The sequence below is a fragment of the Schistocerca americana genome, chromosome 5, assembly GCF_021461395.2.
Source record: "Schistocerca americana isolate TAMUIC-IGC-003095 chromosome 5, iqSchAmer2.1, whole genome shotgun sequence".
Lineage (NCBI taxonomy): Eukaryota > Metazoa > Arthropoda > Insecta > Orthoptera > Acrididae > Schistocerca > Schistocerca americana.
The window spans coordinates 576,536,202-576,608,290 of NC_060123.1; positions in this window are offsets into that span (position 1 = coordinate 576,536,202).

Genomic DNA, 72,089 nt, shown 5'->3' on the forward strand with positions numbered 1-72,089 from the left:
TATTCTCGTATGCTTAAGGAAACTGAATTAATATTTTGGAGTATCGTTAGCTGTTAAATCCATTAGGAGTTTATTAGTTATTCGGGTGTTTTCATCATTTAGATACTGTAGGATATCGTCCATTTGCAAGACATGGTTATTTCGTCGTACATTCACTTAAATTATTTACAGTTTCATTGTAGTGGTCGTTTAACCATTGTTATCGACGTTTCTAAACAGTGAAGAGCTCTGTATTAGTCAACCACAACATTATTGCACCTGGGGATGAGAATGCTTCGGTCGGCTTATGATTCAGCGCGTAATCGGGGTTGATTACGAGGTGCATTCAAGTTCTAAGGCCTCTGATTTTTTTTCTAATTAACTACTAACCCGAAATCGATGAAACTGTCGTTACTTCTCGACGTAATCGCCCTGCAGACGTACACATTTTTCACAACGCTGACACCATGATTCCATGGCAGCGGCGAAGGCTTCTTTAGGAGTCTGTTTTGACCACTGGAAAATCGCTGAGGCAATAGCAGCACGGCTGGTGAATGTGCGGCCACGGAGAGTGTCTTTCATTGTTGGAAAAAGCCAAAAGTCACTAGGAGCCAGGTCAGGTGAGTAGGAAGCATGAGGAATCACTTCAAAGTTGTTATCACGAAGAAACTGTTGCGTAATTTTAGCTCGATATGCGGGTGCGTTGTCTTGGTGAAACAGCACACGCGCAGTCCTTCCTGGACGTTTTTGTTGCAGTGAAGGAAGGAATTTGTTCTTCAAAACATTTTCGTAGGATGCACCTGTTACCGTAGTGCCCTTTGGAACGCAATGGGTAAGGATTACGCCCTCGCTGTCCCAGAACATGGACACCATCATTTTTTCAGCACTGGCTGTTACCCGAAATTTTTTTGGTGGCGGTGAATCTGTGTGCTTCCATTGAGCTGACTGGCGCTTTGTTTCTGGATTGAAAAATGGCATCCACGTCTCATCCATTGTCACAACCGATGAAAAGAAAGTCCCATTCATGCTGTCATTGCGCGTCAACATTGCTTGGCAACATGCCACACTGGCAGCCATGTGGTCGTGCGTCAGCATTCGTGGCACCCACCTGGATGACACTTTTCGCATTTTCAGGTCGTCATGCAGGATTGTGTGCACAGAACCCACAGAAATGCCAACTCTGGAGGCGATCTGTTCAACAGTCATTCGGCGATCCCCCAAAACAATTCTCTCCACTTTCTCGATCATGTCGTCAGACCGGCTTGTGCGAGCCCGAGGTTGTTTCGGTTTGTTTCACACGATGTTCTGCCTTCATTAAACTGTCGCACCCACGAACGCACTTTTGACACATCCATAACTCCGTCAACACATGTCTCCTTCAACTGTCGATGAATTTCAATTGGTTTCACACCACGCAAATTCAGAAAACGAATGATTGCACGCTGTTCAAGTAAGGAAAACGTCGCCATTTTAAATATTTAAAACAGTTCTCATTCTCACTGCTGGCAGTAAAATTCTGTCTGCCGTAGGTGCTGCCATCTCTGGGACGTATTGACAATGAACGCGGCCTCATTTTAAAACAATGTGCATGTTTCTATCTCTTTCCAGTCCGGAGAAAAAAAATCGGAGGCCTTAGAACTTGAATGCACCTCGTAAATTTGCCCAGCTGACGTGAAAGCATTGACAGTGTGATAAGCCAACACTGTACTTGTTTACTGCAACATCACCATGTGTTTTCGCTAACGACCAGATGCAATAACGTCGTGGTTGATTAGTACCTACTGGCTTTGCTGTGTATTGTAGATCTCGGGCAATGTCAACAACAATACCATTTTGCTCGAAGCGTAGTTTTCTGTTTCCTGGCAATTACTTCCGTATTCTTTCGAGTACTTGTGGCATCGATACGAACCCGTTCTGTGACTTATTCAGTAAAATAAGCTTCATCTTTGATTCCAGTATTATAGTGTTGGATTTTGTGTTTCGAGACAGATAACGAAACAGTTTAAAGTCCTAGGGAGTTTTAAAAGCTTTGAACGAAGCGAACGCCCAGTTTCAGAGACAAGGTGCACTGTACCCGTAAGAAGTATTAGCCATTGATTTAATTGCCACCTATTTATTTATCATTTGGAGTTAAAATATCGTAAAAGATTTTAAATGACTGTGTGTAATGGAGATGTATTAGGAAATTTAAGCGTTGCAAAGGAGTGTGATGTGACTTCGCAAAACATAATTTGTAGTAGGATTACATATGAAAAGGAAAATACAGAGTTCATTCACATTGCAACCCACTGTTTCAATCTGCCATGCAGTTTCAAAGTTAAGTGATTGACATGTAGAGACAGACCTCTTTTCTGAGGTTTAGACTGTTCATGTTCTAGAATCATCTCTTCTCCTTAGTTTCACGAAGACAACGGCGTCTCCTATATCTCTCGCCTTAGATTACCCTTACATACAGTCTGTGTCATCGTTGGGTCGTGCTGCTGTAATTGTTTGCTGCCTGTGAAGAGCAAGATACGCTGGAAATTGGTTCCAACTGTGTAGAGTCGAATTGAGTCGACATAGCACCGTAGCAAAAGTGTTTTCTTTTCCTGTTGTTTAAGGAAATTGAATTAGTATCTTGGAGCATGTAAATTCGTTGGGTGTTTATAAACTATTCGGATGTTTTCTTCATTTAGATATCATTGGGTATTTTTCAGTCGAAAAATATGGTGTCTATTACATTGTGCGTGCTATCGTTTAGCCCAGATGGCGGTAATGTGTACTTCTAGGTTTAGTGGTGCACTTAACGTTGGTGATGACTCACACAAAGAAGAGACAGTGCAGCCCAGAGAGAATACACGGACTCAGACAATGGGTAGCAGTAAAAATCGTAATCTCGTCAGACACTAAGTAGAGATTTTGAATTTAAGGCACCACATTATGACGTATATTACTTTTCTTTATGCCCCCACCAGCACGTTGACATAAGTGCGCACAAATCAAATTATCGCTTCTGCCTCACAACACCATATCAAGCGAACCGCAATCAGTCAAAAAATCATGCTGTGATGTACCAAATGTGAAGTTGTATGAACTGAACTTGGTGTATGTGTGAAACTATTGTAGTGTTGTAATGTATCTCTTATTAATTTTCAGGGTAACAGTGAAGGCTTCAAACAATTGCTGTCAAAACGAAATTATTTTTTGCAGAATAAATGTACCACGTAGTGAAATGCCTTTGCCTGACCTTGAAGAACTGCTATTATTATGACTCATCTATTAGGAATTATTAACAAAGAATTGAAATAATGAATTCTTCACTAATCACAAATGGATAACCTTATTCAAGTAAAGAACGACATTTCATCGAGCCGGATTTTACAGGTCGTTCATAACACTGACAGCTATTTTTACTACAAAAACTAAGTTTACAGACATGGCGTCACAGTTCGAGGTTCTTCTTGCTGTCAACTTGGGAGACTTTGCTGTAGGATTTACTCATGGAGATGGCCTGTCCATAATCCAACACGCTGCTCGTTATCGTTGTAGCAATGTTCCGACGCATGAGGAAGTTATTCTGCCAGTATGTGGGAGGGTAGAAGGATGAAGATCAGCGACTGGAGAAGAGCTGCGTCGCTGATCGAGGTATTTTGCAGGTGAGCCACGCCACGTTGCATTACTGATGACGTAATATACGAAACAGGTTTGAGAGCTACCTGATTGTACATAGCATATTAGACACGACCACGTTTTACTGTAAATGCATATCTGGTTCGTTATGAACATCCTATGTGACAAGTCGAACCTCTCCTCAAGTGATGATTGTAACAGCTATATGTTTGTTTCGTTGCAAGAAAGGCATTACGTTTATGAAACGAGTGTGGTTAGAAGTGTTAAACAGTAGAAATTCGACAAAGATTTTTTTAAAAAAAGTCTCTAAAACCCTTATTACACTCGCACACACGCACACACAAACACACGCACACACGCACACACACAAATGCACACACACACACACACACACACACACAAACGCACACGCACACACACAAACGCACACGCACACACACAAACGCACATGCACAGACACAAACACAAACACATTCGACTTTATACCTTCTGATCAAAACATAAAGTGGACGTAAAACATGGCATATCAGTATTTGTATTCCACAGGCATAACAGATCTAGTGGTTGTCTTACCATAGTATGAAACCACTAGTTAGAACTGTGTCCTATTCATATGGGAGCCAGGGTGACTTCATTGCGTCAGGGTGACCGATATAAGGTAGGACTTGGCCGGATGGTTGGCCAGTCACAACTTCTCCTGCAGTCGTATGTCTGCCTGACCTGCAGGATAATGGCACATTGTGTCACGTTGTGTTCCCCACAGGTCTCCTTGGCTGCATGATCTGCTTGCTCTTTTCCACAAATCCCACAGTATTTGTATTCCACAGGCATAACAGATCTAGTGGTTGTCTTACCATAGTATGAAACCACTAGTTAGAACTGTGTCCTATTCATATGGGAGCCAGGGTGACTTCATTGCGTCAGGGTGACCGATATGGGGTAGGACTTGGCCGGATGGTTGGCCAGTCACAACTTCTCCTGCAGTCGTATGTCTGCCTGACCTGCAGGATAATGGCACATTGTGTCACGTTGTGTTCCCCACAGGTCTCCTTGGCTGCATGATCTGCTTGCTCTTTTCCACAAATCCCACAGGCCCTAGTTCCGCTCCACCATATTATTAACAAATTATATCCATTCTTCTCGCACCAGATAATGTTGACAGTCTAGCCCGAATGCCGATTAAGTGGTTGTTTCAACGCCACTGAGGGGGTTTAAATTTAACACCGACCTAAGACGTAGAGTTTTATCATGCCGGGAAGTTGTATGTGGCATTAGTTAAGAGAGTGCCCGAACTATAATAATTATACGGAGGAGACTTGAAAATGGAAATGTCCCATTTAAAGTGTAGAGACTTACCCTGAAACGTTTTGTAACAGCAGAGCTTCACTTAATATGCGAGCAACACGAGCGACTGGTTGAAGACGACATTCTAGACTATCTACCAGGTATCAGCTGCTCGGGGCGATATGTAATGTCCAAAGGATCTGTATACTTGAATTTAAGAGTTCGAAGCTCTATTGTTTTGCTTCAGAGGCAGATAACAAAGAAATTGTAACTGTTAGATATGTTATAGACCCACTCACTATCCTTTCCATAGAAAATACACGCAGACACACGGTGGTAGCGGTGCGGTGCCTCAAATAGTTCGACTGTAGTCCTCTCTCCTTCCAGGTGAATGCTTTGTTCGGCTGATGATGGTAGTAACCTATCAAAACTTAAAACTGTAAAATGTAGATTGTGAATTGAGATATGTGAAAGGTACCCTGGTAAGGACTGTTTAAATGATTGAAAATGTAGGCAAAATTTAGTGTACTAACAATATTTATTTTCCCAAAACAGACATAAATTATGCTAAACAAGTTATTGATTGAATACCGTAAACAACTAATATGTGATTTAAGACTACGCTGGACAAGGATCCTGGGTGGCAGAGACAGTTTAACTAGTGGAGTGAGTCAAGTACTCTGGCCATAAAAAATGCGGATTACGCAATCTGAATTGATCTGACGCTGAGCAGACTTTGATCAAATCAACTGAAGTTTCTCTACATAGGTGCAGCTGAGAGCAAATGGCGATTGAGATCTGTACGCCCTGACAATACCGGAGTGACAGTACGCTACCCTGTTTGCTTCGTGTGGCGATGTAACTTGCAGCTGGCGAAATGTGTGCAGCGGAGGTGAGACGTGGAGGCAGCACCTGTGAATCGATCGTGGCCACGAAAGAAATGCAAAAATCTCACGGTCTAGCGATCAGGCAGACGGATTGCAATTTACTCTCTACCAGAGCCCTGAAATCACAGTAGATTTCAGTGTGTGACGCACCCGTTTGCTGGTCGTACCAAGGAACAATTTGGCTAACTTATATGTCAGAGCGCACAAGGATAGCAAACGTCAAGACTGGTAACCCAAAAACTAATAAATGTGCTCTCGGCAAACGAGTAATCCGAGACGTTTGAAGTCACACTGTCGGTACGGTAAGAACTTCACCACAGGCTCCCCAGTCTAAACTACTCGCAAGTGAAGTAAGTCTCAGGACAAGTCCCAAGTACCAACCACACAGGCCAGAGCTTCGACCAGAAGTGCTTACCAGACCGAAGTCCTGCACCCGAGGGCTACGCACCTCTCCAGGAAAAAAAAATCCGTTTCCCCACAAAATGCACAAACGACACCGTCTTCACCCCATCTTGAGCCCATCACAGGGCTCCAGAGGCGCTAAATCTCCCCTCCCAAACGACAGCACAAACTCATGCCGAACAAGGACAAGAGTTAAGAAATCTCCGTCTCTGACAAAAAGAAACAGCCAATTACTGGCTTTATTTAAGTTTTTGCAGAGGGGGAAGGAATGATTTTTTCCAAAGTCATGTCTCTTTCCACAGCAACAAGCGAACAGTTACAATCTCACTGATTTTTATCTAAGTCGCCTGTGGCTTGAAGCTTGTTAGTCCTAGCTATGAGTGTAATAAAGATTCTATTTCTAAACGTTTCTCAAATGGTTCAAATGGCTCTGAGCACCATGTTACTTAATATCTGAGGTCATCAGTCCCCTAGAACTTAGAACTACTTAAACCTAACTAACCTAAAGACATCAAACACATCCATGCCCGAGGCAGGATTCGAACCTGCAACCGCAGCAGTCACGCGGTTCCAGACTGAAGCGCTTGGAACCGCTTGGCTACAACAGCCGGCTAAACCTTTCTCAGATTCTGGGGTTTCATACACAACCAAGGCGACCGATGGAAGTGGTTCACTGGCCTATTTGCACTATCAGTGAACACAAAAACAGGTGAATTTTTATTATGCATGGCTCTGCACACAATGCCCGGTTTACGACTACACTATGTAGACACATTCCTTTAGATCGTCGCCCCAGCCCAGGCTTCCACTGGCGCCACGGTAGGTAGTGTGGCATTGTTCTGGTCTCGACGAAGGGCTGCCCTGTCTACCCTGTACGGCTGTGGACCTGTTCAGCAAGATTTACCATAGGATGGGCTCGCCGCCAGTTGCTTTCAACTCCCAACATGCCATTTCTACAAGCTAAGAATCATAAAAATTCATTATGCTTTTAGTGCCCTACCTAGCTCCATCAATGTCTGCTCAGGTTGTTAACTTTCTAGAGTCTCGCTCGAGGTGTGTCAGGTTGTAACGAAATGTTTAATAATTTTGGCATGCGAAAAATAGGTGAGAGAGTAACTTGTCCTCTCTCATATGATGAGACGTTGGCATACCTAAAATCATTGAGATGTTTTCAAACGTGGCCAGAACAGTGGTGCTACTTGGATATTACAGTTAGTCAGTGTCTGCTAATTATCGCTATATCCAGCATTCAAAGCTCGCGATATGTGTAACACTTCATAACACTTCTACATTTTAGGAACTACACACACCTACTGAATTACTCCACATGACGGATATAATTGAAGTAATAACTTATTTTTCAACAGGAGCGTCAGTTCACCCTTGACGCGTTTTTTGTCGAGTTACTGCGCAGACGTCCGCAGGAAGAGCAATAAAGCCGTGTTGCCACGTTGAGTGAAAATTCGGTCACTGTAGAGAACAATAGATTTTGGTTTGAAAGAGTGTTTCTCGTTTTGTGATTACATTATGACTCACTTCAGAAGATGATACTACTTATTGCTCTGCTTCCGGGTGTTTTGCAGGGTTGTTGTTTCCATTCTGTGCATAATACTTCGACGACCTTCCCAACCATCTTCTTCAAGTACTGCCAGTTCTATTTTTGCGTGGATTCCACAAATAGTCAGGAAACGTCGCAGAACCTAAAGAAGTTGACTTTGTCTGTCATTGGAGCATTATGCATAAAATAATAACAAAAGCTCGGTATAACTCTCGGAAACAAACCATTAACCAGCTGTGAAACGAAAATGTGAGAGGTCATGGGATATTAGTTATTTGTTAGTATTACTAGTTGCTGAGACATGGACTGCCTTGTGTTGTTACCTGGAGGTTAGAAACAAGGGCAATATACTTAGTACCGATTCTGTACTCTGCAAAATTTCTGATAAATGTAACACTTCATAACACTTGCAATTGTAGGACTAACGCAACTTTTGAAGTACTCTACCTGTTGGGTGTCATAAAACTAATAAGTTCTTTTCCAACAGGAGAGTCTGTTCAACCTCGACGCGATCCCTATGGAGTTAGTACACAAAGGGCTGCAGTGAGAGGTAGAGTAAGTATGAGTGTAAATTCGATCACTGTAAAGAAAAATAGAATTTGGTTCCAAAATGGTATTTCTCGTTTTGTGGCCATGTTATCACTCACTTCAGAAAGAGATACTCCTTAATGCTTCTGAATGTTTTTCAGGATTGTTTGTCTCCATTCTATGCACAAATCTTCGTCGACCATCCCAGCTTTCTCCTTCAAGTGATGCAAGTTTCCTGTTATGTGTACTCATTTCTTGGCCTCCAACCAGTCAGCAAACGTCGCACCATCTGAAAAAGACAGCTCAGTTGAGCGCTAAAATAGTTTGCATAAAATAGCAACAATTCGACGAAACCCCCGGAAGCCCATCATTAAGTAATCTCACCGAGACAGCTTTAGACTTCATGGTATGTTAGTTATTTGTTACTATTACTGGTTGACAAGACTTGGACTGACCAGTAATGTTACTTGAATATTAAAATAATTCACTGTACAATTAATATCGATAACTGTATCATGCAAAGTTCGTGATAAATGTAGCACTTCGTACAGATGTACTTATCGAGATAGCACAGATTTCGAATTATTCCACATGTTAGATATCATAAAACTAATAACTTCTTTTTTAACAGGAGACTCAGTTCACTCTCGACGTTGCAAGGAGAGGAGAAATACTACGAGGGTAAGTCAATTATTATCCGCAAAGTAGCTATAAAATGTTATTGTAATCAAATAGATAACTTACAAGAACATTATCTTTCGACATACTTTCCTTGCGTTTCAACGCACTTGGTCCATCGTTGTACAAACTTCTTGATGCCCTCATAAAAGAAGATTCTCGGTTGAGCTGCGAGCCAGTAATGCACCGCTTCTTTCACTGCTTCGTCCGAGGCAAATCGACGGCCCCTTAATGCCTGTTTGAGTGGACCAAACAAGTGTTAGTCAGAAGGGGCTAGATCGGGACTATATGGAGGATGATTTGAGTTTCTGAAGCGTTTCAGCAGTGTGGGCAGCAGTATGCGGACGGGCACTGTCGTGCAACAACACAACGTCGTTTGACAGCAATCCTCGGCGTTTGTTTCGAATTGCCTGGCAGTAAGCATCTCACACTGTAACGCACACTGTTTATTGTTGTGCCACTTTCCCCATAATGTTCCAGTGCTGGACCTTGTAGGTCCCAAAAAACCGTAAGCATCAGTTTTCCTGCGGACGCTTGGGTCTTGAACTTTTTCTTGCACGGCGAATTTGGATATTTCCATTCCATACTCTGCCGTTTACTCTCCGGCTCGTAATGATGGATCCATGTTTCGTAACCAGCAATAATCCTCTCTAAGAAGTTGTCCCCTTCGTTATCATAGCGATCCAAATGTTTTTGCAGATGCCTAAGCTCGTTTGTTTATGCAACTGTGTGAGTTGTTTTGGGACCCATATTGCACAAACTTTATGAAATCCACGTCTGTTGTGGATGCTTTCCTAGGCAGAACCGTGACTAATTTGAAGACGATGTGCCAATTAGTCAATAGTTAATCGTCTGTCTAAGAGAATCATTTCACGTGAGGGCTCGATGATTTCTTCATTTGTGTCGGTAAACGGTCGGCCGGCTCCTTCATCGTGCGCAACACTTGTGCGACCATTTCGGAATTTTTCCGTCCATTCGTGGACTCTCCGTTGTGGCAGAACACTGTCACCACACTGTACCGAAAGTTTTCGATGAATTTCGGCCCCTGATACGCCTTCCGACCACAAAAAACGGATCACTGAACGTTGCTCTTCTTTGGTGCAAATAGACAGCGAAGCAGCCATGATTAACAGCACGGCAGCGATAACGAAACTAACCTAGCAGCTTGAAAATTGCAAAGATATAACAACAAATAAACAAAGCATGCGTCCAACGTAAAACGACAGTACTACCAAAATAAACAAAAATATAACTAAATTGCGGATAATAATTGACTTACCCTCGTATATTGCTATGGTGAGTATAAATTCGTTCAGTACAGAAAAAAATAATTTTATGCATCAAAGTGAATTTCTCGTTTCATGACCACGTCATGACTCCCTATAGAACAGAACGAGTTACTTGTCCGAAACTACAACTGTGCGTTTTCAGTATCACTGAAATGCTATCAGTCTGGGTGTATCGCCAAGCCTACGAATTTCTATGGTCGAACTCTAAATTTTTTATACTGAATCACGGACAGTAATCAGAATGCGAAACGCTGTGCACAAGTTTTTATTTAAGGCTTGAAAAACATGCAGTATGGTTTTGAGTTTCTGATGAACACAACACCTAATTGGGGACAGTGTGTGGAACAGTGAGTTAGAGAGAACTCTTTCTAAATCCCTATTCTGCTCTTCTTCTATAACAGTTGTGAATGTGTGAGCAGATCTACTTATTCCTGTTGCAAGAGTACAGTTTTTTGCTCTGTTATTGGTAGAGTCTACTTCAACTCGAGTATCAGCAGTACAATATGTTGTGTACACTTTCGCAGTACCGAGTGCGTTTCAGAAAACGTTTTCCCTTATCTCCTCCTGCTGATAAAACAGTTATCGAGTTTTTCGTACAGTTTCACGTTCAGTGTCAAACACTTTTATTTTTTGTCATTTGGTTCCGTTCTCTGATTCCCTATCAATGTCTATTTCGCTGTCATATAATTATCCAAAAAGCCCTCTGAATTTCAACTGAACATTAGCAAAATGTGTTTTAAGAAATTCTACGCTTCTAGTATGGGAAGGAATACCAATACTCACAACTCTCTCAGTTTCCTTATGCGTAGAAACAACTTCAGGACAGTGACGTATCTACTAGTCTCCCGATCCTCTTGTCATGGTTTTGCATCTCCACCTGCAATTCAACTATTTGGGCGAGGACACTTTCCGGGGTATGTCATCTTCTACCGTTGTCTCCTGTCCTATTTCGCCCCATGACAATATTGGATTTCTCAGCGTCCAATATCCCGCACAGTAGCCAGTCCGTTGTGCGGCCGTCATGTAACTATTTGGTGGTAGCCCCCTGACATCACAGGGATCGCACTGCTGATATCTGAGCTGTAAACTCCCCATGTATGCCAAGGAGTAGATGCCTGTCTTCTTGGGGCATCAGGAATCCCGGCAACGGCCATCATGCCAGGTGGCCTTTGCTGTGGCTTGGTGGCGCCCATGGGAAGAGCCCCAGATTGGAGTGGATGGCACCAGGGCGGATGACCCGCAATGAAGCGGACGAAGTCATCCCTTGCTGGTGACTGTACGGCGCCAGCAGTCTCTAAGAAGGGCAAGATCGAGTACAATGCTGACAGATATGACCCTAAACCGTTTCCCTCCCTCGCTACACCAAGGGAGGAACATAGGGCTACAGAAAGAAGAGAGCCATATTCGCCTCATTATTTAGTCTTTAGCAGAATGAATGGGAACTCCTTACTGCCTATGAAGCTCCAGTTTTTTGTTGAACATCTTGAGGATAAGTTTGGGGAAGTGACAGTGCTGTCCAAGGTGAGAAGTGGTACAATCTTGATTCAAACAGCATCCCCAGCCCAATCCTGGTCGTTACTCGCTTCTGACTGGCTGGGTGATATCCCTGTTTCCGTCACTCCCCATAAAAGCTTCAACATGGTCCAGGGGATTATTTTCCATCGCGACCTCCTCTTGCAGTCTGACGACGATCTCCGCGCCAATCTAGAATGGCGGGGTGTTCATTTCATCTGGCGCGTTTACAGGGGACCCAAAGACAACAGGGCTGCTACCGGTGCCCTCATCTTGGTCTTTGAGGGTGATTCATTTGCCTGAAAAGGCTTAAAAGGTTTAGGTGATGGTTTACCACTGTGATGTTAAACCATACGCCCTCCCCCTATTTGGCCCTTTAAGTGCTGGTAATTCAGGCACGTATCATCCCGCTGCACTTCCATCGCCACATGTCGAGACTGCGGACGTCCACTGCATCCAGATACTCCATGTGCGCCTCCTCCCACTTGTATCAACTGTGGAGAGCAGCACTCCTGCTCGCCAGACTGCACAGTATTCAAAAAGGAGCGGAAAATCATGGAGTACAAGACCCTGGAACGGTTGACTTACCAAGAGGCTAAATGTAAATTTGAACAATTACACCCAGTTCCATTGACGTCCAAATATGTTGCAGCTACATTACCATCCCGTCACAAGTACCAGTCATACCACACTCTGTGCCACGAACAGTGGGCTCTCCAGGCTTCCAGAATACATCTGCCCCCTTGGTGGTGGGGGAAAATCTCGTTCTGTTGCTCCCAAAGTACCTACTTTGGGAGCAAGGCCCCCCCAAATGGAGGGGACATCAGTCCCCTCCCACCAGCTGGAGAAGCAACACATTCCACCGGCTCCTCTCATGCGCAAGGGGTCCCTTGGGACTCTCTCTCCCAAGGTCTCCACTAATGCCACAGCAGACACTCGCCAGTGGCTACAGGAGCCAAAGGCTGCTGGACGAAGAGCTTCACGGTCTTCCTCCATGCCTGAAGCTACCTTGGAGAAGCCCTCCCAGCAAGCTCCTAATGAGAAACGAGAGAGCAAGCAAACAAAGAAGTCTGCTAAAATAAAATAAAGGACCCTCCGGTGCACCTGAAGATGAGGTGGAGATCTTAGTGTCCCCTGAGGACCTGGATCACACTGATGCCTCATCCACAATAGGAATGGATACAAATACTCAATCGGTGGCAGCAGGTGACCCTGAGGGGTAACTGGCCTCCTTGCATTATTCATGCCTTCCCCCTCACGATAACATCATCCTCCAGTGGAATTGCTGCGGTTTTTTCAACCACCTGGCTGGCTATGGCAATTGTTAAGCTTTACACCTGCTTTCTGCATTGCCCCCCAGGAAACCTGGTTCCTGGCAATTAGGACCCCTGCCCTCTACAGCTATAAGGGATATTACAAGAACTATAGCGACTATAATAGCGTCAGGTGGCGTTTGTATCTATGTACTTAATTCAGTATGCAATGAACCTGTGCCCCTTCAAACTCCTCTTGAAGCTGTGGCTGTCAGAAAATAACTGTCTGCAACGTATATCTTCCTCCATGTGGTGCAGTACCCATGAACGCATGGGCTGCACGGATTCAACAACTTCCCAAACCTTTCATACTTTTGGGAGATTTAGAGATGTCGAAACTTTTTTCTCTCAACTCGACCTTTGTCTCTTAAATACTGGGGCCCCCACACATTTCACTGTGGCTCATGGCACTTACTCGGCCATTGATTTATCCCTCTGCAGCCCAAGACTTCTCCCATCTGTTCACTAGAGACAGTGGACAGATGACTTGTGTGGTAGTGGCCACTTTCCCATCTTCCTGTCACACCCCCAGCGCTATTTTCCCGGACGTCTACCAAGATAGGCTTTAAAGAAGGCAGACTGGGAAGCTTTCACCTCTGCTGTCACTTTTGAATCTCCCCCACACTGCGCCGTACATTTACTGGACCATTACTACGAAGCATGTTATAATTGTTACAATAGCTATAAACTAATAACTGTGCTTTGCGTCTATTATACAGTCTGAACAAAATCGATATAGCAATCGACCCTATATTACCCTGGGGTCTTACGATAATTTCGAGGTTTACTTTACATGTGCCATATTAACCGACCACAACAAATGACGTTTCTAAATTTGAGATTTAAATTTGCCGTACACCACGGAGGGTCTGCACTTCAGCCCGTGCAGCTCTTCAGAGCTGCCACGACAGACGTGCATGTGTGGGGGCACCGCTGTGAACGTGACCTCTGGAGAGGACCGTTTGGCTTCCAAACACTGTGACTGCGATACCGTGGCCAGTACCACCTGAAACCGCAGTTGCCGATTCAATAAGTATTCGGACTAAGGGTATCATTTTGGAACAAGGAGGCGTTGTGGTAACACACGGGACTCGCATTATAGTTGACGGTAGTTAGAGTCGCTTTTCGACCATCAAGATGTAGGTCTTCGATGAATTCTATAGACAGATCAAGGACAACGCATGGATGGTTCCTTCGCAATAAAACTCTTGCGTTTTTCCTCCCCAGAGCGAGCTCCTTGTGTCATTACCTCTCCATCGATGGACGTCAGTCCCAAATATTTCCTACTTCTTTTCTTTATTTGAGTAAGAATTTGATTTGAGAAAAATTGAAAAAAGAAACTATTGTCCTAATGGTATGCGAACACAAGCACTTCGGACCCACATGATCATTTTTCCAAAATTTGCGAAGTAAGTTTAACTGCAAAATCATTGACGCTATCGATAACCACTTACAAGAGTAGAGAGGTTACACAATTATCTGCATCCAAGGATAACAAAGTAGTCCCAGTAAGCTCGACACTTGCTCATTAGCTCAGTGAGCCACCTGTAATACAACCGTAAACTACACAGGAGCTAAGCCGTAATCGACGAAATCCTTGGATTGACCAACCAACTTTATCCACTCTCGGCCAGCATCCATATGAACGTCTCTACAAAACTCAGCCTCTTTAAAGCCACAGTTATTCTAGCCATGTTGTATGGTTGCTCCGACTGGGGGCAGCCTGAGCATCCAATATAAAACTACTGCAGGTTTTACGAAATCGATGCCTCTGGCTCATCCTTTGGGCACCCAGGTGGGACAGGGTCCACGACTTGTAGCAGGAACTCTACATGCTGACTGTCCCGGTATTTATCATCTACCACACACGCCAACTTATGAGCAAAGTGGACGCACTGAGGCCTTCGACAAGACAGTTGGACTACACTGAGGCAGTCGCCCTGCACACTGGCACCACATTCAGGTACCTCGATCCACCATGGAAGCGCCACAACAAAACATTAAATAAAGTAAAATGAAATCAACCCACGGCTCACATTGCCTCAATCTCCACCTCAGAGGGACTCGAGGACCTCTCCGAGCCCACAACCTTTCTTACGCACCCAGGAAATCCAGCCACCAAGGTGGTAGCACGTCAGTGCACAACCACCCAAAAAAAATTGCCTTTCGGTCGGATTGTCGTGAGTCAGAGGTCAGTCAGTATTGACAGTATATGCACAATTGACCTGGAGGCATTGACAGTGTGATGAGTTTTCCTCAGCCACCACTGTACTTGCTTCATGCAACGTTGTCGCGTGTTTCCGATAATGGCCAAGTGTAATAATATCTATTTCACCAAAAGTAATAGTTATTTGGTAGATTTATGGGGAGTATGATATGAGTCAGACTGCGTAGCATGTTCATCTGGATCATCTAGAGGCTAGGATTTTGTCACCATCTGGAGTACTCCATGGTGTTCATGGCTGTACAAGTAACTACAACCTGAGAAAAAATTAATACAGTAATTCTGTCTCAAAAACATAATAATGAAAAAGATAGGAACAGATGAAGGATTTTAAGCTGTTTTGATAAGCAATGATGACAACTTACTGTGTATGTCCCCAGGGATTTAATGTGAAATAATAGCAGAAGCACAAAATATGCGAAGGTGATGTAGTGAAGGTTTGTAGCATTGTAAATATGAAGATTTAACGGTTGTGACTTAAAACCAATAATGAGTTCAAGGTACTACTGTTACTATTCAGTGCCCCTGTGAACGATGACTTAACCAGCCACCCATCGCTGGTCGGTCCCAAAATGGTTCAAATGGCTCTGAACACTATGGGACTTAACTTAGAAGGTCATCAGTCCCCTAGAACTTAGAACTACATAAACCTAACTAACCTAAGGACATCACACACATCCATGCCCGAGGCAGGATTCGAACTTGCGGCCGTAGCGGTCGCGCGGGTCCAGACTGCAGCGCCTAGAACCGCTCGGCCACACCGGCCAGCGGTCGGCCCCATTTCGGTCGCAGACTTCGAGAACATCAACACTGACAAGGGAAACTCCCCATCGGACCCCTATCGGATTGAGTGGTAAGGTGGACCAGTGGACAGCCCGTCAAAAACTGAATACAGATGAAAACAGGGAGAAGGTGTACTGAACTGTGAAAAATAAAAAGCAAAATAGAAACAGTGAATAGTCCAAACTTAGCAAGTCTAATATTGAGGGCCGATGAACGGCCGTGGCGTCGTGGTTAAGTGGTCACGTTTGTTGGACAATAAGGCGTACGAGCCGGTTTCGAAACTCCCTCGTGTCTCTTTTTCGTTTCACAACTGTCCATTCGGTCATTGAAATGTTTGCTCTTTTTCTGTAGTCTTGGCAGTTGTTGTACCATACATTGATTATGGAACATGTGTCTTGTGGTAAGATTACGTTACCGTAGCAAGTAAACGTGATGAGTAGTGAGAGCAGGCGAGACATATTCGTCTCACAGAAATGAAAACGACAAATAAATGCCGGCCGGGGTGGCCGAGCGGTTCCAGGCGCTACAGTCTGGAACCCCGCGACCGCTACGGTCGCAGGTTCGAATACTCCCTCGGGCATGGATGTGTGTGATGTCCTTAGGTTAGTTGGGTTCAAGTAGTTCTAAGTTCTAGGGGACTGATGACTTCAGAAGTTAAGTCCCATAGTGCTCAGAGCCATTTGAACCATTTTTGACAAATAAATGGGTGTGAACTATGTTACACCAAAGGAATTCAAGAGTGAATATTTCCAAAACGGAACGCAACTTCAAAAATGTTGAAAATATATATAGAGACAGAGCGCAGAGAAACAGTGTGAATGTGAAACTGTTGCTTTCATTTGTTGCAGCTTATGTGACAAACTATTATGTTTTTATCATTTCCTTGGGAGTGATCGCATTCACATTTATACGGACACCTACATCGCGCAAGGAGGCATATCTCACTCACTCACTAGTCGTACAAATTAGGAGCTTCGGTAAGACATTTCTATCATGTGACACACGTACTGTCACTAATGTCGTGTGTACACACCAGACGTGTTTTTCGATGGAGGATTCGGTTGAACTGTCGCTTTGTGATCAAACGTTTGCGGTTCCCATTCGAAAGCCATTTCCTTTCGGCTCCTAATAGAGTAGTTGTGCAGAATCAACTGTCATTATAGGTCCCTTCCTCACACCTCGCTGTTGCAAACGGACGTTACACCAAGACACAGAGACAAATTTGAATAAAGCGAACAGCGGAAAAAAATGGTACGAGAGAGGTTTGAACACGGTTCGCCGGGGTAAAAGTCTAAGGACGTATCCACGACGCTACTTCTAAGTGTCTTTCACTTCTTGTTGTTCAACCATTCACTGTTTCTATTTTGGTTTCTTTCACAGTCCGGCGCACTTTCTTTCTACTGTCGTGCTTGTCTGCGTTCAGTTTTCGACGAGCTGTCCACTACGCCCTCTTACCACTAAATCCGAGAGGGGGGGGGTGCTATGAGGAGTTTCCCTTGTGAGTAATAGGAAGACGATAGCCTGCATTCTGCGAGTAGACTTTTACAGAAGCCAACACAACACCGTTGATACTATTTGTTTGAATTTAAACCACATCTGATCTATGCTCACATATTCCGATTGGATGGTGTGGAGACTGTCTGTTAGCAAGTCATCAAGCGAATTTTTTCTGCTTTTTAAAATGTATGTACTTTGCATCTATTTTTGGTGAATTTGGATATTACAGTGTTCAGTCTCGCTACAACAACCTTCTGGTCACTAATCCCTGTGTCCGTCATGATGCTCCTTATTTGCTCAGGATTATGTAATGCTTAGAGATCAAATATGTTTTCGCAACCATTTTCACTTCGAGTCGTCTCCTGAACTAGTTCTACAAAATAATATTCGGAGAATGCATTCAGAACGATTTTGGACGATTTCTGTCGCGTCTACACATCGAGCCGTCTTACTGCCTTGTTCTATACAAGCGATTGGCACGATACGCATGACCTCACTGCCATGATTTAAGTCAGCGGTAGAGGCCCACCTGCTAGCACTTGTACATCCTCCACAGCACTTCAAAGCAATCACTGTGTTCATTTGAGGGAGTGATACATATTTCGTCTGGCGAGCGTACACGGAATTCCACAAGGGGCCCAATTTCTTCAAAATTATGTGCGCCCAGAGGCGTATTCGACGCTACTACTTCGAGTGACTTGTCGTCCGTACTTGCATGGACTGTGTTTTTTTCTTGGGTACTTCATCGTGAGTTCCTGTACTTTGCAAATGTGTAGAAGGTATGACCGGCCACGTAGCAGTTAGTGATCGGTTTACCTGCGAATTATCATTTGGAGTTATGGGTGTTTCCTGCGCTTGTGATTTGGTCGTGACCTCTTGATGCTATTATAAAGGACGTAGCCTTACTAGCATATGTGTCTAGCGAACCTTGTTTGTTAGTTGAAAACCATGTTCCATTTGGGAGTCCCTGCAAAGTCTAATGACTCGTAGGTATTGGGCCCTCATATGATTGGCAGTCCTAGAGTTCATACTCGTTCTAGGTTGCCATGCGCGCATGATCAAAGAACGAAAACGTTGTAGTTGCCGTGTCCTTCCAAAGGAAGGCGATTTAGGGACATCACGGAAAACCTAAATCAGGATGGCCGGATGCGGCTTTGAACCGTCGTCTTCCCGAATGCGAGTCCAGTGTGCTAGCTACTGCACCACCTTGCTCGGTCTCCCCTGTTCACTTCTTTTTATATGTCCGGGCTACACTAAGAAACTGCTGTAGAGATTTTTGTAAAGTCTTGCAAATACTAGGACTGATACCTCGCCAGTATCGATATCGATAACAGGCAAAAATCATCGAGATTCTCGATTCTCGGCGTGGACGAGATATCCATATACATACAGGGCTATTACAAATGATTGAAGCGATTTCATAAATTCACTGTAGCTCCATTCATTGACATATAGTCGCGACACACTACAGACACGTAGAAAAACTCATAAAGTTTTGTTCGGCTGAAGCCGCACTTCAGGTTTCTGCCGCCAGAGCGCTCGAGAGCGCAGTGAGACAAAATAGCGACAGGAGCCGAGAAAGCATATGTCGTGCTTGAAATGCACTCACATCAGTCAGTCATAACAGTGCAACGACACTTCAGGACGAAGTTCAACAAAGATCCACCAACTGCTAACTCCATTCGGCGATGGTATGCGCAGTTTAAAGCTTCTGGATGCCTCTGTAAGGGGAAATCAACGGGTCGGCCTGTAGTGAGCGAAGAAACGGTTGAACGCGTGCGGGCAAGTTTCACGCGTAGCCCGCGGAAGTCGACGAATAAAGCAAGCAGGGAGCTAAACGTACCACAGCCGACGGTTTGGAAAATCTTACGGAAAAGGCTAAAGCAGAAGCCTTACCGTTTAAAATTGCTACAAGCCCTGACACCCGATGACAAAGTCAAACGCTTTGAATTTTCGGCGCGGTTGCAAAAGCTCATGGAAGAGGATGCATTCAGTGCGAAACTTGTTTTCAGTGATGAAGCAACATTTTTTCTTAATGGTGAAGTGAACAGACACAATGTGCGAATCTGGGCGGTAGAGAATCCTCACGCATTCGTGCAGCAAATTCGCAATGCACCAAAAGTTAACGTTTTTTTGTGCAATCTCACGGTTTAAAGTTACGGCCCCTTTTTCTTCTGAGAAAAAAACGTTACAGGACACGTGTATCTGGACATGCTGGAAAATGGCTCATGCCACAAATGGAGACCGACAGCGCCGACTTCATCTTTCAACAGGATGGTGCTCCACCGCACTTCCATCATGATGTTCGGCATTTCTTAAACAGGAGATTGGATAACCGATGGATCGGTCGTGGTGGAGATCATGATCAGCAATTCATGTCATGGCCTCCACGCTCTCCCGACTTAACCCCATGCGATTTCTTTCTGTGGGGTTATGTGAAAGATTCAGTGTTTAAACCTCCTCTACCAAGAAACGCGCCAGAACTGCGAGCTTGCATCAACGATGCTTTCGAACTCATTGATGGGGACATGCAGGGCCGAGTGTGGGAGGAACTTGATTATCGGCTTGATATCTGCCGAATCACTAAAGGGGCACATATCGAACATTTGTGAATGCCTAAAAAAACTTTTTGAGTTTTTATATGTGTGTGCAAAGCATTGTGAAAATATCTCAAATAATAAAGTTATTGTAGAGCTGTGAAATCGCTTCAGTCATTTGTAATAACCCTGTAATTAAGTCTGTATGGTACTCTCAGTACACGTGTCCAACTCGCGCTTGCCCAATTTTTATTGTTCTTGCAAATGAAGTGGTCACAAGGTTATTTTAGAAGACAGCGTCAGCCGTGGATATGCTGTGTACGTCTGTAATGCTGTGATTTTTATTGTCTTCAGCATCCTCTTATCGTTGATCACTACTGATGTTGCCACTATTCATGGCAGTTTCCCATCCCGAGCATAAGGTGATACTCCAAAACTGTATCTGCTCTTCTGCCCTCTTTCGACAAGACCGTTGGCGGAGTGAGAATGACTTCGTACACCGGAACTCGACTGGCAGCCATATATGATGATTTTTATTCTAAGTAGTAGAGCAGATCGAAAGTGAGACCCCGGACATTTGGATTAGATGCTAACCTGGAGACCACGATGCCTCTACTCCAGAGTTATGAGAGAGTAATAGAAGTCAAAAGCATAATGTTGGCAGGTAATCTCAGTGGAAATACTATTAAAAGTAGAAACAATTAGTCGCCATTTAAGGCAATTCCTCTGACCTTTAAAAGCTTTCAGTGAAAGCAGAAAGAACTATACCTAATGTATTGTCCTAGTTTCAATAGAAAAGTGCTACGTACTAAACTGAATAGAAACTATGAAAACATTAAATTTATGTTACTTTTTTAGTTTAATAATGGAACTTATTAGTTTGATAATTTATAAATTGTTTCACTTTCCATCGGAAAAAATTAGAACAGGATTGCATTGTTTGCTAGAGTAAATCTTTTACCTGTCTTATCAGCACAAAAGCTAACATAAGTTACGTGAAAACGGCGTAAGTCCGCAGGAGTAGCTATGTCTCATAAATTATTTTACCTGGTCATTACCATCTAATAGCTGAAAGTTAATGGATGACGCATATAGTCCTTCCTACAATAAAAAAAACAATTTTTGAAATGTTAAATAAATTGATAAGCAACCCAATCTCTTATGGAGCAGGTGAAATATTAGTACTCTACACACCCCTTAAAAGTGTGAGAGCAGAAAGATCAAGAAGTCCCATAAGGAGCATCATGACGGACACAGAAATGCCGAACATCATGATGGAAGTGCGGTGGAGCACCATCCTGTTGATAGATGAAGTCGGCGCTGTCGGTCTACATTTGTGGCATGAGCCAATTTTCAGCATGTCCAGATACACGTGTCCTGTAACGTTTTTTTCGCAGAAGAAAAAAGGGCCGTAACTTTAAACCGTGAGATTGCACAAAAAAACGTTAACTTTTGGTGCATTGCGAATTTGCTGCACGAATGCGTGAGGATTCTCTACCGCCCAGATTCGCACATTGTGTCTGTTCACTTCACCATTAAGAAAAAATGTTGCTTCATCACTGAAAACAAGTTTCGCACTGAATGCATCCTCTTCCATGAGCTGTTGCAACCGCGCCGAAAATTCAAAGCGTTTGACTTTGTCATCGGGTGTCAGGGCTTGTAGCAATTTTAAACGGTAAGGCTTCTGCTTTAGCCTTTTCCGTAAGATTTTCCAAACCGTCGGCTGTGGTACGTTTAGCTCCCTGCTTGCTTTATTCGTCGACTTCCGCGGGCTACGCGTGAAACTTGCCCGCACGCGTTCAACCGTTTCTTCGCTCACTACAGGCCGACCCGTTGATTTCCCCTTACAGAGGCATCCAGAAGCTTTAAACTGCGCATACCATCGCCGAATGGAGTTAGCAGTTGGTGGATCTTTGTTGAACTTCGTCCTGAAGTGTCGTTGCACTGTTATGACTGACTGATGTGAGTGCATTTCAAGCACGACATATGCTTTCTCGGCTCCTGTCGCTATTTTGTCTCACTGCGCTCTCGAGCGCTCTGGCGGCAGAAACCTGAAGTGCGGCTTCAGCCGAACAAAACTTTATGAGTTTTTCTACGTGTCTGTAGTGTGTCGCGACTATATGTCAATGAATGGAGCTACAGTGAATTTATGAAATCGCTTCAATCATTTGTAATAGCCCTGTATGTATATGGATATCTCGTCCACGCCGAGAATCGAGAATCTCGATGATTTTTGCCTGTTATCGATATCGATACTGGCGAGGTATCAGTCCTAGTATTTGCAAGACTTTACAAAAATCTCTACAGCAGTTTCTTAGTGTAGCCCGGACATATAAAAAGAAGTGAACAGGGGAGACCGAGCAAGGTGGTGCAGTAGCTAGCACACTGGACTCGCATTCGGGAAGACGACGGTTCAAAGCCGCATCCGGCCATCCTGATTTAGGTTTTCCGTGATGTCCCTAAATCGCCTTCCTTTGGAAGGACACGGCAACTACAACGTTTTCGTTCTTTGATCATGCGCGCATGGCAACCTAGAACGAGTATGAACTCTAGGACTGCCAATCATATGAGGGCCCAATACCTACGAGTCATTAGACTTTGCAGGGACTCCCAAATGGAACATGGTTTTCAACTAACAAACAAGGTTCGCTAGACACATATGCTAGTAAGGCTACGTCCTTTATAATAGCATCAAGAGGTCACGACCAAATCACAAGCGCAGGAAACACCCATAACTCCAAATGATAATTCGCAGGTAAACCGATCACTAACTGCTACGTGGCCGGTCATACCTTCTACACATTTGCAAAGTACAGGAACTCACGATGAAGTACCCAAGAAAAAAACACAGTCCATGCAAGTACGGACGACAAGTCACTCGAAGTAGTAGCGTCGAATACGCCTCTGGGCGCACATAATTTTGAAGAAATTGGGCCCCTTGTGGAATTCCGTGTACGCTCGCCAGACGAAATATGTATCACTCCCTCAAATGAACACAGTGATTGCTTTGAAGTGCTGTGGAGGATGTACAAGTGCTAGCAGGTGGGCCTCTACCGCTGACTTAAATCATGGCAGTGAGGTCATGCGTATCGTGCCAATCGCTTGTATAGAACAAGGCAGTAAGACGGCTCGATGTGTAGACGCGACAGAAATCGTCCAAAATCGTTCTGAATGCATTCTCCGAATATTATTTTGTAGAACTAGTTCAGGAGACGACTCGAAGTGAAAATGGTTGCGAAAACATATTTGATCTCTAAGCATTACATAATCCTGAGCAAATAAGGAGCATCATGACGGACAAAGGGATTAGTGACCAGAAGGTTGTTGTAGCGAGACTGAACACTGTAATATCCAAATTCACCAAAAATAGATGCAAAGTACATACATTTTAAAAAGCAGAAAAAATTCGCTTGATGACTTGCTAACAGACAGTCTCCACACCATCCAATCGGAATATGTAAGCATAGATCAGATGTGGTTTAAATTCAAACAAATAGTATCAACGGTGTTGTGTTGGCTTCTGTAAAAGTCTACTCGCAGAATGCAGGCTATCGTCTTCCTATTACTCACAAGGGAAACTCCTCATAGCACCCCCCCCCCCTCTCGGATTTAGTGGTAAGAGGGCGTAGTGGACAGCTCGTCGAAAACTGAACGCAGACAAGCACGACAGTAGAAAGAAAGTGCGCCGGACTGTGAAAGAAACCAAAATAGAAACAGTGAATGGTTGAACAACAAGAAGTGAAAGACACTTAGAAGTAGCGTCGTGGATACGTCCTTAGACTTTTACCCCGGCGAACCGTGTTCAAACCTCTCTCGTACCATTTTTTTCCGCTGTTCGCTTTATTCAAATTTGTCTCTGTGTCTTGGTGTAACGTCCGTTTGCAACAGCGAGGTGTGAGGAAGGGACCTATAATGACAGTTGATTCTGCACAACTACTCTATTAGGAGCCGAAAGGAAATGGCTTTCGAATGGGAACCGCAAACGTTTGATCACAAAGCGACAGTTCAACCGAATCCTCCATCGAAAAACACGTCTGGTGTGTTACACACGACATTAGTGACAGTACGTGTGTCACATGATAGAAATGTCTTACCGAAGCTCCTAATTTGTACGACTAGTGAGTGAGTGAGATATGCCTCCTTGCGCGATGTAGGTGTCCGTATAAATGTGAATGCGATCACTCCCAAGGAAATGATGAAAACATAATAGTTTGTCACATAAGCTGCAACAAATGAAAGCAACAGTTTCACATTCACACTGTTTCTCTGCGCTCTGTCTCTATATATATTTTCAACATTTTTGAAGTTGCGTTCCGTTTTGGAAATCTTCACTCTTGAATTCCTTTGGTGTAACATAGTTCACACCCATTTATTTGTCAAAAATGGTTCAAATGGCTCTGAGCACTATGGGACTTAACTTCTGAAGTCATCAGTCCCCTAGAACTTAGAACTACTTGAACCCAACTAACCTAAGGACATCACACACATCCATGCCCGAGGGAGTATTCGAACCTGCGACCGTAGCGGTCGCGGGGTTCCAGACTGTAGCGCCTGGAACCGCTCGGCCACCCCGGCCGGCATTTATTTGTCGTTTTCATTTCTGTGAGACGAATATGTCTCGCCTGCTCTCACTACTCATCACGTTTACTTGCTACGGTAACGTAATCTTACCACAAGACACATGTTCCATAATCAATGTATGGTACAACAACTGCCAAGACTACAGAAAAAGAACAAACATTTCAATGACCGAATGGACAGTTGTGAAACGAAAAAGAGACACGAGGGAGTTTCGAAACCGGCTCGTACGCCTTATTGTCCAACAAACGTGACCACTTAACCACGACGCCACGGCCGTTCATCGGCCCTCAATATTAGACTTGCTAAGTTTGGACTATTCACTGTTTCTATTTTGCTTTTTATTTTTCACAGTTCAGTACACCTTCTCCCTGTTTTCATCTGTATTCAGTTTTTGACGGGCTGTCCACTGGTCCACCTTACCACTCAATCCGATAGGGGTCCGATGGGGAGTTTCCCTTGTCAGTGTTGATGTTCTCGAAGTCTGCGACCGAAATGGGGCCGACCGCTGGCCGGGGTGGCCGAGCGGTTCTAGGCGCTGCAGTCTGGACCCGCGCGACCGCTACGGTCGCAAGTTCGAATCCTGCCTCGGGCATGGATGTGTGTGATGTCCTTAGGTTAGTTAGGTTTATGTAGTTCTAAGTTCTAGGGGACTGATGACCTTCTAAGTTAAGTCCCATAGTGTTCAGAGCCATTTGAACCATTTTGGGACCGACCAGCGATGGGTGGCTGGTTAAGTCATCGTTCACAGGGGCACTGAATAGTAACAGTAGTACCTTGAACTCATTATTGGTTTTAAGTCACAACCGTTAAATCTTCATATTTACAATGCTACAAACCTTCACTACATCACCTTCGCATATTTTGTGCTTCTGCTATTATTTCACATTAAATCCCTGGGGACATACACAGTAAGTTGTCATCATTGCTTACCAAAACAGCTTAAAATCCTTCATCTGTTCCTATCTTTTTCATTATTATGTTTTTGAGACAGAATTACTGTATTAATTTTTTCTCAGGTTGTAGTTACTTGTACAGCCATGAACACCATGGAGTACTCCAGATGGTGACAAAATCCTAGCCTCTAGATGATCCAGATGAACATGCTACGCAGTCTGACTCATATCATACTCCCCATAAATCTACCAAATAACTATTACTTTTGGTGAAATAGATATTATTACACTTGGCCATTATCGGAAACACGCGACAACGTTGCATGAAGCAAGTACAGTGGTGGCTGAGGAAAACTCATCACACTGTCAATGCCTCCAGGTCAATTGTGCATATACTGTCAATACTGACTGACCTCTGACTCACGACAATCCGACCGAAAGGCAATTTTTTTTGGGTGGTTGTGCACTGACGTGCTACCACCTTGGTGGCTGGATTTCCTGGGTGCGTAAGAAAGGTTGTGGGCTCGGAGAGGTCCTCGAGTCCCTCTGAGGTGGAGATTGAGGCAATGTGAGCCGTGGGTTGATTTCATTTTACTTTATTTAATGTTTTGTTGTGGCGCTTCCATGGTGGATCGAGGTACCTGAATGTGGTGCCAGTGTGCAGGGCGACTGCCTCAGTGTAGTCCAACTGTCTTGTCGAAGGCCTCAGTGCGTCCACTTTGCTCATAAGTTGGCGTGTGTGGTAGATGATAAATACCGGGACAGTCAGCATGTAGAGTTCCTGCTACAAGTCGTGGACCCTGTCCCACCTGGGTGCCCAAAGGATGAGCCAGAGGCATCGATTTCGTAAAACCTGCAGTAGTTTTATATTGGATGCTCAGGCTGCCCCCAGTCGGAGCAACCATACAACATGGCTAGAATAACTGTGGCTTTAAAGAGGCTGAGTTTTGTAGAGACGTTCATATGGATGCTGGCCGAGAGTGGATAAAGTTGGTTGGTCAATCCAAGGATTTCGTCGATTACGGCTTAGCTCCTGTGTAGTTTACGGTTGTATTACAGGTGGCTCACTGAGCTAATGAGCAAGTGTCGAGCTTACTGGGACTACTTTGTTATCCTTGGATGCAGATAATTGTGTAACCTCTCTACTCTTGTAAGTGGTTATCGATAGCGTCAATGATTTTGCAGTTAAACTTACTTCGCAAATTTTGGAAAAATGATCATGTGGGTCCGAAGTGCTTGTGTTCGCATACCATTAGGACAATAGTTTCTTTTTTCAATTTTTCTCAAATCAAATTTCCTGATGGCTTCCCCGTCGGAGGTTCGAGTCCTCCCTCGGGCATGTATGTGTGTTGTCCTTAGCGTAAGTTATTTTAAGTTAGAGTAAGTAGTGTGTAAGTCTAGGGACCGATGACCTCAGCAGTTTGGTCCCATAGGAACTTATCACAAGAATTTAACCATTCCTGGTGTCAGCGCCAGTGTATACTTCTTTTTTTTTCTTTTTTGAGTCATCAGTGTTCAGACTGGTTTGATGCAGCCCGCCACGAATTCCTCTCCTGCAGGAACCTCTTCATCTCAAGAGTAGCATTTGCAACCTACGTCCTCAATTATTTGCAGGATATATTCCATTCTCTGCCTTCCTCTACAGTGGTGTCACGCCTGTTGCAGCAGCAGGGTTACTTACAAAGCGCGAGACGAGCAAGGCTAAGCACCACAATCCTGACGACGCAGGAGGAAGGCAGGGTTTTTGTAGTGCATGTCGAGCAGTTTTTTCTACATATCAAGCCACAGTTTTATTACCCTGTATGCGATTGGAAGCAGTACACTGACACAACTAATGAGCTTCTAGCCAGTATGAATACCTGTCAATCCTAACAGAGATATTCACAGTCCATCAGCAAATGCCAGGCGCTGGACCGAACTGGATCAACGAGTAGCCACCACGAGTCTGTGCCTGTGCCATTTCCAATCCATTTTCTGGCACCAAGTCCTCACCCTGAATTAGGCGTTTTTCTGCTAGTGAACCTGCTTGAGGCTCACTCCAGCAGCAGCCAGATTCCTACCCTGGTGATTGGGGGGGGGGGGCGGGGGGCAGATAGATCCTGGTGCCACTCGCAGCAGAGCGATTCCCCTCCCCCCCCCCCCCCCCCGCAAGAAATTCAGCAGGCTGCTGTGCTCCTGGCACTTATTCTAGCGTGCGCCACTGAGTGAGTTCCTGCGCGTCACCATTCATGGGCGTTGACGTCGCGGCCAGCCTTCCAGCAGACAGCTGGCCGCAGCCTTGCGACGTGGGCCATCCACACCATTTACTAAAGGGGCCACGGTCGCCATGTTGCATTCCTACAGGTGCAGTAAATCTCAATAAACTGTTTGGGTTTCTCATACTTTTTCATGAGCTACCAACAGTCTGCATCCTCACCACTGCCCACCGCCACAACCCAACCCTGCACAGTGGTGGCCATTCACCCTGGGCCACTGTAATTGATGTCAGGAGACTCGAACTCCACGCAGCACGACATCGCGGCCACAGCTCGCAGTGTCATCACACAGCGGGGCCAATGAATAAACTGTTTGTTTCTACTTTCATGTTCAGAGGAGATGGGGTCAAGGCGAGACTGTCATACTTAAAAGATTACAGTAGTGGAGCCATTATTAGCGGCTGACGTGTCACAAATTCATGCCAATACCAGAGAGCAGTATTTGCAACCCATACGGTGTTTCCCGCTGTAATTTGCTGGGGCACACAGCACCGTGTACAGAGTCTGTGGCCATATTGTGTTTTACTTGTCACCAATATGGTCACATAGCTAGGCAATGCACTGAATTGTACATGTGCGGGGAGAGAGAGGAGTTATTGCATCCTGCGTCTTACAACGACGTTTAGGAGGTCGAGCGGTAATGACACGTTAGTGGGCGTGCAGGTCTGACACTGAATGATAAAACGGAAATTACATTAAATAAAGCGAACATATTTCAATGTAAGGGATACAAGGGGCGCACTAAGGTAGGCAGTTATCAGGCATAAGATAGACTAGGAGGACAAACAACTAAAGAAGTGGGCAACGGAACGGGAGGTGGTTCATGTTAACCCTCGCAGTACCAAGGGGGCGGGAGCTGTACTTTATGCCCACCTTTTGAATATACTGATATCTACTCAGGTACTGCATTTTTTAAAGATTTGTAAAAATATTTATTGTCTTTAATGAAGTCTTCTTCCAGATTCTATGATTGTTTTACATTTTTCGTTCAAGCTTAATCGGAAAATTTAAGCTTAAACGAGGTGGTCATAAAGTCTCCCCCTCCTCACCTCCTCCTTGATAGTAGATGCGACTTCCCACAACGGGCCGGTCGCTGTGGCCGAGCGGTTCTAGGTGGTTCAGTCCGGAACTGCGCTGCTGCTACGGTCGCAGGTTCGAATCCTGCCGCGGGCATGGATGTGTGTGATGTCCTTACGTTAGTTAGGTTTAAGTAGTTCTAAGTCTAGGGGACTGATGATCTCAGATGTTAAGTTCCATAGTGCTTAGAGCCATTTTTTCCCACAACGGTCGTCTAACTCCGAAAATAATAGCATTACGTGAGCTTAGAACACATGGACATTATATTTCTCTGGGTTGACAGAAACAATGGTCTCAAAAATGATTCATTTCCCTTTGGTTCTTTATTGTTTCCTGTTCAGTGGCATTTTGACCAGTGTTAGATACAACTGTGATTGAAAATGTATCGACAGTCACTTGATGACAGAGAAATATCACAGATTTTGGAAGAATCTACAGATTCTCAAATTGAATTAGATGAAACTGACGATGTAGTGAGTGAACCTGAAGAGGAATGTGTTGTGCGCGAGGATAGAGTTCCTACAGACTCTGAAGATGAGCTCTGGGTACCTGAAACTGATGACGACGCAGCTTCCGAGGTTAGTGGCAAGTATATTACAAGCACTAGAAAAATTTATAGCCCCAAGCCTCCTCACATTAGAAGACGAGTATCACAAAACATACTGACAGAAAAATAAGGCATGAGAGACGAAGGTAATGTAGGATCAATAAGAGAATCATTTGAAAAGTTTTTGTCTTCAGAAATTGTCAATATTACAATAAAGCACACCAATGAAGAGGCACTGAGGCAGAATATACTCAAGACAGACAGACTTGAATTCATGACATATATAGGTTTGTTTATACCGCTACCATGAACCGAACCAGATTCCAGCAGGTTACTAAAATAGTAAGATTCGATGACAGAGAGTCGCGAAGCGATCGCAGGAAACGTGATAGGTTTGCTGCAATACGAGAAGTTTTTGATAAAATTAATGAATTATTGCCAAAATATTATTCTGTTGGGATGCACACTGTTACTGATGAAATGTTGTCATTGTTCCGTGTCAGGGGTCCCTTCAATATCTTCATGAAGGAAAAAAACCTGCTAAATACGGTATACTTATACGCATGCTCATAGACTCTAAAGCTAGATATGTTATCGGCATGGAGCCTTATGCTGGGAAAAGGTACGATGGTACACAGCAATCAAATTCCGCTGCAGCCATGGTAAAACGCCTGATGATTCCTATCCATAATTCGGGGCGAAATGCTACTACAGACAGATATTAAACTTCAATTGATTTGGCCGAAGATCTATGAAGGAATCACAAGCTAACTCCCGAGGGAACATTACAAGCTAATAGGAAACATACACCTAAAGAAATGAAAGATATCTCAAGCCGAGAATTGTATTCTAGTAAACTTGCTTTCAGTGACACTAGTATTGGAAATATTCCAATCACAATTGTTTCTTATATCCCCGGTGGAAAAAAAATAACTAAAAAAATGCTGTTTCTATCATCTCAACATTGCGACACTGTAATTCGTTCAGCTACTGACACTAAGAAGAAAACAGTTACAAATTTATGTTATAATGAGACTAAAGGTGGCGTTGACATGATAGATCAAATGGTGAGGAAGTATTCAACTAAGAGAACTGCAGGAAGGTGGCCGCTGTCTGTTTTCTATACTCTTGTGGACATAGCAGCCTTAAATAGTTATACACTATTTTTGTTGAACTTCCCGGATTGGAAGAAGAAAAAAACCTAGTAAGCGACAAATTTTTCTTCAAGAACTGGGACTACAGCTCACGAAACTATACATTGAAGAAATGGCTACAAATACTCAAGGACTGCCAAAGCCTGTAGTTTCAAGTATCAAGCAGAACTTCTGAGCAAAGGAAGCTCACGGAGGTAAAGATAGATGTCATTTGTGTGATAGTGAAAGCCGTTCTAAAACAGAAAAGTACAACAAAGTGAACAAAACAACAATAATCTGCAACAATTGTGCCGGCCGGAGTGGCCGTGCGGTTCTAGGCGCTACAGTCTGCAACCGCTAGACCGCTACGGTCGCAGGTTAGAATCCTGCCTCGGGCATGGATGTGTGTGATGTCCTTAGGTTAGTTAGGTTTAAGTAGTTCTATGTTCTAGGGGACTGATGACCTCAGATGTTAAGTCCCATATTGCTCAGAGCCATTTTTTTTTTGCAACAATTGTAAGAGATACACATGTGGTAAACACAGCAAAAAACTATTGTGTGTTCCAAGTGTGAAGTAGATTCCGAAGAAAGTGGTGAATAATTCTTCTCACAAAACTATGTTATGTACCTAAGCTATTGTATATTACCTCTATGTTATGTACCTAAACTATTTGTATATTACCTCAAGCTTTTGCAATATTTTTTGAATTATAGTAAAGTGTACTTCAATAGCATTATAACGACTGTTACTACTATTTTTTCGAGATAATTAGACTTAGTAAACGTAAGTGATGAAGTAAGTGAAAGATATCAAATGCATTTTTGAAAACAATTTTAACAGAAATATTGAGGTTCTAGATCCTGATTATGCATCAATAGATCTTTCAAAAATATGTTATAAATGTAATTCAAGAACAATTTAACGAATTTTATTTATTTTTTAATTTTTTTTTACGGTGGGCACAAAGTATCCCCCCCCCCCCCCCCTTGGTAATACACGTTACTGAAAATGGCTTGGTATTGCGAGGGTTAAGTTGCGTTGGTGGTCGGCCAGAGCCAGGGGCTCTACCTCCCAGGAAAGATGTCTGCTCTAGTCGAGGTCTGGATCACGAGAGAGAGAAACAACTGTCTGTGCTCTTCTCTGTAGAACCCTCTAGTGTACTAGTGTACGTACACATGACTTGTCTCCTACGCACGCTATTGGCTAAAACAGATGGCGTGAATTAGCTAGCCGTTTCAGCAGATGGCTGAAGGCATCGCTTGTCAGCAGCTTTAACGGGACAGTACTGCCTCAGTTCTGAAAGGCAGACAACTTGTGTCATGTAGACACAGCCGATTTTGTTCCAGGTAGAAATTTGTACAATTTTGACTGGTGCCTTTGTAATACAATTTTTTAAACCAATTCCCTAAAATATTCCTGCCACCGTGAACAATATTGTAACTGCAGATGTGTTAGCTATTGTTGACTGATGCTGTCTTGCACTTAGTTCTGTACTGGGAATAAACGTTCTACATTGACAGATTCTGAGAGACATGGAGTTTCCCAAGAAGAGGCGTTGCAGTTTTTACTTGATAAGGTAGCGCATCTGAGAGCGGATATTACGGAATTACTTGGGCAACTTGCGCATAAGGAGAAACTGAACAGCCTAGTCCTCAGATAGATCCAGTTAACACCAATTTAATTACTCCCTTTTCTGATAATTCAACTGGGGATGCGATGTCGTTCTTGGATGACCTGGAATCGTTGGCGAAGAGTGAAGGTCGGTCAGATGATCAGTTTTTGCAAGTAGCAAAATTATTCTTGAATGGGGGGTGCAATCTTCAGTCAGATGTATTGTGAGATTGAGAAACGCACAGACACAGGCCTCCAGCAACGGTATAAGAAAGCAGCACTAGTTTTTCCAGCGAACAGTTAAGTGATGTATCAAGGAAATGGAGTGGAACAGTATAAAATTTTGCGGATAGGACGCAGAAAATTAATGCGCAATCGTAAGAGATGGGGGAGAGTGATGAGGCAAAAAGAATTGTATTCCAAGAAGCTGAATGTAGGGTAGTAGATGCATCCTTGAGGAGCCCATCACACGATAGGACTTGAAAGATTAGGACAGGTACCCTGAAAGACCTGTACGCTGCGGTCAGGGTGCATACGGAGTTTGAAGAGACTGACATAGCAACGAGGGTACGCGACAAGCGAGGGTAGTTTTCTGCTAATGTAATATCCTACAGGTGGACGGTTGGGGCATGTCCAGAGGCAGTGTCCACAGCCTCAACCGAGTAAGTGTGGTGCAGTCGGGCAGTAACAACGAGATTATAAAAGTAGTAGTTGTAAGTAGGCTGTTTATGTTTCCTTACTGGCAACGTTACGTAGCGCTCTGTATGAAAATCACTGGCTGTGCTGTGTGCAGTCTGTGGACAGTTTGCATTGTTGTCTGCCATTGTAGTGTTGGGCAGTTGGATGTGAACAGCGCGTAGCGTTGCGCAGTTGGAGGTGAGCCGCCAGCAGTGATGGATGTGGGGAGAGAGATGGCGGAGTTTTGAAATTTGTAAGACTGTCATGAACTGCTATATATAATATGACTATTAAGGTAAATACAGTGTTTGTTCTCTATTAAAATCTTTCATTTGCTAACTATGCCTATCAGTAGTTAGTGCCTTCCTTAATTTGAATCTTTTATTTAGCTGGCAGTAGTGGCGCTCGCTGTATTGCAGTAGTTCGAGTAACGAAGATTTTTGTGAGGTAAGTGATTTGTGAAACGTATAGGTTAATATTAGACAGGGCCATTCTTTTGTAGGGATTATTGAAAGTCAGATTGCGTTGCGCTAAAAAATATTGTGTGTCAGTTAAAGCACAGTCTTGTACAATTCTTCAAAAAGGGGACGTTTCATATGTCGACCCTTAGCCGAGGATACCTCACTGGAATCTTCTGATTTTTTCCTTGTAATTTGTGTAATTAGCGTAGATTTTGTTTATTGCTAGCGCGTAATTGTAGAGAGAATCTCGTTTGTAGTTGCAGTCTTTCATTGTTGTACAGTAAAACAGTTGTGATATGCATGTAGATTTGCACCAAGTATTTAAGTAGACATTATTTCCATTTCTATGTTAATGTGTTATCTTATTTTGCTCTTCAAATTGTGCTTTTCTGTGTTATCGTGTGAAATATTGTGACAATAATGGCGTGTGAAAAACGTAACACTAGGCTCCAAAGTAAACTGAGAAATAATAGCTTATCAGCGCCGCCGAGTAATGAATTTACTAATGTTCAAAGTAGTAATTTGGTAACTGCACATAGGGAAATGGAGCGGGCGTCAAATAATGGTGTAGACAGTGAAACAGGTAGTGAACAGGGAAGCATTATCGATCGATCGGTCGGCAACAGCTCGCCTCAGGAATCGGGAATGACAGAACACAATATTGCAAATACTGTAGACTCAGGTTTTGGGTTCTCACCGTTTTCTCAAATGAGTCAAGACACATTTTCCGCTTGTCAAAATGTGAATGTTGCCGGTGCAAATTCACTGCCGAAAAGCACTGAGGAACATGTTTCAGACACCAATGCATTGTTATTACAATTAATACAATAAATGGGACAAACACAGCAAAAGCTTCAAAAGTTAGACACGATGGAACAAAATCAGAGACAAACACAGCAACAGCGTCAAACATTAGACTCATTGGAACAAACTCTTGAACAAACACGTGAAGATTTAACTACTGAGTTACATAACATTGAATCGAAATGTCAAAAAGTCTGTAATGACGTAAAAACACAAATTTGTGAGCATTTTCAACCTATTTTTTCGCGGCATGAAAATGCATTACAGAATCACGAAGCAGCCATAAAAGAACTGCAAACTATTGTTCATGAAAATCATGAGACCTTGCAAGCTAAATTTGACTCAGTTGCATCTACCGATTCGGTTACGCAACTTGCAAAAACTCAGGAAAACTTAAAGGACACAGTAGATACTCTAAAACTTGGTTCAGAAAAACACACTGAGGAAATAAGTACACTGTCGGAGAAAGTAGCCGAACTTTCGGATCAGTTCACTAATTTATCTACGAAGTTAGATGATAATCTGAATGACACAAAACCGGTAGTCTTTAATGACACAGAAGAGTGTGAACAAATTAGGAAATTCAATCAAAATCAAATCAGTATACAGTACAAAAGAGAAATCCGGGAAGTACGAGATCAGTTGGCACAAGTAATACAAAAATTACAAATTTCAGAGGACACTCGCGCTCCAACACGGGAAGAGGGACTTAGAAATACGGAAAAGCCGCAAAATAATAACACAGGGCATTTCGGAAGTTATGAAAGAAATTGGCAATGTGCACCGAATTTTGAGATGGAACGGCCGACACGACCTAACAATGACCGATATGCGACTCGCCGACATGATGATTTTGACTATAAGCTGTTCATTACTACACGTAAATTCAAAACATTTAAGACTTCTGGCAACGACATTCATCCACAAGCATGGCTCCATCAATTCTCTCATTGTTTTCCTCCCAACTGGTCGTCAGAACACAGATTAGAATTTATGTGTGGCTACTTAGAGAATGAACCACCTGTAAGAATGCGATCGGTCATTCACGATTGTCACAGTGAAGGAGAATTTTACCATGCCTTCCTCTCAGCATATTGGTCTCAAGCTACACAAGACCGAGTAAAACATAGCATCATGATGATGAAACACTTTGAACAATCAGAATTTTCCAGTCTTGTCAAATATTTTGAAGACATGTTGCATAAGAATCAGTATCTTTCAAACCCATACAGCCCCTCAGAACTCATCCGCATTTGCTTACTCAAATTGCCTGAACATTTACGACATATTATTTTAGCAGGACGTTGCAAAGACGACATTGAAGCTTTTCAGGGACTGTTACAAGAACTGGAAATTGACACTGACAATCGTGGAACGCGAAAACAGGAACACAACAATTACAGGTCACATCCGTCGCAATTCCGCGATGAGGGAAATAATAACTGGACATGACAAGTCTATTCTCACAATACAAATCGTGAACAAAACAGACACCACCCATATGACAACCACTGGCAGAGTAATAGTTACAGAGAAAGATCGCATTTCCGTAGTAATGAATATGACAGAGATAACCATAGAAACAGACAATATGGGAACCAAAATAATTATTATCAAGGGAGACAGAATAACTTCAGACACAACGGTCCACCACGCAGTTATGATTCCGGGAGAAATTCTCCACCACATGACCGACAAACAAGAAACTATGTAAACTACCGACAAAACGACAGACCTGAATTCAATCAGAACTGGCGAACTTCAAACAGAGCAGGGCCTTCTCGTCAAGGTGAATTTGTAGACGTTAGGTCTCCTAATCCCAATAACAACGCGTGCCAACAAACAAACAGACAATGACCCGCACCGCAGGCAGCCGCGTGCGCCGGCTGGCTCAGAGAAAAATAACATAGACGCTAACCTTGAGAAAAATTTTAGCACTCCTCACCAACATATACCACATGATAATTGCGTTAAAGTTGAAACTCTGCGTACTAGGAAGAGTAATGGTTTACACCACATTTCACATGTAAATCCGTTTATTGAAAGATAATCTGCCTTTTAACTTTGTCTTTGCCATAAAACATTTCACTTCACATTTCTAGTATGCTTTGTCAGACTTAGAAACTGTTAACATGCAACAATGTTTTGAAGTTCACTATCCAGTCTAGAACCTAGGGAACATATTTACACAGTATTTACGAGTGCATTGTTATAGTGAACAGATGACACAGTGGTATTGTGTGTGTACATTCTTGCTTGGTAGTTGCACGATTACGTAACGACTATAAGGCTCACATACTTAGAACATGTACCAGCACTGCTAATGAGATTTTCATGCAACATTTTGGTCTACTTGAAAAGACATTCTTTATTTGAAGTACTTTCTGTGCGATTAAAGATGACTTAGCACTTGGTTCCTTTGACAGCTACACAATTATATCACGACGCTACTAATGTGTGACACAATTTACAGTGTTGCTTTTGTGCTGTATCTGCTTTATATCTGCACAGTTTTTCTGAATTCTTCTGGAAAGTAAAACATGTTTAATAGTGACTTTGTGGTATAGCTACAATAAGACAGCCTTTTTTTTTTATTAGCACAACAATACGTTACAGTGTAGTACTTTCTTGATCACGGTACTGTACGTAATAACTACGATATCTATACGCAAAGCATTTCACTTTTGTTTATCGTGAGGTAAGTACATTGACTTTTGCAGAACTTAGCTTTCGGAGGACGATAAATACGACATTTCCACAGAGATTATCTTACAACAAGACGCACAGTTTAGCGCTACAGTACACGTATTTGAGTGATTAATTTTGTATTTAAAACAATTATTTTTAAAGATATTTGAAGTACAATGATACAAAGGTTTTCCGTGATACATTCATTCCATTGCTGTAATCTGTAACACCTGAGGGTATTATTCATTAATCCTCAGGGGGGTACACGCCTACTTTGTGTACCATGTGTTTGGAAAGCACAAGGAGCCCTAGCTAATATGGTATTTGCTTATACAACTTTACACATCGGTACCATATTTCTCTAACACAGAATTACACAGCTATCTGATTATTTGACAGAGGAACAAATATTCTTTTTACTACATCAGTAACAGATGTTTACGCAATTACACAGTTGGATAACTTCACACTTATGAAACCGTAATTTGTCTGTGCTTTGTAAACTGTTCATATTTTTTCGGAACCATTGTGATACTATGAGAGCTATGAATGATGTATTTGGTATGGGATCATGATTTTTAAAGTGCGTTTGAGGCAGATGACACTTTTGACATGAGCAGAGAATTTTTTTTTGTTTTGAAATTATTGGAGGAAGCTACGACGATTTTGAGAGTTGACTGAGGCGTTATGATGTTATTATTACAATGACTATGTGTATTATGCTGTTGCGGTATGTTTATGATCAGTAAGCTGATGCTATATGAGTTATTTGATTATGCTACGTATCTGTTATGATGAAATATTGAAGAAGTGTTGACGAATAAGGTAAGGAATAATGAGTAGTGGTTAGGGACTCTGGTTTGTGAAAAAGGTTGTTGGAAACCAAGAATCGTACTTTAAGAGTTATGAAATGTGTGTATATGCGTGAATGTATCACAATGCTGGTGAAAATTTTTTGGACGCTGTTATATTTATAGGATTTTGTTTCTACAGATTTGTAACCGAAATTCTTGACCTGTGAAATATTTTTATATGAGACTGTCACTGTGGCGGAAACTGCCGTCGTAAATATTTCAGCAAGAAAGGTAAGTGACCTTGGCGTAATGCGTTTTGGGTGCCCAGCTGAGAGGTAGACGTCTGACAAAAGAAAACCATTAGGTGCAAAAAAAAAAAAAAAAAAAAAGAAAGGAGGCCATTATCCTCGATATTGACATTCCTTTGTAGAAAGCATCGCAAATACGACATGCTCGAGCTTGAAAACATATGATTACACTGTGGAGCTCTTAATTTATAATATTTACTAAAATGCCTAATGAAATGATGAGAAACATTTTACATCCATTGTCTTTCTAGTTGAGAGACTGCTCATTTTGTTTAATATCTAGTTTCTAGTGGCACTGCAGCATTGGTTAAAATAAAATTTTATAAATGTACTAATATAAATATTTTCTGTCTACAGATCGAGTAAATAATAATTTTTTCAAAAAAATGAGGGAGCACAAAAAGACATTTACCTTCACAGGAACTGCATTCATAATTTTCTTTTCAAGTACTTGGTAACTTTTTTGGTAGAATAACTTCTTGTGGTGCACCACTTTAATTACTTAGACATTAAGATGTGATTATACATTTACCTTATCTGCATTGTTATCTTTAGTGTACTATTTTTTCTGCTTGAGCTATGTCACGTTTAGGTATAAGTTATTTCATTTTCTGCTGCTTTTTGCCAGGCATAGTGCTACTGAATTTTAATTTGTGTTACTCTGCTAAGCCAGATTTATTTTTCTTGTTTGCTGCACATTGCCTTATATTAGTTGTAATATTGCAATTGCTTTGCTAATTTATGCTGCTTGCTTTGCCTGTTTGCATTTTTTTGGTGTTGCTGTTTGTGTAAATTTGTTTTGTGCTGCTGCATTGCCTCGTCCTTAGTTTAGCATCTGAGCTCAGTAGATTTACGTTAGCTTAAAATGGGGTAGGCTATATAAGAGAACGAGTTGTGATGAATTGGGAGAAATGCATTGAGAAGCTATAAGAATATGGTTTACCCAACAAAGTATTTTGAAAGAGGATATGAACAAAAAAGTAGGTTTTAGAGACAAGAAGTTTAGGTAGGATTTTCTTGGAAATAAATGAGGTAAGATAATGGAAAATAAATAATGAGGTAAGAAATATGTGAACATATAAATACAGAAAGCATGCTTGGACAGGATTTTTTTTGGTGGAAACAAATGTTGAAATAAGACGAAAGATCTATGGAATGAAGTTATGGGTTGGACTGCAGTACCAAATGTCACACTGAAAACGAACCCTGTCTTTCCTTTTGTATTATTTTCCTATGTGTTTATGTACCATTGTGTATTTGTCTTTTTCCTGTCTTTAAGTGTTTAGCTAATAAGATTTATGTTGTAGAAGTTTTCTGATAATATGTTATTATCCTTGTAAAGATGCATAGACATTATTTATTCTGTTTTGTTTTAATGCTCATGTGTGAAGTTGATGTTTCAATAATTATTCTGATCTTTTATATATTTACTTATGTCATAATTCCTGTAACACTGATGTATATGTTATTTCGATTCTTTTGTAAAGTTTGCTACTACAAATGTTATCTGTATTATTATGTTCTTTAATGATGTATTTTGTACCTTTGTAATTGTATTTTCATGTTGTAAATTTATAATTGTATAGACACCAGTTCTTCAAATTAAGTTACATTTCACTGCACACATTTCTGTTGGTCATAGTATATGGACAATGTGTGAGAAGTAGGGACTGATAGTGTTTGCACGTGTGTTAATGATTCAGCAAGGAACTGGATAACAGCATTGCTGGTTCTAAGGACAATTCCAGAAACTTTGTGAGTGCACAAGTGGTGGTTTATGGACTTGCTATATTGTCCACAAGACTCTTCGATGGTGATTGTGCACCTGCACATTTGCAACAGATGGCTGCTGGCCGTCTCTACAAGGACTACAGTGGGTCTACGTCTTTGCTGACTCACCAGTACCATTATTTCTACAAGGACTGCAGTGGGTCTGCGCCTCTGGTGGCCCACCAATATCGTAATCTCTACCAGGACTACAGTGGGTCTGCTCTGTGATGACCTACCAATACTCTTCAAAACTTTGATTGACTCTGCTGTGGGTTTGCTCTGTTGTGGCCCATTACCTGTCTGCATGTCGAGAGTCAGCACTGTCTTTCCGTTGGGAGGACAACATTACTTCTTCAAGACTGCATGGAAATCCACTACTTCCGTGTGCATTTTCTTTTACTGCTCAGCCTTTGAGAAAAACACTGCAATTTTACTGTGATGAATGATCAGGACTGTCTTTATGGACTGTGAGAAAATTTTAGCTTTTGACCAACATTGTATCAATAAGTGTGTGCATTTGATATCTTTGTTATTGTAATTATGAAAAATTTTATCAAATCATTATTGGCCACTGCCCAAAACAATTTGTAAAATTTTTTGTGGGGAGCATGGGGGCTATGTAAGTAGGCTGTTTATGTTTCCTTATTGCAACGTTACGTAGCACTCTGTATGAAAATCACTGGCTGTGCTGTGTGCAGTCTGTGGATAGTTTGCATTGTTGTCTGCCATTGTAGTGTTGGGCAGTTGGATGTGAACAGCGCATAGCGTTGCGCAGTTGGAGGTGAGCTGCCAGCAGTGATGGATGTGGGGAGAGAGATGGCAGAGTTTTGAAATTTGTAAGACTGTCATGAACTGCTATATATAATATGACTATTAAGGTAAATACAGTGTTTGTTCTCTATTAAAATCTTTCATTTGCTAACTATGCCTATCAGTAGTTAGTGCCTCCCTTAGTTTGAATCTTTTATTTAGCTGGCAGTAGTGGCGCTCGCTGTATTGCAGTAGTTCGAGTAACGAAGATTTTTGTGAGGTAAGTGATTTGTGAAACGTATAGGTTAATATTAGACAGGGCCATTCTTTTGTAGGGATTATTGAAAGTCAGATTGCGTTGCGCTAAAAAATATTGTGTGTCAGTTAAAGCACAGTCTTGTATAATTCTTCAAAAAGGGGACGTTTCATGGTCAAAAAGGACAAGCTGGAAATCAGCAGGTGTTAAGGGTAAAAGGGAACACCAAGTCCGCCGAGTAGCGCTTCCATTAAATGTTGATGCTACAAATACTTATTCAGAGGCCGAATGTGATAAAGCGGGAATTGTGGGAGGCAGAAAACATAAATTTTGTTGGACGCAGTGGCGCACGTGTCAGTGGAAAATCTGGACAACATAGATTGAAAGTCATTGAACTCACCACGCTATAGCTTGCTAAGGATAGGAGACAGTAGTATGAAATCATTAGGTACAGCAACATAAAATTTTCAGGTTGTAGCATAACAGTTGGGGGGGTTAGGCATTCTTTCAGAACGTCGTGTCAAAATTGGTCTTTTGGTCTTCAGCAAAATATAGCGGAACTTAGAGGGACAGCATTCCAGCTAGGGGAAACTGTCGTCAGTGAAGAACTGTCGCAAGTTTCGTCTGTCTTAGGAGGAAAAGAGTTAAGCTGCAGCCGGCCGATGTGACCGAGTGGTTCTAGGCGCTTCAGTCTGGAACAGCGCGACTGCTACGGTCGCAGGTTCGAATCCGGCCTCGAATATGGATGCGTGTGATGTCTTTAGGTTAGTTAGGTTTAAGTAGTTCTAAGTTCTAGGGGACTGATGACCTCAGATGTTAAGCCCCATAGTGCTCAGAGCCATTTGAACCATTTGAGTTAAGCTGCAAACAAAAACATTAATGTTTGATTCGCATGATATTCTGTTGAAAGGCACCAGGAAGTTGCTCTGAGTGAACGTAGAATTGGGGCTGCCTGTTGCGTATAAGAGAGCCATCAGAGGATGTATTCAAGAAATTACGTTGTTTTGTGAGACGAAAGATTCTGCACATACGAGAGAAAAATGGAGGGAAAGTGATTCCCATGAATTTAGATAATTTTGGCGCTGATGAGGTAAAGCTAACTAAGGGACTGTTGGTAGTGCATTTAGACATCCTAAATGAGGTTGACTGGGACCTGTCAAATGTGAACTATGGTCAGACGCAGGCTGCCACTAAAACAACATTATATAAGAAGGTTCAGCGTTGGAAAAATTACTATTACAATTCGAGGATCTGTTTTATCCTCAAGGTCCGCTACCGATGAAGTCCCTAGCACAACATAAAATTTCAACAGAGAACGAAGTGCCAGTATCAGAAACCGTGCCATGTATCTCAGCATTTACAGACAGTTGTGGAGGATTTCATTAACCAACAAGTAGTCGATGGAATAATAAAGGACAGCAGTAGTCCATGGGGGGTCACCATCATGTTCATTCCCAAAAGTCAGCAGACGGTTCAAAAAAATGTAGGTCTACTATGACAATTGACACTTTAATAGTAAAATGGTATCGTGTGGATACGCAATACTCAACTTAGTGGTGACCTTTGACAACTTGGAACAGTGCTGTACTTCTCTACCATAGATTTAAGGAGTAGGTACCACCAGTTCCAGAGGACCGAATAGGTCAATAGCTACTCATATAACCAGTGGGGAAGGACCACTGATATTGCAGTGAATATGGAAGCAAATGATACACACCGCGATGGCTGTGGGTCCCCAGCCAGCAGAATGAGATCATGGTGACAGACAATGCCGGTAGTGGTGACCAAGCAAAGTGACATAAGGAAGCGTAAACTGGACACAAGAATAACTATTTAGTATACTGACATGGCAGAAAGAGTGTCGGAAAGTTAAAGTTGTGAAATGCTGGAGTGACCAAGACAGCTGACCAGACAATAAAAGCACGACAAGATATGTCATTGCTGTCTCACAGTAGCATGATGAACGTGGGTCATGAAAAATTGGGAATTTGTGGTAAGGTCTTATGGAACCAAACTGCTGGGGTCATCGGTCCCTAAGCTTACACACTACTTAATCTAACTTAAAATAACTTACACTATGGACAACACACACACCATGCCGGAGGGAGGACTCGAACCTCCGACGGGGGGAGCCGCATGGACCATGACAAGACACCTGAGACCAAGCAGGTACGTGGGTCAGCGCCACATAAATTTTACCCATTTACGCTGGAAGCATTCTCAGTCTGCAGCCGACCATCCTGGAAGAGGAAGCTATGCCTGCTTGCTGTCTGCTTATCCAGCTGTCTATGAGTTCTTGTGGAACAGAAGACTTTGACACTGCCAGTCACAGCACCACCATCTATGCGGAGACCAATAGGAAGAAGTTAGGCGCCTTCAACCTGTGGTCTGTGGAGGGTTCGGTTAGAACTGCTGTTACCTTCCGCTTCAAAGGCCTTCAGTTCCCATCGGGGGACGTGTAGCTGTTGTTCTGTCATCGTGAGGGGCAGGCCGACGCAGCTACTGATCACCTGCTCCTGATGGCAGCCACTATTTCCGATGGGTGTCTTCCCTGCGCACAGTTCACAACAGGGTCATGACAGACCTTGTCATTTTCTCCTAGAAGCTGTGTCCAGCCACCAACAGTGCGTGTGTGGCTTTGCACAAGTAAAGTATGCCAGGGGGCACGCAGACTCGCAGGTTACAACGCTCGTCTCATCAACATATTCTTTCATACTGGCCGACAACCCTCACGAACTGGTACAGCATGTGTTTCACACATGGCAAGGAATCCCCAAGATGTCATTAGGATGCTGTGTGCTTCCATGCCAAAGCGGATACAAGAATGTTTTCGAACCAGCGCTGGTCAAACATCATACTACACTGAGAAGAGAGATGTAATGGGATAGCGATATGCACGTATACAGATGGTGGTAGTACCACGTACACAAGGTATAAAAGGGCAGTAGGCTGGTGGAGCCGTCATTTGTACTCAGGTAATCCATGTGAAAAGGTTTCCAACGTGATTATGGCCGCACGACGCGTATTAAGAGACTTTTAATGAGGGATGGTAGTTGGAAGTAGAGGCATGGGACATTTCATTTTAGATATCGTTATAGAATTCAATATTCCTAGATCCACAGTGTCAAGAATGTGCCGAGAATACCAAATTTCAGGCATTACCTCTCACTACGGACGACACAATGGCTGACGGCCTTCATTCAGCAACCGAGGGCAGCAGCGGACAAGCAACACTGCGTGAAATAATCGCAGAAATCAATGTGGGACGTACGACGAACTTATCCATTACGACAGTGCGGCGAAATTTGGTGTTAATGGGTTATGGCGGCAGACGACCGACGCGAGTCAGTTTTCTAACAGCACGCCATTGCTTGAAGCGCTTCTCCTGGACTCATAAGCATCTCAGTTGGACCCTAGATGACTAGAAAACAGTGGGCTGGTCAAATGAGTCCCGACTTCAGTTGGTAATAGCTGCTGGTAGGGTTATAGCTGCTGGTAGGATTAAAGTATAGCGCAGACCCCATGAAGGCGTGGGCACAAGTTGCCAACAAGACACTATGCAAGTTGATGGGGGCTCCATAATTGTGTGGTTGAACTGATCACTGACCAGAAATGGTTATATGGTGCTACCAGGAGACAATTTGCAGCCATTCTTGGGCTTCATATTCCCAAATAATGATGTAATTTTTATGGATGACAATGTGCCATGTCACCGGGCGACAGATTTTGCGTTTGGTTTGAAGAACATTCTGGACAATTCGAGTGAATGATTTGGTCATCCAGATCGCCCGACATGAATTCCATCGAAAATTTAGGGGATGTAACTGAGAGATCAGTTGTTGCACAGAATACTGCACCGGCAAATTTTCGCAATTATGGACGGCCATAGCGGCAGTATGGCTTACTACTGCTATGGGATTTCCAAAGACTTCATGAGTCCATCCACGTCAAGTACATGTACTATGCTGGGCCAAAAGAGGTCCGACACAATATTATTGGGCATCCCATGACTTTTGTCACCTCATTGCAATGGTCTAAGTTCAATAGTTTAATGTCCACTATGTGGTGAATATCTTCTTGAAGTTTGGTAAATATTGGTCTGCTATTTCATGGTGTAACACTTTTCATTTCCATCAGCATAATTAAGTGTGGTACAAGAAAGTGTGTTGGTAGTGCACTGTTTGCGTAGCTTATCACGAGGCAGGGAGGTGAGCTAGACCTGCATCGAATCCTCGCAGCAGATTGGTATGGTATACTGACTAGCCTCAATATGGCTATTCAGTGTTTTTTTCACACAGATTTAGGTAAATAACGGACTGGTCCAGAATATGCACCTCAGAACATACAATGCACGAACTGCTAATAGATGATAAGAAACAGAACACACTTTAGACGATTCACAGACAGATACTGCACAAGACTTCCCTCCTTAGGTTAATTGATGCTGCGGCAACAGGAAGGACATCCGGCCCAAAAATTAAAATGTAATCTGTCTTGTCACGAAAATTGTGGATCCTATATGAAGGATTAAAGCGTAGCAAAGAGAGAAGTAGTGTTAGTGGTAAAAATAACAACAATGGTAATATTACAATGGTAATATTTGGGCGTAACGACAAGAGCTGGCACGAAGATCAAGAACGATACACCAGAGAAGGCTGTGAGACGACGTCAGCCAATAGCACGCTGACTAGGACGTCACCACGACAGGAGTGGCCTCTACATAAAAATAAAGGCGAGTGCCGCCTAGCCTGGGCAACGCTAGAAGAGCCGTGACTTGTGAACAGTGTCTTTTACTTGCATGGAGATTGTATACATTGAAGGACATTAATTATTTGGATGTCGCCAATTGTTTGCGACCAATCTTTGTAAAGACGCCATGTTAAGTATTGTCGATCTACCTTATTGTAATAAAAACTGTTAATGTGATTTGCTTGAATTTTTATTTAGGTATCCGAGAAAGCAGCATCCTAGGCACCCTATATTAAAGGAGTGGGTAAGATCCCACATTGACAACGAGGATTCACAAACAAACCCCAGACCACGCGGTCACGGAATTTTCTTTTGTTTTCTGGCGCCTTTCTCTTTGTCCTTTCTTTGCAGTGGCATTTACTTGCTTTAACAGTCTCTTTTGCTAACCAGTGTTTTCAGGTGGGCGTTGCAGAAGTTTTATTTGCTTTTGTACTTATTTTTCTTGTTTGTCTTGTCTGTTTCTTGCATTTGTCACTTCCAAAATTCCCACACCACCTATCCCGCTCCCTTCTCAGACGCCACGGCTGCAACCATTAGATGCAACACAGTTAATGCAGGTGTTTCAGTTCCAGATGCAGCAAGTGTCTACCCTACTCAACACGTTGCAGCAGCTGCTGGCTAACGCTGCATGCCCGACAGATCAAGCACCACCTTCTACAGCTGCTATACCGCCATTTCGCCAGTTTCGTGAACAAGAAGAGGAATGGCTCGAGCGGTTGCAACAGTTCGAAGGACACATACTTGCTCACAACGTACCAGGTACTGTGAAACTACCCTATTTCTTATACACAGTAGGAAATGCATTGTTCCATTTAACCACTTAGAGTAAACTTCCTTATGAACAGGTTGTAGATTCGCTAAATAACTATTATGATCAACAAGTGAATGTGGTAGCAGCTAGGTATTAATTCTTTAATTGTAAAAAACGGTCAGAACAAACTTATCGCGAGTGAGTAACAGATTTGCAGTTTATGACAAGGAAATGCAAATTCAAATGTGCTTGTGATGTTTCAAATGGCTCTGAGCACTATGGGACTTAACTTCTGAGGTCATCAGTCCCCTAAAACTTAGAACTACTTAAACATAACTAACCTAAGGACATCACACACATCCATGCCCGAGGCAGGATTCGAACCTGCGACCGTAGCGGTCGCGCGGTTCCAGACTGTAGCGCCTAGAGCCGCTCGGCCACGCAGGCCGGCCATGTGCTTGTGATACTTTATATTCAGAAGTCATATTGCGTGATGCGATAGTGCACAGTGTACCCGATGTCAAACTCAGAGAACAGATTTTGAAACAGTCCGATCCATCATTTCAGTAGGTAGTGCAAATTCCAGATCAGTACGCTTCAGGTGCTCTGTTAGCCGATAAATCTGAGCAGCCAGCAATGTGTCGGGTTGAGCCCCTTGTTTGCGATCGGTCCATTCAGTGGCAGTTTGCGCTACCCACACCAAGTAAACAATGCTCCATGCCACATAAGCAGCTCGCTAAACAGGCGGCTACACACGCAAAAAAGAATTAAGTCTTGCCCTCGGTGTTATTCACGGCACGAACGCCAAGACTGCCTTCCCAACAAGCACAGTGTTACGCTTCTGCAAGAAAGAATATTTACAATCTGTGTATTTGCAACGGAACAAACATAAGAATTCGGCCCACTCACACAAATCTAGTTACAAGGCCCATGAATATCCAAAGTCTGCAACAGGCATTAGCAACACTAGTAAGCATTCAGTTTCTTCAGTGATACGCCAGTCCAATAAACTTTTTGTTCAATTCTTTCTTTGTGGGAAACATGTGAAATTTCAGTTGGGCAAAGGTGCATCTGTCACATTGCTAAATCGTCACACATATGAACTGTTAGGCTCTCCACATCTGTCTAAAACTAGCACGCAACTGACGGCTTATAATGGACAAGACATTCTCGTTCTCGGAAAATGTACTTTGCCTGCCAAGTATCTCTTACATACGCGAACAATGACTTTTACAGTGCTACAATCATGCGAAGGTGAGAAAATATTTGGTCTTGATTCATTTGATTTTTTAGCTTTAACATTCAGGGCAATCTGTATATTGAGCAAGCAATAAAGGAAACAAAAGAAAAGTTCGGAGTAGGTATTAAAATCCATGGAGAAGAAATAAAAACTTTGAGGTTCGCCGATGACATTGTAATCCTGTCAGAGACAGCAAAGGACTTGGAAGAGCAGCTGAACGGAATGGACAGTGTCTTGAAAGGAGGGTACAAGGTGAACATCAACAAAACCAAAACGAGGGTAATGGAATGTAGTCGAATTAAGTCGGGTGATGCTGAGGGAATTAGATTAGGAAATGAGACACTTAAAGTAGTAAAGGAGTTTTGCTATTTGGGGAGTAAAATAACTGACGATGGTCGAAGTAGAGAGAATATAAAATGTTTGTGAAGAAGAAAAATTTAACATCGAGTATAGATTTAAATGTAAGGAAGTCGTTTTGGAAAGGATTTGTATGGAGTGTAGCCATGTATGGAAGTGAAACATGGACGATAAATAGTTTAGACAAGAAGAGAATAGAAGCTTTCGAAATGTGGTGCTACAGAAGAATGCTGAAGATTAGATGGGTAGATCACATAACTAATGAGGAGGTATTGAATAGATTTGGGGAGAAGAGAAATTTGTGGCACAACTTGACTATAAGAAGCGATCGGTTGGTAGGGCATATTCTGAGGCATAAAGGGATCACCAATTTAGTATTGGAAGGCAGCGTGGAGGGTAAAAATCGTAGAGGGAGACCAAGAGATGAATACACTAAGCAGATTCAGAAGGATGTAGGCTGCAGTAGGTACTGGGAGATGAAGAAGCTTGCACAGGATAGAGTAGCATGGAGAGCTGCATCAAACCAGTCTCAGGACTGAAGACCACAACAACAACAACAACAACATTCAGGGCAATGTGTTGTCAGTGTCTGCATTCCACACACAAGACAGTGTAGCTAGCTTGCTAAATGAATTTTTCTGAATTTTTAGGCAAAGCTAACAATTTTGTTGTACATGTTACCATGAAAGACAATGCTCAACCGAAGTTTTGCCAGGCCAGAACTGTTTCCATTGCATTACGGGACAAAGTCGCTGCAGGACTTAAAGAATTGCAAGACAGCGGCGCTATTGCGCCCGGACAAGCAAGTCAGTGTGCTACTCCACTGGCTTTGCTCCCCAAACCGTCAGGTCGCATTCGCCTCTGTGTTGACTTTAAGTCTACAGTCAACTCACACACTGTATTTGACACTTATCCGTTGCCACGCCCAGAGGATCTCATGGACAGTATCACGGTATAAGTGTATATTTTTTATTTTTATAATTACGTATTTTATGATTTAGGTTGGGGTGGCTTTAAATATTGTGGGATAGCATGAGACTTTTAACTAACTTATACCGCGATAACACTCGTACGGACATCGGCTGCCCCGAAGTACGTACGATATAATATTTTTTAAACACAGAGCGCGACTCACCGCCTTCTAATAAATAGTTTGCGTGAGCGCTGCTATTTAGAAAAGAAAATATGCGTATTCTTACGCAAACTGTAATTATTAATATGAGTCCAGGGGCTACTGGTTATTTATGTACCAAATTACACAAAGATTAACTGAGATATTGCGGAATGTAATGCTTTTCAATATTTCCTTTTCATTATTTGCAAGGCAAAACTGGAGAGAATCTCGTCTGCCGTTAGGCGGCCAAAATGAAACATACTGAACTCACTCAGTATTCTAAATATTAATAAACCAAATCTATTTTCACTATTTTTAAATTTAAAATTAATGAAAGATCAAAATTGAGAAGTCTCTCGCATTTACATTTAACATTATGACATGATATTTTAATTAAATAATACAGTCAGCGTAATGGCCGACTAAATCCTGCTAGGGGAGATGAGCTCCCTGTACTGCGAAGTTCTGTAAAAACTTTGTTAATTATAATTAATGGTTACAATCATGAGAGGTGACAACTAAGTCAATAATACACACTTTCTAATGGCAATTTCTATTATATTTTTCAAAATTCAGATAAAACTTATGTTAATTATCAGACAGCACTATCATAGCGGCCTACCGCTAGACGAAACAAAACAGGGGAGCTGGTTCAATCAAAGCATTGTCTCTGATCTTCATTACCTATGCTACACAGAGATTATACAAAAAAAACGGTGTTTTGTTAATCACATCGATATTTGTGTTTTGATAAAAATAACTTACATTCTTTACTATTTGTTATACATCAATAATTTACAATCCACACGTCTCATAACAAAAACTTCCTTTCCCTTTCTCCAAATGTCCATTTATGTGACATGCCATCACAACAGATTAGGCTCTGGACGCTACTTTCAAAAATTGATTTGCACGACGTGTATCTTCAAACACCACTAAAGTGCGCGTCATTTATGTTGGCGGCCGAGTTTAGGTTCGTTCTGCGCATCTGACGTCGCAAAACACAGTCAGCCAATGAACAGAGAACGACGTTGCCAGATCTCGACAGCAGCGCAGAGCACGGACGAGTGTCTTAAGTTTTAGAAACGTTCAGTCATAAATAAAGTAATAGAACAAAAGCAATGTCTTGATAGCAGACTTTCTTTTATAGAAAGTGTGGAAAAAGCATTCTTTATACCAATTGCTTCATATTCTATTAATTAATTAAACCAAACAAGCAATAAGACTGCTAATTCAGGCGATAGCAAGGAAAGGTGTTTGTATCAATCTCATGAACTGCTTTTTTGCAATAAAGAATAGCGGTAATTGTTTATTTCCTATTATACTTCGACGAAGCGTGAGTAATTCATAGTCATACCAACAGTGTTTGTCAGTATTTTGCGTGACGTGTTAGACGCCTTTGGCATAATGGCATCAGACGAGTTGCGATAGCGTAACGGTTAAGGTGTTGGGCTTCTACATGAAAGGTTATGAGTGCAAACCTTGTGCGGTGCTTAAAATTTTCATTCTTTAAAAACAATATCGAAGTGCCTTTCTTCATGAATTATATTCGTTTGAATGCAATTTTTTGAAATTTCTAGTGCTTTGTCTCTTCATTAACCCTTTCGCTACTGCAGACACGTGCTCTCCGCATTCCGCGCTGTGCGCGATTTTGTCATCACTGCACTGCTCGCCTGTGCAGACACATGATGTTCTCACTGCTTTGACACACTTATCATTCGATTTCACAAAAACTACTTATCCCAAAAATTTGATTTTTATAGGTCTTCTTGACTGATACATTCCCCCCATAAATGACTTAATTTTGTTTCGATGTTCAACGCAGTTATTATGCAGCATTAAATGTAGTAAACCATTGCACGAAATTTTGAAGAGTTTGCAGAGGTATAAGTCCATAGTGTATACTTTCCGTATGGCCGATTTTAGTTGCCACAATGTTGAGAATGAAATGTGGACAAGATACCTAAATTTCATAAAAAATTTACTGTATAACAATATCTCATTTAGTTTAAGTAGGACATAGATGTCGTATGTAATATTGAGAAATATTCCGTCATTCGCGACTGTAATAAAAGTTTTATTTACACCGGACGCGTTTGGCTTTATTTTAAAGCACTTCAATCAATGAAAGGTATGGCACATACACAATGGTACTCATGTTCTCTTTCTTGTTTTTGTTCCACAGTCGCAGTTTTACCAATGGTACTGAAATATATTCCTCTTCTGCAACTGTAATAAGCGACTTATTTAGACCAGACGTGTTTCTCTCTTTTGAAGCATCTTCAGTGGACAGTATTTTGTCTCCTCCACTGCCAAGTCACCTTTCGTAGTTTTGTGCTGCGGTAACACAATATTCAACGTTTTTGTTGGCTGATCAGTGTTTTAGCAAATAAATGATGTTTGTGTGTGCCACACAGAAAAATTATATTTGACATAGCTCAGAGCACTTCACTGATAGATGGGATATTCAAGTCCTAATGTTTTTGTAAGTCCACAGTTTTGTTTAATGTATTTTGTCTACTTCCTTTTGATTGATTGAAGTGCTTTAAAATAAAGACAAACGTGCTCAGTGTGAATAAAACTTTTTTTACAGTCGCGAAAGACGGAATATTTCTCAATATTACATACGACACCTATGTCCTACTTAAATGAGATATTGTTATACAGTAAATTTTATATGAAATTTAGGTATCTTGTCCACATTTCATTCTCAACATTGTGGCAACTAAAATCGATCATACGGAAAGTATATTCTATGGACTTTTACCTCTGAAAACTCTTCAAATTTTCGTGCAATGGTTTACTATATTTAATGGTGAATAATAACTGCGTTGAACATCGAAACAAAATTAAGTCATTTGTGGGGGGAAGGTATCCGTCAAGAAGATGTGCAAAAATCTGATTTTTGGGCCAAATAGTTTTTGTGGAATCGAATGATAAGAGTGTCAAAGCAGTCGGAACACGATGTGTCTGCACAGGCGAGCAGTGCAGTGACAAAATCGCGCACAGCGCGGAATGCCGGGAGCACGTCTTTGTAGCAGCGAAAGGGTTAATGCGGTCGTGGTGGCTTTACTTCATGAACTGCGCGCTCCCCCCTAAACGTAAGCTTGCGAACTATGCTATACTATGGCGCTGCTTCTATTGGCGCGTGCGTCGTGTGCAACTGGCAACGCAGCAATCTCCCGCGTCTGGGCGGGTATGCGCGAGCCGCCAAGATAAAAGAATTGAACTATAGATAAAGAATCTCAGCCGGCCGCGGTCGCCGAGCGGTTCTAGGAGCTTCAGTCCAGAACCAGGCGACTGCTGCGGTCGCAGGTTCGAATCCTGCCTCGGGCATGGATGTGTGTGATGTCCTTAGGTTAGTTAGGTTTAAGTAGTTCTAAGTTCTAGGGGACTAATAGCCTCAGATGTTAAGTCCCATGTTGCTCAGAGCCATTTGAACCATTTGAAGAATCTCAAACCGTGTGTGTGGTGAACACTCATTTGGGTTTGTTTAAATATTTGCGTTTGCCTTTTGGCAATGCTTCCGTACCCGCCATTTCCAACGGTATTTGGCACAGCTGACTGCACAAGTGCCCAAGTGTTCAAACTATTTGGACCATATTGTAGTAGGAGGTCGTACACCTGAAGAACATATTGCAAATTTGTGTGCTTTGTTTCGTGTGTTATCTCATACAGGACTCAAGTGTAGACTGGACAAGTGCGCTATTTTTAAACCTGAGTTGCAGTATCTAAGTCATGTCATAAACAGTCACAGTCAGTCACAGTCAGTCGCATTTTTTAGACATACGAAATTTGCCTAAAAATGGTTCAAATGGCTCTAAGCACTATGGGACTTAACAGCTGAGGTCACCAGTCCCCTAAACTTAGAACTACTTAAACCTAACTAACCTAAGGACATAACACACACCCATGCCCGAGGCAGGATTCGAACCTGCGACCCCAGCAGCAGCGCGGCTCCGGACTGGAGCGCCTAGAACCACACGACCACCGCGGCGAAATTTGCCAGTTCCTCACAATGTCACAGAATTGCAGCCAGTCTTAGGGAAAATGGACTATTATATTTGGTTCATACACAATGCTGCCCAAATATCGACTCGATTGCAAGAATGTCCCCTTTGTTTGGACGGATGAGTGCCAAGTAGCTTTTCAAAGTCTTAAAGATGTATTGCTCAGTGATGGATGCTTAGTTCACTTTGATCCTGGAAAACCAGTTGTATTGTAAGTTGGAGCTTCCTCTTACGGAGTCGCTGCAGTGCTTTCGCACAGAATTGATGATAAAGACAGGCCTATTGCTTTCGCAGCAAAAGTGTTATCCAAAGCTCAGTGTAAGTATTCCCAAATTGAGAAAGAGGTTTGGCTATTGTGTATGGTGTCAGCAAATTCCACCACTATTTGGATGGCAGAAAATTCTACTTAGTAACTGATCACAAGCCTTTGCAGTCATTGTCTCATATGCCGAAACCGGTTCCTTTACGAACTGCCCCAAAACTGTAAAGATGGGCTCTGTTGTTGTCTCAATACCAGTACGAGATTGTGTATTGTCCGACAGCTCAACATGGAAATGCGGACGCACTCTCACACCTTCCGAATGGCCCTGATACAGACTTTTACGCTCTTGCTGCATCTTGTTGTCACATCGATGCTCAGGATTCTGAAATGCTTCAATCTTTTCTGCTGAATTTACAGAAAAATTGCACAGGCCACGGAAGCTGATTCAGATTTGAACATTTTGCTAACGTACATTCGCACATCTTGGCCTCGTTCCTTGCATAGCGTAAAGAACTCTGTAATGCGCTGTAGTCGTGGACTGTGCGGCTGGTCCCGGCGGAGGTTCGAGTCCTCCCTCGGGCATGGGTGTTTGTGATTGTCCTTAGGATAATTTAGGTTAAGCAGTGTGTAAGCTCAGGGACTGATGACCTTAGCAGTTAAGTCCCATAAGATTTCACACACATTTGTACATTTTTGTCTGTAGTGCGCCGATACTTTGCACGTTGGTGTAGCCTCGCTGTACAGAAAGGAGTGATTCTTGTTCAAAATGACAGTGGACAGTTACGTGTGTGCCGGCCGAAGTGGCCGTGCGGTTAAAGGCGCTGCAGTCTGGAACCGCAAGACCGCTACGGTCGCAGGTTCGAATCCTGCCTCGGGCATGGATGTTTGTGATGTCCTTAGGTTAGTTCGGTTTAACTAGTTCTAAGTTCTAGTGGACTAATGACCTCAGAAGTTGAGTCCCATAGTGCTCAGAGCCATTTGAACCATTTTTTAGTTACGTGTGTTGATGCCCAAAGCTTTGCAAACAGAAGTGTTGCAGTTACTTCACCACGGACACTGGGGTATTTATTGTTCGTACGATACAGTTAGGCCGTCGACACTGTACTTGGCGGGGTATGGACGTCCAAATAGAGCAGATGACGTCACAGTGTCACACATGTGAGGAAAATCAATCCGCTCCGCCACAAAAATTCTCTGCTTGGCCTAAGTCGCAATCACCATGGCAACGTGTGCACTAGACTTTGTGGGACCGTTTTGGAACACACGCTGGTTGCTTGTGGTAGTTTCTCATAGCAAGTTTCCTTTTGCTGTGCCATTGAACTCGACGCCATCACGTAGCACAGTTCAGGCGTTGTCCTCTATTTTTTTACTTCGAAGGTTTACCCGAAATCATAGTGTCAGACAACGGCCCGCAGTTCACGTCAAATGAATTTGAGACATTCTGTGAACGCAATGGCATACAGCATGTCACTAGTGCACCGTTCCATCCACGATCAAACGGCGAAGCAGAACGTTTTGTCAGAACCTTCAAGCAGCAGATAGCCAAGCTTCGCTCCGCACACACCAAGAATCAAGCATTTCCAACTGTTTCTCGCCTCATATCGTTCTCACCCACGAGATGGACCATCGCCGACGGAATTGCTTCACTGCCGCCGCCATCGGACACTGCTCCACCCTCCTCAGCATCCAGCGCCGAAGGAAGGCCGCAACTACAGCTTCGCGTCGCATGATATTGTATTTTACAGGGCGAGATCGTCCGTCTACTTGGCGCTTGCTTGTATCTTATTTCAGGTCCAGATGGCTTGCAGCACCGACAGAAAAATGAACTTCGACTCTGTCATGTGCACGATGATCTTTCAGTGTCCCGAGGACAGCGCGGCCACAGCAGCCGCCAGATAATGTCATCACGACACCGCGGGACGGTCCCATGGAGGCGGAGCCTGAGCTTCCTCCACCTCCTCTCGTCCTACCGATGGAGCTAGACTCGTCCACACCGCAGCAGTCGCCGATTTCATCTGGTTCATGGCATCAGGAGGTGGACGCGTACCCTTCTAATCGTTTCCTGGGGGGTGTTCCCGCCAAATGAAGGCCAGATGGCCGGGTACGACCGGAAGCTTGACGTCCACTGCAGCCACAGCCTCCAGTACAGCACTGCGTCCCAACTCCTGCCTCCGCCGTTGTCGCGCTCCCTACACGACGACGGTCCGTCGCTTTGGGGGGGGGGGGGAGGGGGGGGGAGAGGAATTTTCCAGCGTAACGACAAGGACCGACACGAAGATGAAGAACGATACAGCAGAGAAGGCTGTAAGACATCAGCCAATAGCACGCTGAGTAGGACGTGACCACGACAGGAGCGGCCTCTACACGAAGAGAATAAAAGCGACGCGCTGCATAGCCTGGCCGCACAAGAAGAGCCCCACTAGAAGAACCGTGATTTGTGAGCAGTGTCTTTTAGTTGCATGGAAATTGTATACATTGAAGGACACTGATTATTTGCATGTCGACAGTTGCTTGCGACCAATATTTGTAAAGACGCCAGGGTAAGTATTGTCAATCTACTTTATTGTAATAACAACCACTAATGTGATTTGTTTGAATTATTGTTTAGCTATCCGAGAAAGCAGCATCCTAGGCACCTTACATTACACGAGTGGGTAAGATCCCACTGGTACCTAGTTGCCAGAATGAGATTTTACTCTGCAGTGGAGTGTGCGCTCATATGGAACTTCCTGACAGATTAAAACTGTGTGCAGACCGGGACTCGAACTCGGCACCTTTACCTTTCGCGGGCAAGTGCTCTACCATCTGAGCTACCGAAGCACGACTCACGCCCCGTCCTCACAGCTTCAATACTGCCAGTACCTCGTCTCCTACCTTCCGAACTTCACAGAAGTTCTTCTGCGAACCTTCGTAGAAGAGCTTCTGTGAAGTTTGGAAGGTTCGCAGAAGAGCTTCTGTGTAGTTTGGAAGGTAGGAAACGAGGTACTGGCAGAATTGAAGCTGTGAGGACGGGGCGTAAGTCGTGCTTGGGTAGCTCAGATGGTAGAGCGCTTGCCCGCGATAGGCAGAGGTCCCGAGTTCGAGTCTCGGTCCGGCAAACAGTTTTGTGTGGGTGTGTGTGGTTTGAGGTTTTCGGGCGCTAAACAGCGTGGTCATCAGCGCCCAAACGCATAGAAACAGGAATACATGCGGTGAAGGGACGAAGACGAACAGCGAACAAGGAGAACGGCTAGAAGACACAGACCTGACGCAGTTCCAAATCCTCACATACAGAGGCAAAACAAGAGGAGAAGAAACGCACTAAAAAAGGAAAGGAAACACATGGAAAAGAGAACAGAAATCGAAGTGAAACAAGTAGGTAATCGTGATGGCGGACCTCTTACCTAAAACCTGGATGAGTCAGTCACCCAGCAGCACATTAAAATCCTATTCCTAAAATCCGAGGCAACAAATTGGACAGGACACAAAACCGTAAGACCTTAACCACAGTCGTTGCGTCGTCTTGCAAAATAGAGGGCAAATCCGGTGCGAAGGGCCCGCATCTCGTGGTCGTGCGGTAGCGTTCTCGCTTCCCACGCCCGGGTTCCCGGGTTCGATTCCCGGCGGGGTCAGGGATTTTCTCTGCCTCGTGATGGCTGGGTGTTGTGTGCTGTCCTTAGGTTAGTTCGGTTTAAGTAGTTCTAAGTTCTAGGGGACTGATGACCATAGATGTTAAGTCCCATAGTGCTCAGAGCCATTTTTGAACCGGTGCGAAGGAAACCACCGCCCGCTGGTCAGAGAATAAAGGACAGTCAAGTAAAATGTGGCGGACAGTAATCTGGACGTCACAAGCACTGCAGATTGGGGGGTCCTCCCGCCGGAGTAAAAAACCATGCGTTAAGGGACTCTGCCCTATGCGGAGGCGAGTGAGGAGAACCTCATCCCGCCTGCATGACTGGTAGGACGTATGCCATGGCCGCGTGGTGACGTTGGCCAGACGCAGCTTATTTTCACCGGCTGCCAGCCACTCCTCTTCCCACTGACGCATAACACGAAAACGCAAAAGGGAGGTAACAGCATGGAGGGGGACGGCACATTCAACAACGTGAGGGAGGGAACATGCATCTTTGGCAGCCACATCCGCCAGTTCGTTTCCCCTAATACCCACGTGTCCCGGCACCCAGCAGAAAGAAAACTCCTTCCCCTGCCGTTGCAGGTGGAGTAGGGCATCATGGATGTTCTGGACGACCGTATCCGCTGGGTACACGTGTTGCATGGTCTGAAGGGCACTCAGGGAGTCAGAACAGATGAGAAACTTAAGACTGGGAACACATCTCATCTGCTCCAATGCCCGCAAGATCGTAAACAATTCGACATCAAAGATGGAAGCCGTAACTTGACGACTCGATCAGGGAAAACAACAGTACAACCAACAGAGTCCCCCTGTTTAGAGCCATCCGTAAATACTGGTACATGGTCGGGATGCTGGTTTAAAATAACGTAAAATAAGGAGGTAAAAACAAACGCAGGAGTGCAGCTCCTCCGGTACTCTGACAAGTCTAAAAGGACTCTGGGCCTCTGGAGCAACCAGGGAGACAGGCGGGTAAAACCCTGGAGTTGGGGTGCCACACGCTCCACGCCAAGGGACTCAAGCAAATACTTGGCACGAATCCCAAATGATCTCGTTGCCCTGGGACGACTGGAAAATAGACGTTCCATAGGCGGTCGGGCAACGGTAGCGTACGCAGGGGAGGTAGGACAGGCAAGGAATTGACTCACCCGTCGCACCATGAGGAGTTTCTGCCGGATGGCGAGTGGCGGTTCCCCTGGGGACGGGACTGGTCCGGAAGGCACCAGTGGCCAGCCTGATACCCTCATGGTGTACTGCGTCAAGAATCTTCAGGTACGAAGGCCTCGCTGACCCATACACCGTGCATCCATAGTCAAGACGCGACCTGACGAAAGCCCTATAAAACTGCAGCAGACGCGCCCGATCTGCTCCCCATGACCGATGACTCAGACACTTCAAAATATTCAGTGCCTTCAGGGCCCGCACCTTGAGGTCTTTAAGGTGCGGCAACCACGACAACTTGGAATCAAAAGTGAGGCCCAGGAACCTCACAGTGTCTCTAAGAGGAAGAATGGGTCCCTCAGACGCAATTCAGGGGAGGTAAAAGCACGTCGAGAACGATTAAAATGAACACACACACATTTGTCTGCAGAAAAGGTAAAACCCGTCTTCGCAGTCCATGCCTCTAATCGCTTTATCGTAAGCTGCAGCTGCCGACTTGCAGTGACAAGACTGGAGGAAGAACAGAAAACAGCAAAATCGTCCACAAACAAGGAGCACTGGGCCGGACTCCGGATAGTGGACGTGATACTATTAATGGCGACGGCAAAGAGGGTGACACTTAAAACGCTTCCCTGAGGAACGCCATTCTCCTGCGTGTACAAATCAGATAGCACATTACCAACCCGATATCGAAAGAGGCGGTGGGAAAGAAAGGACTGAATGAAGATGGGCAGATGGCCACAAAAGCCCCACTGATGGAGTTGATTGAGGATAAGGTGGCGCCAAGTAGTGTCATACGTCTTATTAATGTCAAAGAATACACTTAGACAATGCTGGTTACGTAGGAAGGACTGCTGGATGGCCGCCTCAAGCAGGGTCAAGTTGTCTATAGTTGAACGACATCTCCAAAAGCCACACTGAGAGTGGCTAAGGAGCTGCCTGGTCTCGAGCAGCCAAACCAGGCGACGGTTGACCATGCGTTCCAATGTCTTCCCGACACAGCTCGTCAAAGCAATACTCCCTGCTGGGATGCATTCGGTCCTTCTCCGGTTTGAGGAGGGGAATCAAAATCGCTTCCCTCCACGAGTAAGGGAACGTGCCGGATGACCATATCATATTAAAACAATTCAGGAGATCTTCCTTGGATGGCAACAACAAGTGCTGCAGCATGCTGTACAGGATTTTATCATCACCTGGCGCAGTATCATGAGCCACAGACAGCGCCGAATCCAGTTCCCACATTGTGAAGGGGTGGTTGTAGGGTTCAGAATTTGGAGACCGGAAGTCCAAGTGACCCCTCTCGATGGCAGTGCAGTAGCGGCAGAAATCTGGATCACAGTTAATAGTGGCAGTAGATTCCTCAAAATGCATGGCCAGTGTCTGGGCAATGTCTGTCAGGGCCGTGAGGAGACATCCCTGATGCGGCAATGCCGTGACAAGTAGTTGGCTGCGTTTCCCGGAAATCCTCCTGATGGCTTCCCACACTTTCGTAGAACTAGTGGAGCGGGAGATGGAGTTCAAGAACGATTGCCATGACCGTCGTTTGCTCTCTTTAATCACTCGCCGCGCCTTGGCCCTTGCCACCCGAAGGCCGCAAGATTGTCAGCTAAGGGACAGCACTTGGAATGGCGCAGAGTTGCACGGCGGGCTCGGATGGCTGAGCTGCACTCAGTGGTCCACCAAGGGACAGGACGCCTCTTGGGATGACTTGAGGACTGTGAGATCGACAATTCAGCAGCATGGGAGATCACGGCTGTAGCATGGTCGACCCATTCGTGGATGCTGGCACAGTGTTCCATAACAGCCAAATGGCTGAAAAGTGTCCAGTCAGCTCTGCAGAGGTGCCACTTTGGCGGCACTGGTAATGCCACAGCCTCATCCAGGAGGCGAATCCAAAGGGGGAAGTGGTCACTAGAATGGAGGTCAGCGGCCACCTCCCACAGAGCAGAATCCGCGAGTGCTGGAGAGCAAAAGGAAAGGTCAATAGCTGACGATGACCCAGAAGCAGTACAGAAATGAGTGGGAGCACCAGAGTTGAGGATGCACAGTTCTTCAGACGCCATGAGGCTTTCCAGAACGCGACCCCTGGGGCAAGTAGTCGTAGAGCCCCATAAGACATTATGAGCACTGAAGTCCCCCAGAAGGAGAAATGGGCGGGGGAGTTGGCTAATAAGGTCTGTGAGAGCCTCAGAGTCTATTGCATCCTGAGGCGGTAAGTAAACAGAACAGATTGTGAGCCTCTGCCCCACAAGAAGGTCAACTGCAAGTGCTTGCAAGTCCGTAACGAGAGGGAGCTCAGATGAGTGGTGCACGTCATGGACAAAAACCGCAACGCCACCCTTTGCCCTTTCCCCCATCAGATCATCTTTTCAATACACGGTATAGCCCCGTAAAGAAGGAGCATCAGTGGCTCGAAAATGTGTCTCTTGGAGACATAAGCACAAGGGGCGCTCTCGTACAAGGTGTTGTAATTCGGCCACATGCGTCCTGAACCCATTCAGGTTCCACTGTAATATGGGAGCCAGTGATCAGGGTGGCTGAATTTTCACCCTGCCTCTGTGCTTAGGAGGAGAGCCTGTACTGGCCGGAGATTTATTCCTGGGGCGAGAATATCGCCCCCGGTCAACATCAATGTCCATCAGCTCCGATGGCGACCCAAGGGAGATGTCAGAGAGTACGATGACATCGTCATCGGACTGATCCTGACTAGTCTCCTCAGGTGGCAAAACCTTCACCTTCGGCGTCTTTGTCTTGGGGGGCTTAGAATGCAGAACCTTGTCAACAGTTGGAACTTTACTCGCCTGGGCAGAAGGCGCCATATGGGGAGGGGCAGGAAGTACCCCAATGTCAGCAACCATGGCCTTGTCCGACGTTGTGGGGAGAGCTGCAGGTTGCAAAACAACCGCAGCAGCACAAGTGCACTGGCAAACGCAGGTATCAGTGCTGACACGAGCAGCCTCCGTTTGTGTAGCAACAGTGGCCAACTGTACCGGTTTCTGCAGAGCGGAAGCGAAAGATGTAAACACAGGAGGCTGCGTGGCCTTAAAGAGCTTCTTGGCCTCACCATAGGGGATGCGCTTAGATGTTTTGATCTCCTGTATCTTCCGTTTCTCGAGATAGATGGGGCAGACCCGGCTCCAGACAGGGTGACTCCCAGAGCAATTCACGCACTTCACAGGCGATGAACAATCGGCTACTTCATGGGCAAGCTGACCACATTTACCACAAGTGGCTATCCCATTGCCCCCCAACGTAGTATGCCCAAAGCACTGATTTTCAAAACAATGCATTGGGTTGGGGAAATATGGCCGTACTGGCAAACGTAAGAAACCCACTTTAACATGCTCTGGGAGTCTCAGGCAATTGAACGTGAGAATAAACGAGTCCGATTTGACTAGGTCCCCATCGACTCGTTTCATAATATGCTGCACGTCGACAATACCTTCGTCAGCCCACTCAGATTTCAACTCGTCCTTGGGGATATCCACCAAGTCCCTACATGTCACAACACCTTTACTATAGTTCAAAGTGGAGTGGAGCTCGGTTTCGATAGCGTACTCTCCGAGACAGGTTGCTTTCCGAAGAGAAGTGACTTGATGGGAACTAGAAGTTTCAACTAACAGACTCCCATTGCGCAGTCGCTTCACAGATTTCAGTGTTCCTGCAATTTCCTCAAGACCCTTGTGGATGTAAAAGGGAGAAACCCTCTCAAAGCTACCCTCCTTCCGTTTGACAATCAAAAACACATTCTGGTTATCAGCATGTGCTCTGTTACGACAGTCTGATAAATTTCTAGTAACACCAGGCGCTGGAGGACTCACAGCACGAAGTCGCTTTTTCGATGGGGTGTGTTTTCCTACCAGTGGCCCACCCAATCCACTGGTAGGTGCCCCAGAGGTTGCCCGCTTGCGACTGTTCCACCCCAACAGCCATGCATCTTATATGCGCGCAGCACACCGTAAGATTGAGGGGTTTTTGTAGAGGTTTACCTTCCTCGCAATCCAGGCGGTCAAGCCAAGATTACCATTCCCCGCAGCACACAACATTCCACCGCCGCGCCATACGGTGGTCGCTGAAGCATGTCCGGGTATTACGGTGACAGGAGACTGGCGGCGCTGACCAGTCCCCAGCTCAGGACCCCGGGGTCGCCATGCCCGTACTCAGCAAATGAATGCTGAGCCCCTAGGGGGGGGGGGGGGGGGCACACAGTTTTAATCTGCCAGGAAGTTTCAGGTACTAAGTTATACTGTATTATGTTACAAGTAGTAGACAATGGAACTACATTAGTTTCCAGTGTACTTAAAAGTATGATGACTGTGGTAGCAGTAATCAAAGTGAGAAAATGCACACCCTGCTTTTACCTTATAGGTAACACGCTACAATGTAAGAAAAAAAGTGAACAATAAATAAAATGGCTGGTTGCGAGTAGGAGTTGCGGCCTGAGGGTTCTGTACAGTCTTAATTGCGTATAAAGATAGTCCTTCAACCCGGGTATCGAAAATCTCGACGAGATTTGCCTGCTATCGACGTTGATACTGACAAGATATCGGTCCTGGGAATTCCGAGATTTTCTAGAACGTTTTAATTTTAAGTTTGAAGTCGGATAACTAATCGCATTTCTTTTTCGTATGAGATAATTACAAATTAATACTTTTCAGAATTTTTTGTTTACTTGTACTGTGGAACCTACCCTCTTGCCAAATTTAATGCATCTTGGCCAACAGAAATTACCCTATGGGTATTGATGAGCGACTTCGCTGTATCAAAATACGTTACGTAAGCGGGCGTATCTTTTGATTGAATTGATTTTGAATCTTAAGTGTTTTACGCCGCCAAGAGACCACAGACCTTAGTATGTGACATAAATTTCAACTTTATACGTCTATTCCGTTGCTGAGAAAAAGCCGACTTAACAGACGGACGGGCATACAGACAGTTGCGTAAAAAGAAGTATGATACAATTACGAATTTACAGATTTCGGACTTTTTTCTTTCGGTTGTATTATTTTACTGCGAAACCTTTCTTCTTGCCAAATTGAATGATTCTAGGCCTACGGAAGCACCCTACACATTTTGATGAGTGATTTTGCAAGTATGAAAAGATGTGACCATAAAAGGCCATTTCTCTTGGCTGCATTGGCTTAAAAGCTTCAGTTTTGTATACAACTAAGGGACTAAAGCTCTTAGTATCTGAAATAAATTTCAACTTGATACCTTAACACGTTCCTGAGAAAAAGGGTTTTTAACAGGCGACCGGACGGACAAACAGATAGACAAGAAAGTTATAAGGCTTCTGTTTTAGCCGACTGAGCGCGGAACACTGAAAAGGACACAAACTGTCAGACAGGACAATTTCAATTTCATCTCTCCGTTAAAGAGATTTTATATTGACTGAAGGCCATGAGTACAGGTAAAGTAAACCAAGCCGTTGCTGCATAGATTTCGCGTTGGATATGATATTGCTTTTTATCACTTATCAGTCCTCGAGATACGGCAAAATAACGCAGAGGAGGGGCAAAGGTCCCTGTATCTCGTTTGAGCAATTATATCTAACGGAAGGCCGAAGGTACCTGAATCCTGTTTGTTTACAATTCCCAGATTACTGATCGCGTTATTGTCGACCTAAGCTATCTCATCCTGCCCAAATATAATGACACATTTCCCGGCACATTTACGTAACCAATGAATCATAATACGTGTTCTGAACTAGTACTCCTTGGGGCATACCAAGCAGCAATGCGATACACTGACAATGTATTCACTGGAAGAGAATATAATGACCTGCAGGACTCTCTCTCGCTCAGTGTGTGTGTGTGTGTGTGTGTGTGTGTGTGTGTAGTTTCTCTACTCAGCTGTGGGCACTGCGTGCGCATGGCAATTACGTTGTTCACGAAGATCCATTTAAATGTAAATATTCTTGTTTTAACAAGAACGCTGTTTTTCCGGCCACTTCCGATAACGCTTGATCGCTAACGCATCGTATTACGGTGGCGTACGAGCGGGAGGTAGTCTGAATCCTGATGGTGGGAGAATTATCGTCCCCACAAGTTGGCAGGCAAGGTGACAAGAGATGCTGGCGGACAGTTCCTGATTAAAAATTCTGGGCACCAGTGTTCTTTATTAAATGCCACAGCTTTTGTTCATTATCTCGCGGAATCAGTATTTGAGAAAACTGTTGGAGGTAGTCCTTCATCGCCGGAGTTCATTTAATCCTTGGTGCTTTTCGTCTTTTAGAGATCAGTGTTTCCTAGTACTTCTGTTCCTTTACAAGACGAAAATAGTAATTTCTGTCGCTAACAGATCACAGGTGCATAACGTAATAAACAGGGTTCATTGTGGTTCTTGTTTCATTTACTAGTCTCTGAATTCCTAATTCATTGTTTTGGAGGGTGTCCAGTTACGTCATGTCAGATGACAAAGCCATTTAGCGTATTTTCATAGTAGACAACCTGATATCTCCTTGCATTATCCTCAATAATAGAATTATTTACTGAAAACCAAAATTACTTACACTGAAAACATACTCAGCAACCACATGGAATAATGGCACAGTGTATTACTCCGCAACTGTCAGTTGATGATCTGTGGCCGCATTTCCAGTTCCCTGTTTATCCTACCAGTGTCCTCGTGTGTGCTTTGGAAACCCCTGAGACTCCGCATCGCACTTGCTGCACACCGTGACACAGTTCACCAACCATCCACGGCCATAATGACCACTCCTTCCACGCAACGTAGGGTCGTGACAGGCTGCATCTGTGGGCCTTAGCAATAGTGCAGACATTACTCTCAGAGGAGGACTTTCAGATTTGTAGATTCGAAAAAGGAAATGTCAATGTGTTTTAGCAAACAGTAGAAGAACTCATGGTAAGGTCCCAGAATTAATCTCGCTTATTAAAGATGGAAATACCCACTTAGTACCGCGTGGTTATAATTCATGTGTAGCTACTCTCAGATGTCCAGTGCGGCCTGTAATTATCATATAGCAGCGAAGCTTGGTAGATATTCTAATGCGTTAATGCGAAACCAATTTACGTTGCAGAAAAATTAGTTACAATTTTGGCCACCAAGTGCAAAGCTGGCGTTTTAAATACAAGAAAGACATATAGAAACGTTTCCATACATAATGAATTAGGAACAGGACGTGAGCAGTAAAAAAAGTGAGAAACACATAATGTTGATTTTACCATTAACCACCGTTTATACAGTTTGTTCAACATGAATCCTTTAGACGACGACGAAATGCTATACAGCGCCAGATCTGAAGCTGGTGGAACTAATTCTTTTCCTACGGACATCGCTTCCGGTTTAACGCAGCCATACGATAACTACAACCCACGCTGTACCCTCGTGAGTAGTCACAATCCGAACGCTCGCAATTTCGTGAAACTAAGCATAGGAAGACCATTGCTATAATTGTGTACCGTCATTTTAGCCTCGCCAGGGGTGGTTATATCATTAATGGTGACAGTGTCCGTTCCTTCGGGTTTGCATGCATGTATTAGATCTTCCTCATTACTGAGTGTGCATCTTACTGCCTTCCTTCTAAATTATTTCTGTTTCTTTTGCGGAAATAGTGCTGAATTACGCAGTTACCGAAAGCTGCCACGAAGTGGTGTGCAGGCTGTTCTAGGACTATTTGTAGGAAGTGCACACACGCTGTCTATATTTATTTTATTATTAAAATCCTTTTCATTTATCAATCGACTTCGTGGAATAAAAAAATCCAGCCTCGTACGTCGTCAGAAAACTGATGACTACTAAACAGGTAAGAGGAAGTTGTACTCATGTGTATGGTTTGTTATACTGTGAAGGTGGTTGGTGACCGAAACAGGTTGCAATAATAAAATAAATAGAGGCATCTGCCTGTCATACTCCTACTGAAGGGCATAAAAGATGTTGGCAATCTCTTACAAAAAGTGGTTGTTTTTTAGGACGAGCCGTAGAACAACTATATATCTCTTTATTTTGAAATGAATTCCAAACAACTGTATTTGATGATGGTCAGTTATTAAAATCGATTTCGAAGCTCTGATGCTTCATCATCAGGTGCTGTGACTGCAAATTGATGTGCACACACATACGGCGTATTCACATACAGCATCACCTTAACAGTGAAGCCACGTGAGCTCGGAATCGATTGTAATAAATGAACATCATAAAATAAAGCTGCTTGGAACTGATTTCAAAATGAAGACAGTCACATACTCATATATTATTTCTCAAGTCAACAGCCTTTATCAACATATCCTAATCGTACAGGGATCAAAGGCATCGTTAAGAATGTTGTTTAACGGGCTTCTGACAATGCATACCGATTTTGCGCTAGAAATTACAACTTGTGAAAGTTTTTAACAAAAAAGACTTAATTATCACAGACAAAAGGGCATCATGGATGCCTAGCTTCATACCTGTATTTTACGAAGGTAAACTATTTACCACGAATAAGAGACCCACTTTACATTTTATCATATTAAAAACACAATTTTATTTGTTTTGAAGTACTTATGCCAAATAATGACATTATTTAAAACTATAAAAGTGTGAAAGCTTTGCACAGGTCCCCTGGTTCAAATGGCTCTGAGCACTATGGGACTCAACTGCTGAGGTCATTAGTCCCCTAGAACTTAGAACTAGTTAAACCTAACTAACCTAAGGACATCACAAACATCCATGCCCGAGGCAGGATTCGAACATGCGACCGTAGCGGTCTTGCGGTTCCAGACTGCAGCGCCTTTAACCGCACGGCCACTTCGGCCGGCAGGTCCCCTGTTTACAATTAATGCTCAGCTGGTTGACATCAGCAAAACTTGTAACACCACCTGATCCAAGTATACCTTTTAAATTGACAAAAAGACATTGCCTATTAAAATTGCATTTGCGATCACTGTAAACAAGCTGCATGGACAAATTCTTCAAAGATCAGGATTGTACTTACCAAATCCTATCTTTTCTCATGGACAACTGTACATAGCCTTTTCTTTGGAAACTAAACCAACTGACTTTGTTGTATCCCTTAAAGAAATGAAAAAGGAAAAATACACGAAGATTACACTCTTACATCAAATATTGTTTACAATGAGGCATTGTAATGCTGTGTAAAAAAATACCATGCAAAATAATGTGAACAGAAATGTATGTACCAGAATTTACCATACGATCATGTTTGTTATTTCTCGCAATTTGGGTCATTTTTGAAAATGTTTTCTTTATCGCAACGGCTAGTTATTCCAAATACTGTCATTATTTAATTTAGAGCTACAAAAGTGTGGAAGTTTCACAAAGGTCTCCTGGCAAGTTGTTATTCTACACAACGATACTATATCATCTGATTTTCCCATCTCTTCAGTCAAATCGAAGAAGAAATAAAAATATATTTAAATTATGTATTGCAATGATAAATGTAGCAGCCTGACGTGATGTGACATTATGGTAAATTAACGCTCATATGATGAAAGAACTATTTGACTATTGCTTAATAACATACAACCTGTGAAAAGTTGTACCACTATTTGATTTGACTTGTCAGTACCGCAGAATTTTAACGTGGAGAATTTCACAAAATATGTTTCAACTAGCTGTTACCTGCAACTTTGCTCACGTATCAGTAGTTTTGTTATGATGAGCTATGGTGAGTAAATAAGCTACTGTAGGTGCAATAAGGTCAGCAGCCCTCACGTGTCTGCCTGTTTGGGTAGGCAGAGCTCGTGATGCGCTCCCCTCTGTTCCCCTCTGTCTCAAGCTGCCTCAATGCACAATGTGTTGGCATGTGCAGTGCCACTGTTGAGCAGTGCATACAGAAGTGCATGGGCAGGAGCACGCATCTATGCATCGTACCACTGAAGCAGCTGTATATTGTACATGTACATTATGCAACGAGTAGTGTGGAAGTATGGATTAAATACACTGAAGCTTGTATAAGCATTGTATTAATTACTTTGAATTGGGTCACATAGCACATATGAACCTATACAAGCAGTTTCAAAAACATGAGAAACTTCAAATGTCAAAGAGTAAATAGTATTTTTCCGTAATCTACGTAACATTAGACATATCAATAACTATCTCGTACTACACACCGCCTAATGAAGTCGACGTTCTTTTCGGGGGTCTAGCTATTTCCTTACCAAATTTAATCGAAATCGGTTCAGCTCGTTAGTAATTATAAATTTAAATATAATACATGATGCGGCAGTTTTTCATACATATATCCTAAATTATGTGTCGTACAGCGATATAATCTTGCAGGTGCATTCAGTGGTATATGTGAACGCTGTCTGTAAAACGGTGTCGTGAATACAGTTAGTAAAAAATAAGAAGTAAATTAAAACGTCAGGCAGTTTTACTGTGTGAACACCGAAAATGTAGTAAGTGATAAACTTTTTTTTATCATTTTGTGGGGTTGTAACCGAGAGAAAGATTCATAATGGTTTGAAATTACGTGTAAAGTTTGTTGCAAATCACTACGTGCTCTCGTGAATAAAAAGCGGGCATTCGTGAGTCGTGGCCTACTCTTCTTTTTCACCTCACCCCTATCCCTTCTATACGTAGATTGTTCTTACCCCCCCCCCCCCCCCCCCCCAATGGCGATTCTTTCCAGGCAACAAGTAATATACGTAGCAAATTTTGTTGAAATCGGTCCAGTGGTTTCGGAGGAGATGTGGAACATACAGATGTTTTTATAATATGTATGGATATTTTTTCCCTCATCCAAAACACAACCTATACGGTGCCTCAAGTTATTCTCAAGTTACCCGAGAAAACCCGTGAAAATTCGTGTAGTAGTTTTGGAGATTAGCGTGTTCAAAGACAGTCACCGTGGTATAATAGGTTTATTATTAGTGTAGAAATTTGCCACAGAATGTATCGCGAATATGTTTGGCGATGTTTTATTATTTGTGATCATGTCCGAAAGAGTAGGCTACGTTTTATTAAAATGCGGTCATGTTCAGCTTTTACTTCTTATTCTATGAGCCGTAAAATATTAAACGAAAACTGGTGAATGGCTAAGAAAAATGGTTCAAATGGCTCTGAGCGCTATGGGACTTAACTTCTGAGGTCATCAGTCCCCTATAACTACTTAAACCTAACTAACCTAAGGACATCACACACATCCATGCCCGAGGTAGGATTCGAACCTGCGACCGTAGCGGTCACGCGGTTCCAGACTGTAGCGCCTAGAATCGCTCGGCCACCCTGGCCGGCGAACGGCTATGAAATATTATCCTCAAAAACATGGTTTAAACATAAATAAAAAAATTGTTTTGTGCTTCTCTTAGATGCACAGATTTTAGTTTCAATGTGATATTACTAACGTAGAAGTATGCCCAGCTGTTGATTCGCAGCAAAGCTTCAAAGCCAAGTGCGCACTTCAGCAGATGACGTAATGTCCAGTTACATACATTCCTTATTTCCCATCAAAGTATTAATCTAATATACAAAGAGGAATATAATGAATATTAAATGGTTACCGAATGACTGGGAAAGGACAACAATTGGAAAAAACTGTTTCTTCTTTCTTTCTTTTGCTTTCGCCATAGTCTCGCAGCGATCGCAGGGTCGGCGTGGTTACATCGGATTTGGCAATGTTAGTTTTAGCGATGGCCGGATGCCCTGCCTGCAGCCACCCCGTACCCCCCAGGATGGAATCAGTGTACCCCAACTGTCTGCATCTAGTGTAAATCGTGAAATAGTGCGGACGTGTTTCAAATGTCTGCGACGCGGTATTCACCTAGCGGGATGTGGGAAACCGCCTAAAAACCACATCAAGGCTGGCCGGCACACCAGCCCTCGTCGGTAATCTGCCGGGCGGATTCGATCCAGGGCCGGCGCGCCTACCCGAGTCCAGCAAGCAACGCGTTAACGCTCTCGGCTACACTGGCGGGTTGGGAAAAAAGTTTTAAAAATCTGTTGTACGCTACAATGGGAAATGAATGTTCCAGGCTGGTGCCGATCATCGCATTCTTGGGTGTGGAATCCGCGGGAGATTTATGTAGGTGTGGCAGAGGGGGGGGGGGGGGGGGAGCTAATGCTCTGATTGTACGAAAGGCGCTACACCCACTAATAGCTGCAGGTTTCTCAAAAATTAAGACAAAAATGGAAAAACAATACAGGCAGTCGTTGTATTGTATCCATTCCAGACTGACTTGTTTATAGTCGCACTAGGGCAGCGCTAACGCTGTTTTCATTAATTATTCAAACTGTGAGGAAAGTTACTTCCACAAGGCGCAGTGTCTGTAATACTACTGGAAGAAAATATCGTGCTTTTGAGTCAGATGTTAATGGTTTATTTTGCCGAGTGAACTTATAAGGAAATGTCACTCCATGAAGCTACAACAAACATTTATTCCATGGAACTGCTATTTTTAAATTAATTGTTTTGTTAGCGGCGTCGGAACAGCGGAACGTTTTAGACACAACCCGCTCCTAATCAAGGGCCCTAGAGCCCAGTTATGATTTTTATACTGGATAACGCCGTTTTCCTAGGAGATATTTAACTACGCCCCTTAGAGAGGCGGTCCTCCTGAGGGAAATTGTATAAAAAACTTACTTTAATGCTGAACTGTAGCACCCGGAAGACATTTAAATGCCAAGCGCCACGACTTTCTCTCTCGGGCCAAGCTTTTCATCTCAGAGGATCACTTGCACCGAAAGCCCCCAGTTATTTATTGTGTATGTTCCAATTTCTGTCTTGCCCTGCGATTTGTATTCTCTACACCTCCTTGTGGTGCCATGGAAGTTATTATTATCCTGTCTTTTCTTATTGTCAGTATTGTCCATGTGCTTATTTCCTCGTCTATTCTTCAGAGAACATTGTCAGCAGTCCGTCTAACTTTCAGTACCCTTCTACAGCACAGCATCTTAAACCCATAGATTCTCATTTTTACCCGTTTGCCCACAGACCGCGATTCGCTTGCATAAAATACTGTACTCCAACCGTCCATTCTCGGAAATTAAGACCGATGCTTAATACAAGTAGACTTCTTTTGGCCAGAAATGACCTGTTTACCTGTGTTAGTCTGCTTTTCATAGTCTCCTTGCTTAGCTCGTCGTGGATTATTTTGCTTCTAAGGTAGCACACTTCCTTCGTCTTTCTTCTGTTTACTCATTGGACCATCATTCAATTCAACAGATAGGCCGCTATTATAATTCTTCAGTTTCATCGAGAACAGTGTCAGCCTCTATGGCTGAGTGGTTGCCGGCACGGTAGCGCAGTGTGATCAGTAATAAAAAAATAAAAATAAAAAACTAACTGAAGTATTCAACGATGAATTTGAAGGGTTGTTGTGTGACGTCTGCTCAGACCAAATGACGGGAACAAAGACGAACAAAATGAAGACAAAAAAAGTGTTCAGCATGGCTCAATGCCATGCAGGGATCCCGGTTAGAATCCCGGCTGGGTTGGAGATTTTCTCCGGTCGGGGACTGGTGGTTGTGTTTTTCTCATCATCATCCATACGCAAGTCGCCTAAATGTCGTCAGATGAAAAGAATTGCACCAGGCTGCCAGACTTCCCAATAACGGACTCCTGGCCAAAGTACGTCAAACGCACATTTCATTTCATTGAGGAGAGCCATGTCATCAGCGAATTTTATGTCACTTTACTCTGAATTTTAATCCCACAGCTGAACCTCGTACTGCACCACTCTACAGACACAACCACTCTCGCAGAAACAACAGAACGATTAGACAGCACACACGCAAAGTGACACGAAAGGGAGAGAAACGTAGTACAGGACAAATCATCACCTCAGTTTCGATCAGTGTTAACTATATTGTGGTAGTACGTCACTCGATTCCACAGGTAAGACTATGCGTAAGATAACCAGCGGGTATCAACTTTTGCATTGGAAATATCGTCTGTCCAGATCACAGCGTAGACACTTTTACTTGGAAGTTGAAATTCTCTCGATACAGCCCCACACTACGTACCACTACGGAGATGTGCGCACAGAATTTTCACAGGTATTATTTGTCGTTTTACGGGCTAGTGGTAGCTAGTGGAATAATGGTATTAATAACGCATCTGACTATCAAATGGTTCAAATGGCTCTGAGCACTATGGGACTTAACATCTGAGGTCATCAGTCTCTTAGACTTAGAAATACTTAAACCTAACAAACTTAAGGACAGTACACACATCCATTCCGA